The 61,280-nt window shown below is 44.4% G+C and overlaps 2 protein-coding genes, 1 long non-coding RNA gene and 1 pseudogene across 8 annotated transcripts; 3 read left to right on the forward strand and 1 right to left on the reverse strand.

Annotated features, from left to right (window-relative positions):
* Positions 1-4,389: 4,389 nt before the first annotated feature.
* LOC118392130 (galactose-3-O-sulfotransferase 3-like) lies at positions 4,390-38,492 on the reverse strand. The gene is made up of 3 exons (XM_035783781.2): positions 38,132-38,492; positions 9,036-9,132; positions 4,390-8,589 (listed from the first exon to the last, which is right to left on the reverse strand). Exons 2-3 carry the CDS (start codon positions 9,116-9,118, stop codon positions 7,254-7,256), a joined length of 1,419 nt encoding a protein of 472 aa, XP_035639674.1. The 5' UTR covers positions 9,119-9,132; positions 38,132-38,492; the 3' UTR covers positions 4,390-7,253.
* LOC118392131 (uncharacterized) lies at positions 31,415-36,959 on the forward strand. The gene is made up of 3 exons (XR_004827306.2): positions 31,415-31,512; positions 32,972-35,051; positions 36,881-36,959. It is a non-coding gene; the product is annotated as an uncharacterized LOC118392131 (long non-coding RNA).
* Positions 38,493-43,159: 4,667 nt separating the features above from the next.
* Positions 43,160-48,971, forward strand: LOC118392133 (copper chaperone for superoxide dismutase-like; annotated as a pseudogene).
* Positions 48,972-49,008: 37 nt separating this feature from the next.
* On the forward strand, positions 49,009-56,617 carry LOC118392132 (RNA-binding protein 14). Of its 6 annotated transcripts, none has more exons than XM_035783782.2 (7): positions 49,009-49,106; positions 50,613-50,763; positions 51,107-51,311; positions 51,725-51,852; positions 52,107-53,065; positions 54,110-54,181; positions 54,442-56,617. In XM_035783782.2, the coding sequence occupies exons 2-7, from the start codon at positions 50,620-50,622 to the stop codon at positions 54,776-54,778; spliced, it is 1,845 nt and encodes a 614-aa protein (XP_035639675.1). In that variant the 5' UTR covers positions 49,009-49,106; positions 50,613-50,619; the 3' UTR covers positions 54,779-56,617. The 6 variants fall into 6 exon arrangements, with proteins under 6 accessions (XP_035639675.1, XP_035639678.1, XP_035639679.1 ...); XM_035783785.2 differs by having other exon boundaries at positions 51,746-51,852; XM_035783784.2 differs by lacking the exon at positions 49,009-49,106 and adding an exon at positions 49,116-49,240.
* The last annotated feature ends 4,663 nt before the right edge of the window (positions 56,618-61,280 follow it).

Here is a 61,280-nt window from a genome sequence, read left to right on the forward strand (position 1 = left end):
GGTGTTGAATTGGGAAAGCTAGCTAAAACAGTGGGTGAGACAACAGCTAATCAGCTAGCACAACAACAGCAGGTAAAATGGCGTTGACTAGGCAACGGGGCCGACAGATAAAACAAACAAGCAGAATGGAGTACCGTGATTAATGGACAGTCCAGCGTGCATCAGCTATGTAGCCAAGTGATCAGTGTCCAGGGGGCAGCGGTGGATGGGGCAGGGGAGCTGGACTGGCGAGTGTTATCCAGGTTAAAAAACGAACAATGACTAAATAGCTTGTAGCTAGTTAGCTGGTTAGCTTCTGGAGGTTCTTGAGTGTGTTCTAAAATTTAAAAATAATAGCGATTCCGTATCACATTGGGTGAGGCAGGTTTCCGGAAGGTATAAACACATTTTTTAAAAATCGGGAAGAGATAGAAAGTACATATGGGCCACTGAGTGTTTGGGACACGGCGATGCAGACGGTTAGCAGGCCTGTGCTAACAAGCTAACAGATTAGCAGGCCGGGGTAAACAAGGTAGTAGTTAGCGGACCTGGGCTAAACAAGCTAGCAGTTAGCAGGCCGAATTAGCAAACAAGGAGATAGCGAGGGCTAGAGAGTTAGCCTTTGGGGGACGTCGCGATGGGGTGAGTCTGTTTATTCCTCTTCATGCGGTGACATCGATAGACCGGTCGTGGGTCCGGGTATTGTAGCCCAGGAGTATGCTACGGTGGCAGCACAGGGGCTCTGGCCGGGCTAGCTTCAAGCTACGTGGGTGGAAACGCTAGCCAGGAGTAATCAACCAGGGTTGCGGTTTAGCTCGATAGCTAGTTGTGAAGATCCAGCTGAAAAATGTTCCGTTTGCGGTGGGAATCCGGGGATAAAAAAATAAATAGGTCCGTTATGCTCTGGTTAGCGTCGCGTTGTTCGAACTGGCGAGAGCTTTCCGAGCTAAAGGTTAGCTGATGACCGGTTAGCTGAAGACCGCTAGCATAGCTGGTGGTTAGCTGGCTAGCTTCAGTTGAGGGGTTCCGGTTCCGAAGTAAATATAAATACTTTAGGAAAAAGTAGCTACATTGGGTGAGGCGGGTTGCAGGAGAGTATTTGGAAGCTTAGGTTTAGCAAAATGTTTTTAAAGATATGCAAAGAAAAATATGTAAAACGAAAAAGAGACGATATATACAGAGAGACGATACGACAGGACGACTTACTGCTACGCCATCTTGGGATATGAGCAAGTATGGGATCTGTTGGATCGGAGGGTGAGGGCTAGGGCCAGGGCCATTCCCCCCAGAAATGTCCGGGAACTTGCAGGTGCCTTGGTGGAAGAGTGGGGTAACATCTCACAGCAAGAACTGGCAAATCTGGTGCAGTCCATGATGAGGAGATGCACTGCAGTACTTAATGCAGCTGGTAGCCACACCAGATAGTGATTGTTACTTTTGATATTGACCCCCCCTTTGTTCAGGGTTGAATCTTGTTATGTTCATACAAATATTTACATATGTGAAGTTGGCTGAAAATAAACGCAGTTGACAGTGAGAGGACGCTTATTTTCTTGCTGCGCTCATATATGTATTCACATTAAATGTAATGTCACACCAGAGGACAAATTCAAGGCACTAATGCATGAAAATATTAATTACAGGGTGAGGGCTAGGGCCAGGGCCATTCCGCAACAAAGCCTCCTTCACTCACGCCGCCAAGCTTACCCTAGTAAAACTGACTATCCTACCGATCCTCGACTTCGGCGATGTCATCTACAAAGTGGCTTCCAACACTCTACTCAGCAAACTGGATGCAGTCTATCACAGTGCCATCCGTTTTGTCACTAAAGCACCTTATACCACCCACCACTGCGACTTGTATGCTCTAGTCGGCTGGCCCTTGCTACATATTCGCCGCCAGACCCACTGGCTCCAGGTCATCTACAAGTCCATGCTAGGTAAAGCTCCGCCTTATCTCAGTTCACTGGTCACGATGGCAACACCCATCCGTAGCACACGCTCCAGCAGGTGTATCTCTCTGATCATCCCTAAAGCCAACACCTCATTTGGCCGCCTTTCGTTCCAGTACTCTGCTGCCTGTGACTGGAACGAATTGCAAAAATCGCTGAAGTTGGAGACTTTTATCTCCCTCACCAACTTCAAACATCAGCTATCTGAGCAGCTTACCGATCGCTGCTGCTGTACATAGTCTATTGGTAAATAGCCCACCTATTTTCACCTACCTCATTCCCATACTGTTTTAATACTGTTTTTATTTATTTACTTTTCTGCTCTTTTGCACACCAATATCTCTACCTGTACATGACCATCTGATCATTTATCACTCCAGTGCTAATCTGCAAAATTGTAATTATTCGCCTACCTCATGCCTTTTGCACACATTGTATATAGACTCCCCCTTTTTTTCTACTGTGTTATTGACTTGTTAATTGTTTTCTCCATGTGTAACTCTGTGTTGTCTGTTCACACTGCTATGCTTTATCTTAGCCAGGTCGCAGTTGCAAATGAGAACTTGTTCTCAACTAGCCTACCTGGTTAAATAAAGGTGAAATAATTTTTTTTTTAAATAAAAAAACATTTGATATAAATTCAAAGTTGAAGCTAGCCATATAACAGTTAGAGTTGTTTAGACATAGTTTATTGTGACTATATGTTTTTTTACTTTAATGTTAGAGAAAATGTTTCACTTTTATTTTGGCCATATGGCAACTACCCATATGCATCCTTCTTTTGAAGCCAAACCCACCACTGGTGTGTGCTGGCAAATAGCTCTATTTTCGGGTCATCTGACTATACAGTAGCACCGGTTTCAATCCAAGTGCCAATGCCTATTAGCAAACTTACTCCACACACAGAGACGCATACAAATGTATGCCTCACCCTCCATTTACATTTGCTCTTAATCAAGGCTTTTTTTTCTGGCAACCCTTCCAAAGAGTCTATTGGCATGGAGGTGGCATCGAATTGTAGATTTGAGTCCTGGCGACCCTAAAATGTAACCAAGTTCTGTAATTCTCCAACTTTAGATTTTGGATTTTTCTTTGCTTTCCGAACCAACCAGATACACTTCTGACCAATACCAGGCAAGTACACCACTGTTCCAGTGTGTTTAAACTTCTTAGTTGTTGCCCTAATAGTGGTAAATGGTATATTTCAGATGTTTTTGCTATTTTTTGTACCCATTTCCTGTTTTACGAAGGTCAACAACCATTTGTCTTTTTTTGTTTGTGAGCTCTTTGACTTTTGCCACAGTGATGTGTGACAAAGGGATTGTACATGTGTGTTACCTAATTTTTATACCCCAGTGAAACAGGAAGCCATGGAAGGCCACAATACAGTTCCTTAAACTGAGATGAATTTTAAAAAGTAGAATGTTAATCCAGATTTTATTTTGTTAGATTTTATTTACAATAATCATTATGGGTGCCAATCAAGTCATACAAATATCTTTCTCTGAGCAATTGTATTAGTATAAAATAATATAATGTTCACATTTATTAGATCATACAATATAACTCAGAATTTGAATGACTTATTTTATACATTCTTTTTTCGCTCATCTTTATCAAGGGTGCCAATAATTATGGAACTGTCTTGATTAGGGGGGCGGTTGAATGAGATTGTGACTGCATTCCAAATGTCACCCTATTTCCTATAGTAGGGAATAGGCTGCCATTTGGGATGCAGATGGATGTTCACCGGCTCCTTTCAATTAGCATCTCATTAGAGCTCTGGCAGAGAGTGGCTCTGTCGTCCGTTTGAAGTGACACAGATCTGAGCAGTGCAGTCAGCCAGGCAGACACGCACACACACACACACACACACACACACACACACACACACACACACACACACACACACACACACACACACACACACACACACACACACACACACACACACACACACACACACACACACACACACACACACACACACACACACAGCTTCACCACTTCAGCTCGTGATAAAACCATGACAACAACAGCGGTAACAATAAAACATTGGCAAGGGGGACAGCTGATTGCTGTAATCATAGTAAACATCAAACACATTTGATTTGTATCGGGTTCTCCCATTGAAAAAGGAGAAAGATATTTGTGTATTTGCATATTAGGCTGCTTCATGGCAGCTTGAGACTCTTGGGGATTTGAATCCCTTCTTGTTGTATACATATGTATCTTCTTAATGATGTACATGTGTATTTTCATGTAATAGCTTTTATGAATAAGTCTTATAAATCTACAGCTAGTGTTTACTATTATTAATGCATATTTCAGCATTTATAACCATTTATAAACATGTACAAACATTTCTAAACGATGTATAACCATTTATAATGGCTTATCAATTAAAGTAATTAAAAACCGATACCCCATGTAAAATGAAAAATGACAACAAACAACATTGATTTGAATCATTCAACTTTTAAGGGTTTGCTTTTCCCCCATCATCCCTCAGTACAAAGCTTTGGGACATCTAGCTCTGATTGTCTCTAGCTGTATGATCTAGGTAAAGTTTCCCCTAGGTACAGATCTAGGATCAGCTCCCCCTCCCCAATCCTATCCTTAACCATTAGCAGAGAAAATGCTAAACTGTCCTCAGATACGCTTCTAAGGAAAACTTTACCTTACTTCTGTATGATCAGAGCCCCCCAGTCAAAAACAGAAACACCCCTTTCAGTTCAAATACATCAATAAATATCGTACGAGAATGAATTAATGCCATGGAAAGAGAAACAATGTCATTGGAAATATAGTCACGGAAAAAAGATCAAGCGCATTATTTTGTGTCACATTGACACTTTCTCTTAACAAAGACACAATTTGTTGAGAAAGACACTCTAAAAACAGAACACGGTTCATTCTAAAAGAACACTTTTGTTCCACGTCGTTCTAAAAGAGAGTTTGACAAATAAAGTGACAAGATGTACAGTAGTAAAACAGCTATTCTAAACTGGTTGGTTCGAGCCCTGAATGCTGATTGGCTGATAGCTGTGGTATTTCAGACCATATACCACAGGTATGACAAAACATTTATTCTTACTGCTCTAATTATGTTGGTAACCAGTTTATAATAGTAATAAGGCACCTCGGGGGTTTGTGATATATGGCCGATATACCACGGCTAAGGGCTGTGTCCAGGCACTCCGCGTTGCATCCTGCTTTAGATCAGCCCTTAGCCATGGTATATTGACCATATACCACACCCCCTCGGGCCTTATTGCTTAATTCTAGCATTCCTAAAAAGGCTGACTAACACTGACTTGTAAGTGACACAACCACCATTCTGTGTTAGTTATGTCTCTCAAAACCAAGAAATCAGCCTAGATTTGATACCTTGTGTCCCAAATGGCAACCTATTCCCTATTTAAAGGGTGACATTTGGGATGAAAAATAAAGTACAATCAAAGAGCACTTTAAAAATGAACAGCAGTCAAACATGGAGGATTTCACGGGTCAAGGGCCCTTCGGAAAGTTATCTTTCTACCCTGTCCTCTGTCCACTAGACTAGAACTGACTCCCAAATGGCACCCTATTCCCTACATAGTGCACTACAAATAATACACTATGTAGGGAATAGGCTGTCATTTGGGATGCACTCTAGAGCATTATGAAGCACTTAAAACACAATAAAATTCATTGCTCAGTGATTACACTTGGTGCTGTCTGAGTAGCTTTTGTGGTTGGCCGATGTAGAAATTTGACATTTTATTCATCAGAACATGCCATGTACAGCACAAGTGTGTATTGCCATTAGTGGTTTGGTCCACAATACAATGTCCTGTTCCAAAATCGGAAATATACATTGAAGGTAAACATAAACAGACTGTTGTTTTCCAGTGATGAAGAAAATAAATAATATATACTCAGAAACACACACACACACACACACACACACACACACACACACACACACACACACACACACACACACACACACACACACACACACACACACACACACACACACACCCTCAAGGACACCCAGGTCGAAGCATACCATTTAGGTTAAACATGAACAACCAACTGCCTAAAAAATGTACCACATAATGAAACGAGTGGCAAAACACCTCCACATGACAGCCACCACACCAGGGCCATGTTCATTAGGCACCAAATGGGAGACCAAGGACTGAAACAGGAAGGGAATAAATAGTATATGGAGTTGTCGAAGAAGAAACACATATGTTTCGAATTCCCATTGCAAAATGTTTTAATATGTTTTCCGCAGTGTGTCCAAATGAACAGGACCCAGACTCTCTCTTCTTCTACTGCTTTCTCCCAGTATCGTAGTTATTTCCTCCCTATGCTTTGCTTCGGATAAGTAAGCTGCTTTGGCATGTTCCACACTGCTGTGTGTGTGTGTGTGTGTGTGTGTGTGTGTGTGTGTGTGTGTGTGTGTGTGTGTGTGTGTGTGTGTGTGTGTGTGTGTGTGTGTGTGTGTGTGTGTGTGTGTGTGTGTGTGTGTTTCACTGTGTAACCCAAGTGGAAGGTCTCTCCAAAGAGAGCCTCATTAAGAATACATAATTAAATATTCAAACACTGTAGCTCTCACTCATCATGTCTTTTAGCAGGCTTGCAGAACCAACAACGGGTTGAGTCCGGTGTGTGTGTGTGTCTTGTGGTTATAAGATCCCTACCTTTACATAAGACTTTACATAAAACTTTATTGCGATAACGCCCCAGATAAACAAAATACATAGGAAAAACGCTTTCACACACACACACAATTCCCATATCTAAAAACATCCCATTTGTCAGCAGCCGCCGCCATGGTCTAGTTCAGTTGCTGGTGGAGGGGCGAGAGAGATGAGCTGGGGTCGGAGAAGCAGAGAGAGCTGTTCTAAAGCAGGGTGGGCAGGAGGGAGAGAGTTGGTGTAAGGGCTGCGAGTGTGTGTGTGTGTGGGGGGGGGGTCAGTCTAAGGACCGCTGGCCTAACTTTTGACATTTGACCTGTCCTCGGGCCTAACACTCAGTGGGAGGGGGTAAAGTCATTGGGTGAGAGGCCCAGGACTGAAAGCGACAGTAACAGTTCTTTATTGTTCCATACAGAGTTTGTAATTAATGAGAGTGGGGTCCTACCCCAATCTCCAGCCCCAATCTGGGGGTGTCCCCCCCTCTCCCTATCTCCTCCAGAACCCCCTGATACAGTCCCTGGGGACAAATGGCTGAAGTCTGGAGGACAGTCTGTCTGTCTGCCTGCATGCCTGTATTTAGTCCGGCTGTATTCAGTCTTTCTATATTCAAGGCTGGTGCTGCAGTCTTAAGTTATGGCGTCTGCCTCTGGGGGCCCGAGGGCCTTAGCCCCACCCTGGTGGCCCTGCTCTGGGTCCCTGCAGGTCGAGAGGTGGCTGTGGGGCTAGAGGCGGGACCAAGTCCTGGAGGAAGGGCCTCCCGGTGTATCTGCTGTATCCCCACCTGTTGGTGGCGTGGCAGGACCGACCGTACGGGCTGCTGCGGCTGGGGCTGAGGGGAGCGGAGCGGGTAGCTGCGTCTGTAGCGTAGCGACTGTGATCGAAGCAGGACCCTGGTGTACTGGACCTCTGGCATGATGAGCTTCAGACACAGCTCGTGGGCCAGACTTCCGGGCCACGTGGCGTTGGTGTTGGTCGGCAGGTCGTAGCCCACGATGTCCACCTTTGCACTGGGCTGCCACGGCCGCAGCTCCTTGTTCTTGATCTGGGCAGCAGAGCGGAGCTGGGGAAGCCGTCCTCCAAAGCAGCCCCTCACCAGCCTCTCCTGGGCCCTGCGGAGCAACCGCACCTCCCTGGCCACGCACGCCGGGCCCAGGGCAGTCAGCTGGCGCCACAGGGAGGCGTTGAAGTGATCATAGAGGCGTGCATCCAAGGCGTTCCAGGCGCGGATCTTGAAGGGGAGGCCTGGCGAGAGGCTGTGCTTGGAGCCGGACGTTCGCATGTTCAGCTTGACGTAGAGCACGTCTTCCAGATCCCAGGAGAGAAGGTGACGGAGGAGGACCAGCGACTCGTCAAAGTACTCGGCGATCATCACCAGGGAGAAGACGCGTTCTGTCTCGGCAACAAAGGCCCGGGCGTACGCTGTTGCGTCTGCCGCCGGACGGTCCTTATCCCCACCTAGGTCAAAGGTCAGCGTGTTACGGGCGTACATGGAGTCCTTTTCGTCCTGACGGTAGTACCGCCACGGCTCGTCCAGAAATGCCTCCAGGGACCCATTGGGAACTCTCTTAAAACTCTGACAGTACTGGTTATAGTAGCTGAACAACGATTCAAACATGGACCCTGGTTCTCGAAGTATGGTCACGTAGATGGTATCGTTAGGCATGAGGCGCTGCATCTCGGCACGGTTGAAGCGCATGTGGCTGGTGACCACGTTGGGTGGCAGGGTGTGCGGGTGGACGAGGTGGACGTTGAAGGTGCGCGGGTAGCAGAACTGGTGTCCGCATGCCTGCACAGGGAGCGCCACTGTCAGGTTGTTGCGCTCTGCGAAGCGGAAGAGCAGATTCTGCATGGTGGTGCTGGCCGTCTTGTGCGTCTTGAGGAAGGCCACGTTGGTGTGTTTGGGCTTGAGAGAGGAGGACAGCTGGGTGCGTAGTGACGGACAGCCGAGGTGAAAGGCTTCCATCGTCCTAGATGAGAAAAATAGAGAGGTGGTGGGGGGGGGGACACTTTATGAGGAACTTTAAGGTGAATAAAGTTCCCATTCAGTTTTGACTGATTAACACAATGGTTAGCATAATTATATATTTTCCTTGTCTCTAATACACATGATTGGGTTGACGATTCGATGCTGTATGTTATGGATTAAATCTGTTGACAGTGATTGATGCCAGACTAGAGGAACAGGGACTGTGACAATGATTATTATTGTATTCTGTCAAACAAGGCGGGCCATACTTGGTTACAATAGAAAAGGTTTAAGTGCGCATCAGCCAATTAAAATCATTGACGCTACATGTTAGCTGTTCCCATTTCATTACCTGGCACATTTAGCCCTATGCTAACCTGAGCAGGTGGCATTGATTATTTCCTGTAACAAATTCTGTGTGTGTGTGCGTGCGTGTGTGTGTCTCACCAGCTGAAATGGCCACCATGGTGCAGCAGTAGGCTGACGGTACTGATTGCCACAAAGACCAGAAATATCTTCTTCTGAGACATGATCCGCCACTTCACTGAGGGAGAGAAAAAGGAGAGCGAGAGGAGGGAGGGACAGACAAAATGGGAATAAGGTAAAAGGGAGATACAGAGATAAGTAGGTGAGAAAGGGAGAGCGATAGAAAGGGTAAACGTACTGGATATGCAAAACCAAAGGAGCGAAAGAGGGAGATTTATTTAACGTATAATTGGCCTCATCCATAAGCAAGAGTGTAGTGACTTGACTTTTGTCCCATTTGAATGATAGTGGCATCGGGTCCTTCTCATTAGCCTCTTTGAATATTCATAATAGGCAGTGGACTGGATGTACCTAGCTAGAATACTGAGTATCCATTAGCTCATTCCTCCTAGGACTCATCAAGATGCGTACATTACTGTAAGCAGACCCTGTTGATGGCCTCCCAAGTGGTGCAGTGGTCTATAAGGCACTGTGCTAGCAGTGCTAGCTGTGCCGCTAGAGATCCTGGTTCGAGTCCAGGCTCTGTCGCAGCCGGCTGTGATCGGGAGACCCATGGGGCGGCGCACAATTGGCCCAGCATCGTCCGGGTTAGGGGAGGGTTTGGCCGGCAGGGATGTTCTTGTCCCATCGCGCACTAGTGGCTCCTGTGGCGGGCCGGTGCAAAATGCGCCGGTGCAAAAATCCGCACTGACACGGTCGCCAGGTGTACTGTGTTTCCTCCGACACATCGGTGCGGCTGGGTTCCGGGTTAAGCGGGGCATTGTGTCAAGAAGCAGCGTGGCTTGGCTGGGTTGTGTTTCGGGGGGACGCGCGGCTCTTGACCTACACCCCTCCCGAGTCCGTACGGGAGTTGCAACAACGGGACAAGACTGTAACTACCAATTGGATACCACGAAATTGGGTTTAAAAAAAAACACACCCTGCAGGTAGAATAGAATAAAAACGTAGAACATTAGAACATGTTCTCATTCAATGGAATAGAGTGAGTGAGAGTGGTACACAGTGACAGCTTCCAGGTTGCCTATGTCACCTCACCTCAAGATTCCAAGCCAACCTCCTCTCCTCCTGCATAATAATGGCCTCCTGCCAATGTCGCCTCTTGATTACACTATCCCATTCCTCAGCACGTCAGGTCGGGTTACTCACCGACATTGTAACCACATTTCCACAACTACTTCCTCTAGTCCAGCAGTGCTCAACCCTGGGCCTGGAGACCCAAACTGATGCACATTTTTGTTTATGCCCTAGCATCTAACACATTTCTATTTCAGAGGCTTGATAATGAGTTGATTAGTTGAATCAAGTGTGTTGGTGGTGCTCGGGCAACAAACGGAAATGAACATCCCTTTGGGACCCAAAGGGCCAGGGTTGAGAAAGACAGCTCTAGTCTACTCCAGGCTCTAATTGTCCTTCGGATGGGAGGTTCATCCGAGGTCTTGACCCACTGTGGTCACTGTGGCACTTGTCGCTAGTGTAGGGGGTGTTAGGTTCTAACGGAAACTTATAAAAGCTCACGGACGATTAGTAAAGCTCAAACCAAGTTTATTCACCCATTGGGTCACACAGCTGCATAAGAGAAAGGGTGGGTTGCACCAACATGGTTTAAATTAATCTAGGATTAGAGCTAATCTAGGTTTTGTACATCTAGGTTAATAATTCATCAGAGATGTGTTGCACCACTTAGTTTTAAATCTGGATCAGTAAATCTATGATCAAAGGTTTTAAACTATGATTAGTGACATGTCAAACCAATATATGAGGTATTTCGTGAGTTGAAGCGAAGTAGCTAGCCTACTTGACAAATGAGGCCACAAAATTGCTGTTGCTTGATAAAATAATAACAATGTAACGTTAGAACTACTGCATCTCCAACGTGAAAGGTTCTCATGGGTTGGCTGATTTGAAATAAAATCTGTTATTTAGCCAGTACTAGACAGAAAACTAATTCATTAGCTAACTTTAGCAACTGTAGCTAGCTAGTTTATAAACCATGCTAGCTAGCATAAAATATCATTTATAATCGTTATTACTTATTTAGGCATTTATTATTTGTCTGCAAGCCACCTGATCATGACACGTCAAAGAGGTTCAAATGTCTCTGCTTATGAAAAAAAAACTATTGTTGGCTCTGATGGAGGAATTTAGAAAAGTAATGGAGGATAAAAAGACGGACAACAAGACTCAAAAAGAAGGACAGATTTAATGGATCGACACGGATTAAAGAGAAGAGAGACCCAAATTGGAATGAAGGCGTGCTGGAAAAACTTAAAAGACAAAGCCAAAAAGGATGCGTCAGAGGAGAGGCGGGGGCTATATCAGACCGGAGGGGGGCCTCGGTCCAAGGGAATTGATCCTCTCTCCCAGAAGATATGCAGGATGATTCCCCAGCAGTTTCCCCTCTCCTTAACCCCTATGATGACGACGGACAACTCGACCCACCAATATTTATTAAGCATAAATAACTGGTAAATATCAATGACTATAACTCACGTTAAAACTAACGTTAATGCTACTTCACTACAATGTTACCGTTATCAGCCCCCTTACAGCATGTTGCATAACATTATAATTCGTACCAAGGCTGGACACATCATAAGCCCCAATTCAATTGTTGGGCACGTAAATAGCCTACGAATAACGAGGTCATTTTCTTTCTTTCCTTTCCTTTAGTTGAGCTGAGACCCTGTGCCGCGGAGAAACAGCAGTGCCTGGATCTTGAACCAGCAGAAAAAACACCAAACAGGCCAAGCAAACGCCCCAGCACTGACGTGAACCAAGCTCCTATTGATGTTATAGAGCTGGAGAGAGAGAATAATCTACTGCAGATTGAGGCCCTGAATTTACAAATAAGAGCTACTGCAAATTCAGAAACAGAAACTCCTTCAGGGAAACAAATGCCCACTGTGCAAAGAATGCTGATCTTTTTTTATTTATTTAAGCAATTATTTAAAACAATGCTTTCCCAAGCAATTTGGTATCCTCCAGTCTTATCCCCACAATTGTGTTCTGGTGCTTCCAGTTCCACCCTGTATGGTATTGAGAATAACACAGTCTTAATAATAGATTTAGCCTAATTAGGAATTGTATGTGCCAATGAAAATATAATATTTATTTTTACATGTTACCAATGTTACATTATACACACCTAAGGCTGCAAAATGGTTCTCAATCAAGGTTCTCCTCACAGCATTTCCATTTGCATTGGCAGCATGTTGCACCTGGCCATCTTCTGCATTCTCCTCAGGTAGGTCCTCCTCAGCCTCCTCAGGTAGCTCGTCTTCTTGTCTCTTGCCAAAGTTATACAGTACCGCCACTGGAATAATGATTGTCAGTGTAGTGTCCATCTTCGTGCGGAGGCCCTCCTTTAGGCAGGGGAAATATTTTTTTCCACACTCCAAAAACTCTCTTTATGTGACCTCTTGCCAGGATATGAGAGGTGTTGTATTCTCTCTCTTCAGGTGACTGGGGGTTTAAAGGGAGAGTCATAAGGTACCCACAACAGGCATATCCATTGTCACCCAGTAGGTGGCCTTCATATGGCCCCCTTTGCAGAATTGCACACAGACCACTATTGTCATAGATTCTGCTGTCGTGGGTGGATCCCGGCCATCTAGTTACAATGTTGGTGAGCTGACCTTGGACATCACAGACAGCCTGCACGTTGACGAAGCAGTAACCTTTACGATTACGGAAGAGTTCTCCATTCTCACCACCAGGGTTGGGAATAGGAATGTGAGTACAGTCTATTGCCCATAGTACACCTGGGAATCTAGCTCTCCTGTAAAATCCGGCTGCTGTTTCCTCTGTAGGCTTGAACCTTATGTACCAGAAATCATATATCCCGAGGCTGCATTTACTGTAGCTGGGGATTTTAACAAAGCAAATTTGAGAACAAAGCTACCTAAATTCTATCATATTGATTGATTGTAGCACTCGTGCGGGCGATACACTGGATCACTGCTACTCTAACTTCTGCGATGCATACAAGGCACTCCCCCGCCCTCCCGCCATCTATCCGCGCGAACCACCGCATTTAACCAAGGAAAGATGACTGGGAATATGGCCGAATACAAACAGTGTAGTTATTCCCTCAGCAAGGCAATCAAACAAGCGAAATGTCAGTATAGGGACAAAGTAGAGTCGCAATTCAACGGCTCAGACAGTGTGTTGCAGAGTCTACAGGCATTCACGGACTACAAAAATAAAACCAGCCATGTCACGGACACCGACGTCTTACTTCCAGACAAACTGTGGGCTCTCCTTCTCCGTGGCCGACATGAGTAAAACATTTAAACGCGTTAACCCTCTCAAGGCTGCCGGCCCAGATGGCATCCCTAGCCGTGTCCTCAGAGCACGCACAGACCAGTTGGCTGGTGTGTTTATAGACATATTCAACCTCTCCCTATCCCAGTCTGCCTTCCCAACATGCTTCAAGATGGCCACCATTGTTCCTGTACCCGAGAAGGCAAAGGTAACTGAACTAAATAACTTCTGTCATCATGAAGTGCTTTGAGAGACTAGTCGAGGATCATATCAACTCCACCTTACTTGCCACTCCATTCCCACTTCAATTTGCATACCGCCCCAAAAGGTCCACAGACGATGCAATCGCCATCACACTGCACACTGCCCTATCCCATCTAGACAAGAGGAACACCTATGTAAGAATGCTGTTCATTGAGTACAGCTCAGCATTCAACACAATAGTACCTTTCCAAGCTCATCATTAAGCTTGAGCACCTGGGTCTCAACCCCGCCCTGTGCAATTGGTTCCTGGACTTCCTGACGGGCCGCCCCCAGGTGGTGAAGGTAGGAAACAACATCTCCACTTCGCTGATCCTCAACACTGGGGCCCCACAAGGGTGCGTGCTCAGCCCCCTCCTGTACTCCCTGTTCACCCATGACTGCGTGACCATGCACGTCTCCAACTCAATCATCAAGTTTGCAGACGAGACAGCCTACAGGGAGGGGGTGAGGGCCCTCGGAGTGTGGTGTCAGGAAAATAACCTCTCACTCAACGTCTACAAAACAAAGGAGATGATCGTGGACTTCAGGAAACAGCAGAGGGAGCCTCCCCTATCCACATCGATGGGACAGCACTGGAGAAGGTGGAAAGTTTTAAGCTCCTCGGCGTACACATCACGGACAAACTGAAATGGTCCACCCACACAGACAGTGTGGTGAAGAAGGCGCAACAGCGCCTCTTCAACCTCAGGAGGCTGAAGAAATTTGGCTTGTCACCTAAAACCCACAAACTTTTACAGATGCACAAGTGAGAGCATCCTGTCGGGCTTTATCACCGTTATCACAGGAAGGCCAAAAGGATCATCAAGGACATCAACCCGAGCCACTGCCTGTTCACCCCGCATACCATCCAGAAGGCGAGGTCAGTGCAGTTGCATCAAAGATGGGACCGAGAGACTGAAAAACAGCTTCTATCTCAAGGCCATCAGACTGTTAAACAGCCATTACTAACATTGATGGGCTGCTGCCAACATACTGACTCAACTCTAGCCACTTTAATAAATGGATCACTAGTCACTTTAATAATGCCACTTTAATAATGTTTACATATCTTGTATTCCTCATCTCATATGTATATACTGTATTTTATACCATCTATTGCATCTTGCCTATGCGGTCATCGCTCATCCATATATTTATATGTATATATTCTTATTCCATCCCTTTACTAAGATTTGTGTGCATTAGGTAGTTGTTGTGGAATTTTTAGATTACTGTTAGATATTACTGCACTGTCGGAACTAGAAGCACAAGCATTTCGCTACACTCTCAATAACATCTGCTAACCATGTGTATGTGACAAATAACATTTGATTCGATTTTAGACTGGTAATAACATTGGACATCCTGACTACAATCCTGTAGACGGTTGACTTGTGGAGTCCAAAAAGATCCTCATCCATCATCTGGAGAACATCCAGTTGCGTAGAACAGTAGGGTCACCAAAAGCAGTGCAGCCGCGTTTCTATCACTCCCATGCTTTCCAGTTGCATTACAGAGTCCTTGAAAATGCATCATTATCTCTAATTATTCTCTGAGGAACTCTGTCCTTTTGGTCTCTCCACAGTAGTTATGCTGCCATTTGATCAGTTAAACCACCTCAAGTGGCAGTTTATAGTTAATCTCCAATCTAAGTTTATATTTTTAACAAGAATTCTTTGAGCAACAGCCTTAAAATGTATCTAGGTTTAAAGTGGAAACTACATTTAGATTAAAGGAAACATTTAATTTAACTATGATTCATTTAAAACTAAGTTTAACATTTGGTGCAACAAGAATAATAGATACACCTTGATTCAACCCAGTATAAGAGTTCATCCATGTTGGTGCAACCCACACAAAGACATGTTTCCCCCGGTGGTAGTGTATATAGACAAACATCCTCCTCCCCTTTGAACAATACATGTTTATTGAGAGGCAGGAAGTTAAAAACTTCTCCCTTAATGTGACCTGACCTTGTCTTCCTTCCTCACTAAACTACATCTTTCCATCAGTGCTTTCCAACATGCGATTGCTTTTCCTTTACTCAGTACATTCCAAGCTTAATTGCATCCACCGCGTCAAATCAAATCAAATTGTATTTGTCACATGCGCCGAATACAACCTTACAGTGAAATGCTTACTTACAAGCCCTCAACAACAATTGCTTCAAGAAGTTTTATTTTAAAAGGTGTTAAGTAAAAAATAGATAAGTAAAAAAATAGATAAGTAAAAAATAGAAAAACTGAAAGTAATAAATAAACAGCAGCGGTAAAATAACAAAAGCGAGGCGATATACAGGGGGTACCGGTACAGAGTCAAAGTGCGGGGACACCGGTTAGTTGAGGTAATTGAGGTGATATGCACATGGAGGTATTGTTAAAGTGACTATGTATAAATAATAAACAGAGAGTAAGCAGCAGTGTAAAAGAGGGGTCTGGGTAGCCCTTTGATTAGCTGTTTAGGAGTCTTATGGCTTGGGGGTAGAAGCTGTTAATAAGATGTCTTTTGGACCTAGACTTGGCGCTACGGTAACGTTTGCCTTGTGGTAGCAGAGAGAACAGTCCATGACTAGGGTGGCTGGAGTCTTTTTGTCACGACTTCCGCCAAAGTCGGGCCCTCTCCTTGTTCGGGCGGCGCTCGGCGGTTGACGTCACTGGTCTTCTAGCCATTGCTGCTCCACCTTTCATTTTCCATTTGTTTTGTCTCGTTTTCCCTGGTTCACATCCCCTCATCAGACTAAATGTATATTACCCTCTGTTTCCCCCATGTGTAACGATCGTTATAAGGAGTGGACCAAGGCTCAGCGTGGTTTGGGTTCATCATAATTTATTTAAATGTGAACCAGCAACAAAACAATAAAGAGTAACAAACAAACGAACATACAGCCTTGTAGGGCTCAAAAGCAACAATACAAAAACAAGATCCCACAAACAATAGGTGGGGAAAAAGGCTGCCTAAATATGATCCCCAATCAGAGACAACGATAGACAGCTAGTGTGTTTGGACCATGATAGTTTGTTGGTGATGTGGACACCAAGGAACTTGAAGCTCTCATCCCGCTCCGCTGCAGCCCCGTCGATGAGAATGGGGGTGTGCTCGGTCCTCCTTTTCCTGTAGTCCACAATCATCTCCTGTCTTGATCACATTGAGGTAAAGGTTGTTGTCCTGGCAACACACGGCCAGGTCTCAGACCTCCTCCCTGTCGGCTGTCTCATCGTTGTTGGTGATCAGGCCTGCCACTGTTGTGTCATCAGCAAACTTGATGATGGTGTTGGAGTCGTGCCGGGCCATGCAGTCATGAGTAAACAGGGAGTACAGGAGGGGACTGAGCACGCACCCCTGAGTGGCACCCTGTGTTGAGGATCAGCGTGGCGGATGTGTTGTTACTTACCCTTACATAACCATTAACTTCTGGTGTAGAAACCAGACTATGGCACTCAATATTTCCATAGGATACCTGATAATTAACAATATTTCAAGTTTAGAGTCAGAACTCATCAGTCCCCCATTTTGAACATTTAACTCCATACTGTTCAACATTAAATTAACTTGGAAATTACTTATAAATGAACAAACAATGATAATAAAACATTTAAAAAACATGATTAACATTCACAGTTAGTGATTAGGTTTACAACTCCGAAACGTATGGCCACTGATCTATAATCACACTATGCACACTCTTATCTCTATCTCTCATCGGACAACAGCATGACATTTCAACTGGAGTTTTTGGCTTTCTCCATTTCAGCTTCTGGTTCCTAAGAGAGTGAGAGCACAAGACTTGAAAAGCAAAGAGAAACACAACGCATATTAATAGAAGGGTGTAACTATGCATAATTATATATAGACTTATGTCAATGCCAACACCTGCTTGTAAAAAAGGCAAAGACATACTAGCATAGCCAGATTAGGTCAAGTGATGGTCCAAGCATCAGTAAAGTTTTTCGTTGTTTCAAAATGAGTCTTGTTCCCTCACCACAATATTCACTTTTAGGTAACCATACAAATTGGATATTTTAATGATTAAGAGCATATTCCTTAAACAATTAATAAAAAGCTTGCATGTTTTACAACATAATTTGTAAGTTGCTCTGGATAAGAGCATCTGCTAAATGACTTAAATGTAAATGTAAATGTAAAAACCAAAGTTTGATAACATGACAATTCCCACTCTCTGTTCACCTGACTCTATGCCTTCAGGATACTTTCCTGCTGGGTTCCACAAAAATAAAGGCCCTAAAAACCTCTTCATGCTTTCACCCAGTCTTCCCCTTTCAGACCACAGGCTCCAAGAGGTGTTCTCAAGCCGTGTCATTTTCACTTTGCTCCCCTTCTCCTTCTTCCTCCTTGGCCACCCGATATATACGTGCGGTGGCCTTAATCCCTTTGGGTCCCCAGGGCCAGGGTTTAGAAAGAAAGTTCTAGTTTCCTCCAAGCTTTAACTGTCCTTCGGATGGGAGGTTAAACCAAGGTATTGACCAACTGTGGTCACTAAGGATCCATTGGCACTTGCTGCTGGTGTAGGGGTGTTAATCCATGTGTTCTGAATTCCCCAAAATGGCTGCTCATACCACCACTAGATCTACGTTGCCCATACTATTACAATGTACTGTATGTCCAGAATATAGCCCTAGCAGATTGCTATATAGTTACAATATGGCCCCATTGACCTCCATTGAAGAGCACGAGTGTACTTACCAAGACATATGTTTCATTTAGTGCCACAGACAGACAGACTAGACTGATGAGATATCGCCCAGATAACAGCAGACATAAAGGGCCCAAAGGCACACAGATGCACACGCACACGCACACACACACCATTTTTTGCAGCGGTAAGATGAGCCGTGGGTTTAAGCAGTGAGTGTGTGTGTGGTGTGTGGTGTGTGTCTATGAGTGAGCCACCCCGCGAGGTGGATCAGGTGTCATGGAGAGTTAATAAGAAAGGGACTTAAGTGGCTCTCTGTCAGTGAGCCCCAGATTCTGGTCACACACACACACACACACACACACACACACACACACACACACACACACACACACACACACACACACACACACACACACACACACACACACACACACACACACACACACACACACACACACACACACACACACACACACACACACACAGACTACTACTACTAAATCATAGTCGTGTAGTGGGTGCTGGGTGTCAGCCTCCTGTGCTGTCATATCTGTGCCAATCGCTGTGAAACTCAATCAGGCCTTTTTAATTAAACACGGCTCCTTTCTAGTATGGCCAGAGTCTGTGTCTGTCTCCGTCTTTGTGTGTTTTGACCTAAAAAAAGATTTTGCGACAATCTCTTTTGTTACGGAGTCGTAAATAAAGCCTTGCCATCCATTATGTGATCAGCTTAGTTTTAGAAAAAGGGCAGAGAGTTATTTGTCCATGTTAGAGCTGTTTACATCAGTGTCTTTCACTAAAGTCACAGTTATTTCAGTGTGACGTGAAGGAATTCAAACGGTCAGTTTCTCTTCATTTCTCTGTTGCTTCTCTCTGTCTATCTTTTCTTTCCTTTCCTTTTCTCTCTCAATCTCTCCCTCCCTCTATCTTCTTTTCTCTCTCTCTCCCTTTTTATTCCTCCAGCACTCTATTTTCTTTTACAATAATTCTACACCAATCATTGTCAGACAGTGGAGTCAAAGTACGTCAAACACACCGTGAAACGAACAACACACCTCTAGCGTGACCGACATAAAAGTTATTTGAGGCTAGCCTTAATGAAGTAATGAGCAGACCTTCATGCTAGCTAACTCTCAACTCCCTCCGGCCCAATGGCAGATGCTTATAGTCTTGTCCTGACGTCATACGTCGACCCCTAACCTTTGACCCTGTACGACCGTAGATTACTTTCTGTCAGAGACCTCCCTCACTAGGTTTTCTAGTGGACACAAGACCCACAAACCTATTATCAAATTGGTCAGTTCAGGATGAAGCAACAGGCCTATGATTTAGATTCGATTTACCTCCACACTGTTCTCTCTAATTTGTTGGGGCACTGAGCAAATTTGTGGTCTTGTGAACAGAAACTTGAACATTGTGAATATGTTGTGCAAATTCCAGCGCGTTTACAGTGAACACTGAGGCTGTACCCTTACAGTTTTAGACAGTAGCCAATAGGCTATTTGAGCATCATGTAGGCCTACCAACAAAACCAATGGAGCAAATCCCATAACATTTTCACATGGAAATAGCGTTTGATATCTATGATATAGCCTACAGTAGCCTACTGTATATGGGGTGTTCAATGCAGGCTTACATTGCATGAGACTTTTAAAAAACGTTGTTTTTTTTACATTATGAAGGTCTTGACATTAATTAATTATAACACCATGGGCCAAATAGGTGACTGTAAATTGCATTGAATTGTGTTGTATGATGCAAGAAGCCACTTTATGAAATATTTGTATTTATTTTTTTACTATACAGAGAATTAGACAATGTAGACTACCCCTCTGCCTATTGGCTTATTTGCACATTCAAGCCTGCCTCAAAACACAACACTGCTTCTTTAATTAAGAGTAAGCTTTTTCTCAAAGACAGCTTTAAATGTAGCCTACACATTTTGTGCTCTTGTAAGAAGCAGTAACTCCCCATTGCTGACCTATACTTATCGAAAACCAGGCTAATTACTCGCTAACTAGCAAAGAATATCAACAAATGTGCACATGCACATGCACTCTGACCTGAACTGATCTGAAAAGAGCATTCACTCAAAGGTGATTGAAAGACCGCTCGTGGGCTACCCTCGCCAATATGATTCTACTCCGTTGCGTTCTGGCTCTGCCTACAACAAAATCACAGACTCAATCTTGCAGTTAGATTTGTTTTGGTTTGTTGCATTTAAAATGTTGATTTGATCACAGAAAAAAATGTTGATCTATATAGTGCAAACTAATAGGGTGAACTCAGTGAATTTCAATCTTTTGCGTCTTTGCGAGGCCTGGCATTTCTTTTGCGTGGCAGTCCGAGGAAGTGCGCGGCTTTGAGGGAACATTGTTGGTAACACCTAATAATGATTAGAAATCCTTTATAAATTATTATAAATGCATTTTGGGTGAACTATCCCTTTACTACAGTGCTAAGTGGGGAATGAATGACCCTCCCTCACTCCCTCCCTCCCTCCCTCTGTTATAAAATATGACTGGCGTAGGAACAGATGTCAACCAGTGGTAGGGGTCACACTGCTACAGTAATACCACACACACGCGGCTGACTGACATGCGATGCTCCAGCTGTTCACTCAGCACTCTGCCCCCGGGGAGATGACCCATCATCAGAGCTTGGGGAAGGAGCGAGCGTCTCCGGCGGCAACCAAGGGCATGGGGAATCTACTCTCTAACTGCACTATCCCCCACTCTGTCACTCTTTCTCTATATCCTCTCTCCTTGTCTCTCTCTCTACCCTCTACCCTCTCTCTCTCTCTCGCTCTCTCTCTCTCTCTCCCTTTTTCTCTTTCTCTCTCTACTCTCTCTCACTCTCACTCTACCCTCTCTCTCTCCCTCTTTCTCTTCCCTCTCTCTCTCTCTCTCTCCCTTTTTCTCTTTCTCTCTCTACTCTATCTCACTCTCACTGTACCCTCTCTCTCTCCCTCTTTCTCTTTCTCTCTCTACTCTCTCTCTCTCACTCTCACTCTACCCTCTCTCTCACTTTCTCTTTCTCTCTCTACCCTCCCTCTCCCTATACTCTCTCTCTCCCTCTCTCTCGCTCTCTCTCTCTCGCTCTCTCTCTCTCTCTCTCTACCCTCTCTCTTTCCCTCTCTCACCTCTCTCTCTGTACCCTCTCTCTTTTCTCTCATGTCTCTCTCGCTCTATTTCTCTAGTCCGGGAATGGGCAACTTTGATGGAGGTGGGGGACAGAAAAAAATCTGAACTCATCATGAAGGGCCGCAATTGGTTGCGGGTCTACGTTCCCACAGTCTAATCCCCCTCCAACCCAACCTTGATGCTTTAGCCGTCCCCTATTAGCGACCACGTGGAGAGAGAGAGAGAGAGAGAGAGAACTTCTGTAACAAACTCTCTCTCTTTCAGCGTGTTCCACTTGAAGGTTACAGAGGCACATAGAGGGGAGAGGAGGGATGAAGGGATGTGAGAGAGGGATGAAGGGATGAATACGTCTCAATGGTATTGCAGTGACACAAGACAAGGTGACAGCAGCGCAGCGCTAAATAGAACATATTAAAACACGATCATAAGATCTTAATGGACTATAGTCTGTGACAGAATTCCATCTGGGAATTCTAGACGTCCATCATCTCCTTCTGACACCAATTGATCAAAACAAGATATTCCAGAGATTCCGGTCGGACCAGTCACCGTAGTTATTACAGAAGATGTCACGCTATAGCACTAAACACGCATCCTGTGTGTGCGTGTGTGTGTGTGTGTGTGTGTGTGTGTGTGTGTGTGCGTGCGTGTGTGTGTGTGTGTGTGTGTGTGTGTGTGTGTGTGTGTGTGTGTGTGTGTGTGTGCGCGTGCATATGTGTGTGTGTGTGGCATCATCATGGAAACGCTATAGATCAGTGTCTATGTCTGTCTGTCTGTCTGTCGGTCTGTCTAATAGCTGGGTTTCTCACATCAATGGAGTCGAGCGGAGACGACTGTCGGCGAAGTTTACCTCCGACTACATCCAGTCGCTGTCAGTCGATACGAGGAAACAGTCAGTGGTTATATTTGACAAAGGGTTTTACTTCAATTGTATGGATTCCAGCAAACATTGAAAGGCACAGAGAGGAAAATACATAGGTACATTGCAACGGTTTAGGAATTGACATTTTTTTGCAAATATCGACCGACAGTGACTCAATGTAGTCAGAGGTAAACTCTGCCCACAGTCGTCTCCGCTCAACCCCTTTGATGTGATGTACATATCGTGGAGTTGAGAAACTCAGCCATCTGTCAGAGACTACAGTGGATGTACTCAATTGAGAACTGCATTGAAATAGGCGGAAAAAAGAGGGAGCGAGAGAGAAAGACAGCCACCCTATCATAGCCCTTCTTATATCTTGTATGTCGTACAGATGTAATCGTCAAATCCAGAGAGGCACATCCCAAAAAAGTAAAACCACAACTTTACCCCTTTCTTCACACAACCGTAACGCTAGAACTAGGGTAACTAACGTGTGTGTATGTGCGTGTGTATATAGATTCAGAAGCCTGACAGGGAAAGGTACTATTTCATATTCAGGATCCTCTGAGTGTTGGAAAAGTCTGCCTCTGCCTGTTCAAACTATTCCAACACTGTGTAGCTTTCAAAGGGAGGTGATATCCTGGTTGATGGAGAGGGTGCCTCTGTGAGCAATCCCTCCTAGCCCAATGAGGATGACCAAATAGAGTTCCTTTGTGTATGCTATGTATATGTTGTTGTGTTTATATGGCTAAATAACCAAATTGACGTGGCATTTTAGCTTCCGTTTTTTTAAATCCTGCCACATATGCCAAACTTGCTCAATTCTATCATGAAAGAGGAACCCAAAGGAAAAAAGTCTGACTTTTTGTTGTTTATCCTCGATAATTCTTAATCAAATGCATCATTTTGTATGTGTACCTTGTTTTAAACGATCAAACAAACTAAACTCAACTAAACGTGACATCATTTTCACAGGGACTCAGGGCCATATGTATCAAGCGTCTCACTCAGAGTAGGAGTGCTGATCTAGGATCAGGTCCGTGTAATCTTTTCATTGTGGTCTAAAAGACTAAACTGATCCTAAATAAGCACTCCTGCTCTGATATGCCTGATAAGTACGGCCCCAGTTCTTAGGGGGCTGTTTGCTTACATAAGTCTTAAGTATTATATTTTTCTTGGAATCCTCAGAATCAACCTGATATACAACGGTTTGAAATTGTACTTCGCATTGCCTCCCAATCCTTCTCTCCCTCTCTCCTCATCTGCCCTCTACCCATCCTCTCTCTATCTGCTCTTCCGAAAAACATCCTCATCCCTCCTCCTCCCTTCTCTCTATCCCCTCCATCCCCTCACTTACCCTACATTCATATTTTCTCATTTCTCCTTTCTCCTCACCCACCTTACATCCCTTCTCTATCCCCCTCTTCTCCTACTCCATCCCTCTTTTCTCCTAAATTCTACCCCGTCCCCTCCTCCTACCTCTCAAGCCCAACCCCTTCTCCCCTTCTACTCAACCACCCTCCATCCCTCCTTTCTACCCTTTACCTCTACCCCCCACCCCTTCCCTCATTCTCCTCACCCACCCTCCATCCCCCTATCTCTACCCCTCCCCTCCTCCTCCCCCCAGTCCAACCCCTTCTCCCCTTCTCCTACCCACCCGCCATCCTTCTTTCTTCCCCCCAGCCCAACCACTTCTCCCCTTCTCCTCACCAACCCTACATATCTACCCCCCCATCCTAACCCCTTCTCCCTACAATAAGCGCATTCACTTTCAGACCCGTTCCCAGCAGTGTATTGACTGCATCCCAAATGGCACCCTATTCCATTTATCGTAAACAACAGAACCCATAGGGCTCTTGTCAAATGTAGTGCACTATATAGGGGAGTAGGGTGCCATTTGGGACACAGTCTTTGTCTTGGGCCACACCCCGTTAGCCAGACACACATTGAGACAGACTCTTTGTGGTCCTGAGAGGTTCATTACTGTTCTGCTGCCTCTATGAAGGACTTTCATAGAAACAACACTTCTCCCTAAACGACCCCCCGCAGAGAGAGAGAGACAGAGAGACTAAAAGCAAGCTATATAAAAACTCTAATGTTTTTCCAAATATGACAGTGCCATTTCTAGAAAAATACAATTGAATAGCAAACATACAATTAATTTTGGAGCAACACAGGCAATCACCCTTTTCTCAAGGCCTATTCTAAAATTAACTACAAAAACGGTCTGTGAGTCTTTTGAATCACCCAGACAGACCATTACCGACTGCCTCAATTTCTATCAAAAGTAAAACCCAGAAATAGACCCAATTCTCTAAAACACTAAAAAAGCTTGCTCTACTTTCTTTGTTTTTGAGAGCAGAAGGATTAAAAAAAGCATGCAGGCCAGTGCTGCTTATCAAACTGACAGATCAGCTGTTCATTTACATAAGAAACATCCTCATCGCCAAATTAGTTTACATTTTGGGTCCCTCTTCTCCAAAACCCACTTTAATCACACACACACACCCTGCCAAGCACAGCCAGTTACCACGATGCTATCGGTCCCGCCTGCGTCCAATTTAGCGAGTGTTGTAAACAGTACTCTGTTATAAAACTACATTATCAAGGTCTCCACACTGCCCTCTCTACACACAGAGAACACTTGCATTGCTAGGTGGCCAGGATTTTCCCCCCTAATTGTAGCACTACCTCTCCATTACCTCATTGTTTTCACCCTACTCATAGAACACACACACACACGAGCACACAAGCGTCCGCACACACACACGCACACCCACGCACACCCACACACCACACACACACACACACACACACACACACACACACACACACACACACACACACACACACACACACACACACACACACACACATGCACACACACACACACACACACACACACACACACACACACACACACACACACACACACACACACACACACACACACACACACACACACACACACACACACACACACACACACACACACACACACACACACACACACACAGCCTAACCCTGCTGTTAAGTACAACAGCAATTACCAGCACTCTCCAGGCCAAAGGCAATCCGTGTGTGTGTGGCCAGCCAAGGCAGCTAGACTGTGATTTGTTTGAGTGTAGTTTATTTTTCCACAGTGTAATCGGAAGAGCAGCAGCAAGGAAGGAATGTGTGTGTGTGTGTGTGTGTGTGTGTGTGTGTGTGTGTGTGTGTGTGTGTGTGTGTGTGTGTGTGTGTGTGTGTGTGTGTGTGTGTGTGTGTGTGTGTGTGTGTGTGTGTGTGTGTGTGTGTGTGTGAGATCGTGTATGTTCTATGAGAGAGGTGAAAACACACACGCTCCAATTAACATACTGTTGAGTTTATAGACAGTGAGAACATGAAAGAGGTTTTGGTTTGTTGGTTGGTGTGTAGCTGTAGAATATGTGTGTGGGTTGTATACATATGAAAGGGATTGAAGATTTCTTTCATCACTTAGTTGTATTGACGTGGAGGTAGAAAAATAAACACACCATTAACTGGATGTTGGAGCAAGACGTAGGACACACATACACACACTCACACACGCACACACACATACACATAGTTATGTCTTACTATACTTGTGAGGACTTTTTGGGGACCATTCAAAATTATATTTTCCCTAACCCTAAACTTAACCCTAACCTTAACCCTTAACCCTAAATCTAACCCTTAACCCTAAATCTAAATCTAACCCTAACTCCTAAACCTAACCACTAACCCCTAAACCCTAACCCCAATTCTAACCCATAACTTACCTCTAAGCCTAAAATAGCCTTTTAAAAAGTGAGGACTGGCAAAATGTCCTCACTTCTCTGAATTTTAGTTGGTTTACTATTACTGAGGACTTCTGGTACTCACACGTATAGTAAAACGTGTACACACACACACCGACTAATACTAGTGTGACTAATACTATAATAAATCTATTAATATGAGAGGCTATGGTTGCAACTATCCCATTACTTCTAATGATGTCTAATATGGAAACAGATGGCTGGATCAATATGTCTGTACATATTTTAATGATTAAACACCATTTAAAGAGAACTCCGTCCAGACGCAATTATATAATGGAGGGAATTGGCTGGTAAAGTGTGTTGATTCTTTTTGAGGTAAGCATTGGCCAGTTGTCATATATATGTGGACTAATTAAATCACCTCTAAGGATCTAGGAACAAAATGACTCGATTAAGAAGCAAATAACATCCTCAAATCCAAAGACCCATGCGCATGCACACACACACGCTGGGCATCCACAGTGACTATTTGAGTCTATGCAAATCAAGCCACAAAGGTCAGGGGGTAAAGGTCATAGGTCCAACTGATAATGATGAATGGGGTCATTTCCTTGGTATTTTCCTCCTCTGTAGGGTGTGTACCATGTCTTGAACTGTAAGGAGTCATAGCCTGATCCCAGATGTGTTTGTGCTGTCTTGCTTGACAATGACTTCCAATAAGTTGGCAAGACAGCACAAACAGATCTGGTTTCATGCTAATGCCTGTAAGTCTGCCAGTGGGGTTGGTTGAATTCTTAATTGTGATGCAACAATTTTTAATATAGTTCTCCTTATTCTAAAAATGTCAGAGCAGATGGCATATAGCCTCTGGCAGAGCTTTAGTGTAGGAGAAGAAGGGAAGGAAAGAGATGGGGATGGAGAGTGGGGAGGAAGGCACAAAGAGAGAGGGGGGCAGAGAAAGAGGAGAGAAATAATAACGAGAGGGAGAGGGGGAGACAGAGAGAGACAGAGAGAGACAGAGAGAGACAGAGAGAGACAGAGAGAGACAGAGAGAGACAGAGAGAGACAGAGAGAGACAGAGAGAGACAGAGAGAGACAGAGAGAGACAGAGAGAGAGACAGAGAGAGAGAGAGAGAGAGAGAGAGACAGAGAGAGACAGAGAGAGACAGAGAGAGACAGAGAGAGACAGAGAGAGACAGAGAGAGACAGAGAGAGACAGAGAGAGACAGAGAGAGACAGAGAGAGACAGAGAGAGAGGCAAATGTGATATCTCCCCGCCGCCACAAAAGGTGCTGTTAAAGACTGTAATCAGATTCCACTCCAGTCTTCTCTAACTGTGGTGGTTTTAAAGATCCTGCTCCTCGAACTCTCCTCTACTGCCAGCCAGACGGAGGAGGAGGAAGAAGAGGAACAGGAGGAAGCAATTCATATTTTTCACAAACTGTATGCACGGAATACATATTTTTCACAACAATATACTCTTACATGTTATAAACAGCGCCCCATAGGTAACAGAGACCCTCCATCTGAGGAGAGATTCATTAATCCATCCAGACCCCCTAAGGGAGGGTTGCTCTGCACCACACAGACACGCACACCACTCTGCACTGAGATGGGTCAGTAGGGAGACAATCTATTACTGACCCCTGCCAGACAGTCATGGCCCCAAGGGGATTTTGGGGCCATTCAGTATTTTGAATCATTATTTTGTACTGTACACAGCAGTTTGTATCTGTGTTTTTTTCACCTCAAAGTTATCTACTCTGAGGATTTGTTTAAGTGTTGAAGAACCTAAAAAAAAATCTGAAAGTCGTGTCCTGCTGCCACTGGTAAGGATTTCTTTGAATAGGAAAAAGCTTTTTGAAACATTCTGCTGGATTATATTCTGCAGTGAAATATGACATTGTTTGGACAACAGTTGCTTAGTTGTCTATTGGGACACCTGTGTATGCAGCTTTACAGTGTCCCGATACTGGACACTGTAAAGCTTACCGTGCACTTCCCAGTCGAACCAGTTTGCGCTTATATTACGTTGACATTTTGTGACGTTTTTTTTTTTGTTGTCTTCAGCTGTTTTTTCCTCCGGCTTGTTCGTCCACACACATTTTTTTAATTGAGGCAAGTCGAAGTTCGGTAGTCAAAGTCGTTGCCCCTCCGTCAGTGATTGGTCAACAGTATTACTTCTAGTAGGAGTGGGAACGTGAAGTGTTTGTTGTCGTTCAATGAGATGGGGTACGTTTTCATACACATTTTGTCACTTGAGAATTACCGCACAAAACACGTTAGTTCGATGTAAAATTGAGCGACTAAGACATAATTTACAAAAACATCAACGTTAATGACAGATTTCTTGATTCATCTTAGATTAATTCTGACTATTTTGCAAGTGTTTATGGCTATGTCGTTGTGAGGGTGGCTCAAGAGGCACAACAGTAATATTGCTGTTATTTTTTCGTTTTTCAAGCAAAGGTCTTTAGGGAGTATGAGAGCACAGATGGTCGTTTAGCTATGCCGAGTTCTGCTAGGAGCAAACCAAATTGATGTATGCTGAAGCCTTAACTAGACAGGCAATCCAGTGTGTTCTTATAGGGTGGTGTGAACCAAGATGGCCTATTGCTGCTGGTGTTGTTCAGTTACATCAGTGGTTCTCAAACCTCTCTGTCGGGACCCCAAGCACATATTGGCCAGATACTCTAGTGGCCGCTCTAACAATGAAAATAAATGTCTTCAAAAATGAAAGGTAGTCGGGAGAAGGCCAGATCAGGAGGGACCATTCTAGCCAATGAGAGGGCAGAACAACAGGTGGGTTTGAACAACAGACACTACTTTTTCACTAGTTACCCCAGCCACAAAATTAAAATGAGCTATATCGTAAAAATGCATGCACATTTTTTAATAATATTTGTGGTGTTAATTTGAGGTTAGGGTTAATGTTAGCAGTGTGGTTAAGGTTAGTGCTAGGTTTAAAATCACACGTTAAGAAGATAAATTGTCGAAATAGGCGGGGTTTATAATGTTGTGGCTGTGGTAACTAGTGACAACCAGGCACAACATCGATATTAATATATTTATCTCAAAGTTGTATATTCGATCAAATAAGCCACAGGTAGCAAATAAGCCATTCAACTATTTGTTAACCAATTCAACACTCGCATTGACCTCCACACAAAAATTCCTTGGTTGGTGAGCGAAGAAAACACACAAAAACACCACCTGTTGAAAAAGACATATGTTGGGCCCTGTTATCCCTCTCACTTCACCTCTTCCTCTCTGCCCCCAGCCATTCCATGTATTTGATCTATTCCAGAGATAGTACGTACACCTGATTCGACTTGCCAATTAATCATCAAGCCCTTGACTACTTTGAATCAGATTAGTTAGTTTACAGCATTGTGAAACGTCTGGGGGTCCCCGAGGACCCGAAGAGAGGTTTGAGAACCACGGAGTTACATCATTGGGAGCAGGGCTAAGATATGGCATTGGTGTGGCAGCGCCAGAAGATGTCTTCCTTTGATGTTCTTACCATGTGGAGAAAGGGTTTGTGTTTCCTCCCTCCGAGGGGGTAGTCTTTCCTTGGGTTCATGGGAACCACAGCGGTGGAGCCGGAGGGCAATTCCAACGGTCACGCCCACTCTTCCAGCCAAACCTGGGATGTAGTGTGAAGTTGCCCCAAGGTGCTGATCTTGGGTAAGTTTAGCATTTTCCCAACTAATGGTTAAGGTTAGGATTGGGGCAGGAGAAGCTGATCCTAGATCTGTACCCAGGGGAAACGTTCATACCTGTGGTGGTCCAAAAAGCCACTTTCTGAGCACATCTACAATGGGTATGTATATGTATGGAAGGTTTCGTTCAAATCAAAAGGTGTGTGTAACGGATGTGAAACGGCTAGCTTAGTTAGCGGTGCGCGCTAAATAGCGTTTCAATCGGTTACGTCACTTGCTCTGAGACCTTGAAGTAGTAGTTCCCCTTGCTCTGCAAGGGCCGCGGCTTTTGTGGAGCGATGGGTAACGATGCTTCGAGGGTGACTGTTGTTGATGTGTGCAGAAGGTCCCTGGTTCGCGCCCGGGTATGGGCGAGGGGACGGTTTAAAATTATACTGTTGTGTGTGTGTGTGTGTGTGTGTGTGTGTGTGTGTGTGTGTGTGTGTGTGTGTGTGTGTGTGTGTGTGTGTGTGTGTGTGTGTGTGTGTGTGTGTGTGTGTGCGTGCGTGCGTGTGTGCGTGTGTGCGTGTTTCCAATAATCCACAACGGTCAATTCCCGACTGTCAATTTAATCCAGGTCCCCATGGATGGTGATGTTGTACATCTACAAGGAGATGAGAATAATGTTTTGCCACACCAAGAGCAGCCCGGCCCCACTGGACACACCCCTGGCTCTGCAAACCCTGCCCATCTGTTTTTATATCTGCTTTGCCACGTTGGTCTGGCACTGGCAAAGGGCACACTATAGAGAACGACTGCATTGCTAGTTGGCCAGGAATTTTTCCTGGTCAGGGTAAGTTGGTCAGGGAAAACTCCAGGACCATAATTGTAGTACTGCCTCTCCATTACCTCATTGTTTTCACCTCTCTCATATACACACCCCCCTCTGCGGATTTAATCACAACTACAACACACACACAACTACACGACACACAACTATAGAGAAGGGCCTGCCCTGAGCCCAGCCACCACACACCACACAAATACACACCACACAAATACACAACTACAGAAAGAGATAGTTGTATGAGGGCTAGCCTGAGCCCACCACCCAATTACACAGAGATGAGGTAGTGGCATGAGGGTCAGGACCCTAAGGCTATGCAGGACCAGGGTTGAAGTCCGCAGCTAGCGTATCCTTGCACCAGACCTGTATGTGCTTTAGCCCAGGGGTTTTCAAACCTCTCTTCTGGAACCCATGTATTTTAAAGGTCCAATGCAGCTTCTTTTTTTTTCAATATCAAATCATTTCTGGGTAACAATTAAGTACCTTACTGTAATTGTGTTTTATTAAAATGGTAAAAAATACACCAAAATAACTACTTAGCAAAGGGACATTTCTCAAGCATGAATTTAGTTAGGACTGTCTGGGAGGTATGAGTGGGGAGGGGAAAACTTAAAATGTTCTGCTATTGACAGAGAGGTTTGAAACTCTCTTTCTTAATGGTCTTATTAACTAATTTACCACATGGTGACATCACCATGAAAGGCTTAAACTCCATCCCTCCAAAACAGGCTGAAATTTCAGGCTATCTTTTCAGACAGGGCATTATCATCATTTTCACAACCTCATAGTGTGGAAATAATATATATATATATATATCTGTTTTGGACTGCACTGGGCTTGAACTATTCCACACACCTGATTCAACTTGCAATTAATCATCAAACCTTTGAATAGGTGAATCAGGTGAGCTAGTTCAGGGCTACAACAAAGTTGTGAAACGTCTGGGGGTCCCTGAGGAGAGGTTTGAAAACCACTGCTTTAACCTACTGCTCTATCATTGCCATGCCTCCATGTATGTTTGGTATGTATGCAAGCACGTGCACAAATAGAGCTCTACCTGTGCAGGTTGTGGTATAATTTCCACAATTCTTGTTTGTTTTTCTAGGCTATACATTTTATGTAATTGTTTGGAACCCACTGCCCTCAAGTCATTGTCATGATCGCCACCCCCCACCCTATCCGTTGGTTGCGCCTGTTGATATGGGCCCGGTTTCCAAAAAGCATCTTAAGGCTAAGTTCATTGTTAAAACCGTTTAGGAGCATTATTAAATCGCTGAGCTGTTTCCCAAAACAATAGCAATAGCTCTAACACTCGTTAGCATTGGCTCGTATTACTAATGTATTGTACACTCAGTGTATTTTATGATGTGTAGCCTAACATGTGCGCAATGATATGCCAAATCTGTGCTTCAGTGCATTTTTATTTGGTAAGCATTCAAGTAAACCGATTCAATATTTGCAGCTGTCGGTGGTAATATCTCTCTAGGTACTGATCCGTGTCAGTATTGTGAAATAATTATAATATCATCGCACATAGCGAACGCTCTCTCTGCATTGTGTTTTGGGAAACGCATGTTACATATTTGGCCGTTGTAGGAAAGATGAATATTAAAACACTTGTAAGCCTGACACCCCATTCACATGAATCATGAGCACAATTTTTCCGAACTCTACGTCTTTAGTCCGGCCAAGGTCCGTCGAAGACTAAAGTTACCAAACCATAGAAGAAGATGAAAATATGTGTTTGGGTTTGTGGGATAGCTAGCAACTTGTAAACAATTACTCATTCCTATAAGTGAGTACTATTTTTAGAGTATGTTAAAAAATAATACACATTGGATTTTAAACCAATTATACTGACTGTTGCCTCCCGTTTTAGTTTATTGTGATGGTAATGACGTTTGTTTTTTATGATAAATATTAGGTGAAGGTCGCAAGTTACAGTATAGACTAGCTTTTAGCTAGCTAGCTGCTCTGTATGCTAGCTTGACTTGCTAGAAAGTTATAGAAGGAAGTTGAGGAAAAAGTAACTAAACAAAAACATGTTTTATTATCAACTGAAACAATGTTTCTTCTGTCTTGAATGAAAAGGTCCCTATTTTACAATCTTCCCCCCAAAATGCGATCCCTGACAAGAGACTAGGCTGTCCATCTTTTCTTGCATTATTAAACCCTCCCTATACTCTGTCCAGTAACGGAACGAGATTGGATAAAGATGACGTATGGCGCAATGAAATACGTTTGTCACGATGTAAATGGGGCATGAGTTCCATCACTATTGGGAAACCGCTCACGCACACGATTGTGCCTTTTTCCCAGTCTGCCAGGTATGGCGATTGCGCACGCACGGGGGAGGAGAAAGAGAGAGATGTTTTGTGTGTGTGTGTTGCGGATGCTATCACTGTTATTCATAAGCCTGCATTGTCACTTCAAGAGCATGCATTCGCATGCATTCATTACTCTGTATTGTGTTCCCACAGGTCCAGGCAGGAAGACAACGGATGCAGTCCAAACACACCCTATCCCCTCAGCCCTCAAATAAAGTGGGCTGAGGGGATAGGGATGGCCCGGGAATTTGTCACTCGTTCATCCCGTGATGTTTGTGTTTTCAGCCACCGGTAGCTTGTGGTTAATATAATATAATAATAATATGTATTGTGGTTGCTTTATATGCGCTACAGTCAATTATAATTGCATGCCTACTTACATTAAATATATAATTATTAATATACGCCTACTGTATAATAACTAGCAAATTAATTAGTTAAATAACGTTACCCTGCCTAGCTGGAAACAATTTTTATTTATACAATTTCCAAAAGCTAACCAAACAAACATAATTACTTTTATGAGACGTGTTTGTGCCGTCATGTGCATTAGTAGCACAAGTTCTAACTTATTTACATTAGTTTTTACTTATGTTGACTCCATATATTCATGTTTTAGGTTTAAATTTTTGGCTGACTTTTCTTAGCAGATGTGCAATCGTCACAAATTGAATTATGGGGAGTTTCAGGCCCCGAAGTGAACATGATTGTACACTCGGCAAACTCAACTAAAATCGAGGGCTGAGGGGCTTATGTTGCAAATATCCCATATCCCTTGCTTGGCTAATCATTTGGCCCGCCCTCAAAGAGAACACACTGCTATACCATTAGAGTGGTGTGAATGGGTTTATCTGAATTTTCCCTACATTTCCCCCCAATTCAGCCAGCCCCCTAACAATTTGAATTCAACCAATGAGCTTCAGCCCCTCAAGAGGCACCACATGCACACACAGCGAGAGAGAGTGCAATGCAGTTGTGGACCACTTTTGGCTTGTGAGCACTACTTTCAGAACTACTGGATAAAAAGTATGCACAAGTACTGGAGAATCTCTTTAATTCTATACTGTGGTGCCACATTCTCAATATACTTGATTTGTCCTCAGTTTGTGCTCTTTTGTGACACACACGCAAACACTGACCTCAATTTTGTTCCATTTAAATCATTTGATTGCCAATAAATAGTTGTACTGTCAATATAGGCTAATAATGAAACAAGTGGCGATTTAAGTAAAAATAAATCCAATCTAATAGAAGTGAACCTACCTGAACCACACACAAATGGGAACGTTAACTTCAAACTTCTACAGTAGTGAATGAAATGCACTGTAGACTGCTAGACTAATTACATAGCATATCCCTCACTCACACCAAACTACACTGAGTGTACAGAACATTAGGAACAGTATTGAGTTGCACCTGCTTTTGCCCTCAGAACAGCCTCAATTTGTCAGGGCATGGACTCCACAAGGTGTCAACAGCTGTCTACAGGGATGCTGGCCCATGTTGACTCCAATGCTTCCCACAGTTCTGTCAAGTTGGCTGGATGTCTTTCGGGTGGTGGACAATTTGTGATACACATGCGAAACTGTTGAATGTGAAAACCCCAGCAGCGTGACACACTTAAACCGGTGCGCCTGACACCTACTACCATACCTGTTCAAAGGCACTTAAATCTTTTATCTTGCCCATTCACCCTCTGAATGGCACACATACACAATCCATGTCTCAATTGTCTTAAGGCTTAGAAATCCTTCTTTAACCTGCCTCCTCCCCTTCATCTACACGGAGTGAAGTGGATTTAACGAGTTACATTAATAAGGGATCATACAGCGCCTTCAGAATGTATTCACACCCCTTTTTCCACATTTTGTTGTGTTACAGGCTGCATTTTACATTGATTTAATCACTGGCCTACACACAATACCCCATAATGTCAAAGTGGAATTATGTTTTTAGAAAGTTTTACAAATTAATAAAAATGAAAAGGTGAAATGTCTTTAGTCAATAAGTATTCAACCCTGTTGCTATGGCAAGCCTAAATAAGATCTGGAGTAAACATTTGCTTAAAAATCCACATAATACATTGTATGGAATCATTCTGTGTGCAATAATAGTGTTTTAACATAATTGTTATTTATTTTTATACTTAAACAGAGTTTAATGGCGCTGACAGGATAAACTGAGGCTGGATCAACAACATTGCAGTTATATCCTGCTCATGCAAGGCACCAAAGTAATACTGCAGAAAATGTGGCACAGCAATTCCCTTTTTGTCCTGAATACAAAGTGTTATGTTTAGGGCAAATCCAATACAACACATTACTGAGTACCACATTCCATATTTTTCAAGCATAGTGGTGGCTACATCATGTTATGGGAACGCTTGTAATCGTTAAGGACTGAGAAAAAGGAATGGAGCTAAGCACAGGCAAAATCCTAGCTGAAAACCTGCTTCAGTCTGCTTTCCAACAGACACTGGGAGATGAATTCACCTTTCAGGAGGTCAATAACCAAAAACTTAAGGCCAAATCTATACTGGTGTTGCTTACCAAGAAGACAGTGAATGTTCCTGAGTGACCAAGTTAGTTTTGACTTAAATCTGCTTGAACATCTATGACAAGACCTGAAAATGGATGTCTAGCAATGATCAATAACCAATTTGACAGCTTGAAGAATTTTTAAAATACTAATGAACAAAGTGTTGTACAATCCAGGTGAGTAAAGCTCTTAGAACCTTACCCAGAAAGACCCACAGCTGTAATAGCTGCCAAAGATGCTTCTACAATGTATTGACTCAGGGGTGTGAACCTATGTAAATTGAGATATTTCTGTATTTAATTTTTCAATAAATTACCTAAAAATTCTAAACATGTTTTCACTTTGTAATTATGGTGTATTGTGTGTAGAAAAATGGGTGAGAAAAAAATGATTGCGTTATTTTCTATTTAATCCATTTTGAATTCAAGCTGTAACACAACAAATTGTGGAGTAAGTCAAGGGGTATGAATACTTTCTGAAGGAACAGTAGCTTTTACCTGGTAAGTCTGTCATGAAATGTTTTGTACACTCAGGGTATATCTATTCTGACAGCACTTTCAACTCAATCACACTAATATTAACCTTATAGATGATAGGGTGAGAACAAGATGCACTTTGGTAGAATGACTGACAGATATCATGTTTCATTCTAATTAACCCATAGCAAACTAATTGAAATAGGTTGGTAAAAAAGGAAATTAGGCTGAAACAAAATAGCCAATTCTATTATATTGCGAAAACATTGCATTTATTCATAGGCCTAAATGCATCTTAAATATATGTTTTCTATTTCCTGTATCGTGCAAATGAATTAGGCCTTCATTAAGCGGAGAGAGTGTTAAACCAATTTAATCTAATATAATGGATAGGCTAGAATAATCAATCAAATGGCTTTCAGCTCCTTCTGGAAGATAGTGCCTTAAAAGTATCCATACCCCTTGACTTATTACACATTTTGTTGTGTTACAGCCTAAATTCAAAATTGATTATATTGTTGTTGTTTTTTTATCTCTCCCATCTACACATAATACCCAATAATGACAAAGTGAAAACATGTTTTTAGAAATGTTTGCAAATGAAATACAGAAATATACAGAAATATCTCATTTACGTAACTATTCACACCCCTGAGACAATACTTACTAGAAGCACCTTTGGCGGGTGTTTCTGCATCAGCTTTGCACATCTGGATTTGGGGATTTTTCTCCATTCTTCCCTGCAGAAGGATGTGCCTGTATTTGGTTCCATTCATTGTTCCCTCTATCCTTACCAATCTCTCAGTCCCTGCCGCTGAAAAGCATCCCCATAGCATGATGCTTCCACCACCATGCTTCACGGGAGGGTTGGTGTTTAACAGGTGATGATCTGTGCCTGGTTTTATCCAGACATAGCACTTTGCATTCATGCCAAATAGTTACATTTTTGTCTTACCAGACTACAGAATATTTTTCCTTATGATCTCAGAGTATTTCACATGCCTTTTTGCAAACTCCTAATGTGCTGTGTCTTGTGCCTTTTTCTCAGGAGTGGTTTCCATTTGGCCACACTCCTATAAAGCCCAGATTGGTGAAGTGCTGCAGAGACTGTTGTCCTTCTGGCAGGTACTCCCATTTCAGCCAAGAAACTCTATAGTTCTGTCAGATTGGTCATTGGGTTCTTGGTCACCTCCCTGACCAAGGTCCTTCTTGCCTGGTTGCTCAGTTTGGTCAGACAGCTAGCTCTAGGCAAAGTCTAGGTAGTTCCAGATCTTTTCCATTTCCCAATGATGGAGACCACTGTGTTCTTGTAAACTTTCAACACTCTAGAAATGGTTTTACACTCTTCCAAAAAATATTTGCCTCGACGGAGATCTACGGAAAGTTCCCTTGACTTCCTGGTATAGTTTGCATGCACTGTCAACTGTGGGACCTTATATAGAAAAGTGTGTTTCTTTCTAAATCATGTCCAAACAATTGCACAACAGGTGGACTCCAATCAAGTTGTAGTGACATCTAAAGGATGATCAAAGGAATTTGGATGCAACGGAGCTACAATTGGAATGTCATAGCAAAGAGGTGTGAATATGTATGTAAATGAGATATTTTGGAATTTGATTTTCAATAAATATGAAAACTATTCTAAAAACATGTTTTTATTTCGTCATAGTTTTTTTAATATCCATTTTGAATTCAGGCGTTAACACAACAAAATGTAGAATAAATCAAGGGGTATGAATACTTTCTGAAAGCACTGAAGATTATCATAATCTATTGAGTTCTTAAAGTAGCCTACCGTCCGCGGTATAATCACAGGACAGGACGAGACCGGGAGAATATGAGCACGGCACCTAGATCCAAACCCACATGTCAAGATTTTGGGATAATTAATTCATACAAAAATAAACTCCGAAGGGCATACTATTAATGATGAATTGCGAACCGGCATGACTGACGGGCTGAAATGACAAACGTACTTGTCACAACAGCCTATGCCTGAGACCGTCGTCGCTTGATCATCGGTCAGTGACTGACACAACACCGCAGAGGCAGGCGTTGTAAAGAATTAAGACCCGGGGCAGTGGGGTGCTGGGTGCACCAGCCCGGTGACGTTGGAAAAGCAATGAAACGACACAATAATATATTCTATTGTAGACTACTGGGAGCAATGCCAGCAAAAATTCCCAGATAAATATACTCTCATAAAAATTGGGGAGATAGCGATGAACGGGTATTGGAATAAAAAAAGGGTGCTGTTACAAACACAAAACATTATGATGATCTATTCTATATCACCCACCTTTGTCATCTCACGATAAACAGACGCGACTGATGATGGTGCGGCTATTCTCGTTTGACGTTTTTGACTAATAGGTAGGTTACTGCCCCTCTTTCACCGGTACCCCGTTATGAGAGAAGCGAATCTCCTCCAATCTTCCTTTTCCTTCTTATTCTTCTTCGTCATCGATTCATTCGTGATAGAAACATCAAAAGGACTGTAATAGGAGGCTAGTGCTATGGAAACGCTGCAGGATGGAATCGTTCGTTTTACATTTGATTGCCCCTCTGTCCGGCGGATGCTGCTCTCCCGCTGTATGTCATCAATGCTTTGAGACCCCTCGTGCGCACAAACGAGACGGTCATGTCTTTTGAGACCGCTTTTCTTCTATACCCGCGCCGAATGCGCGCCCCCCCCCTCCCCCTCCCAGTCGTGGAATGAAGGGGCAGCACACACACAAGCGCTCACACATGCTGATGATGTGGAATGACTCAATTATATATTGTAAGCGAAGACGTTCTTTATTATTATAATTTGATGAAGTGTTGTTTGTGTGTGGATGGCCCATGGCGCCATATTGCAGGGTCCATATGGTCGGGGTAGACTGGATAGAGCATTACTTGGACAATAGAGGGAGACAATGCCTCGTTAAACGACACTGTCTTGTCTCCTTAATGAATAATTAGTTGATCCATGAAGTTTATTATGTTCCTGTCTTCACAATGTCTGTTTATGTCCCAAATAGCCCCCTGTCCCCTATGAAGTGCACTACTAAGACAGTGGGTTGTGTTCATAACAAGCAGAGGAACATAATGAACTTCATGATCAACAAATTCTTCAAGAAGGAGACAAGACAGTGTCGTTTAACGAGGCATTGTTCCCTAAATGCTACTTGGTCAGCAATGTCAGACATTTCTGACTATGTAGGCCTACATTTTCTGAGACATGTTTTTGTTTCATAGAATGTATTGGCTCATTTGATGGTGACAGTTGTGCTTTAAAAAAAAATGTGTGATTCAGGGTTATTGCTAGGCGGCGTAGGCCTGCACTTGATTCAATGTTGTCATGCTTTTAGTTGATCAAAGTTATGGAATTCACATGGGATATCTATATGTCTGTTTATCACACTTACCATACATTAAAGAGCTTACTTTACACAATAGATGTAGCAACTGGATAAGAGCATCTGCTAAATGACTTAAATGTAATGTAAATGTAACTGGATGAAGAGCACTTATCTGATGAGTTGGTTATTTATGAGAAGATTGTCCTCCTATAACAAAATACAAGCAAGGCAAATGGCTTCACTTGGACTAAAAACAAGACAAACAATGGTTTGTGCAGAAGCTCATGTAAATCTGATTCATGATACTCATGCGTGACCCCAAGTGTATCATTGGCCTCGCTACTTATATAATTGCTTCAGCATTTCACCTTCGTCGTCCATGTACTTTACGGAATATGACAAACAACATGTGAACCAAATGCAAACATGTTCTATATGTCTACCTTGTGAAGTGTGAAGAAATGATAGTGTGTGGCCCTGTCCTGTGACATTGTGACGACCTCACAGAGGGGTCCTCTGTCACCGAAAGCCCTCTTATCTTCCTATGGAAGAGTTGAATAATTCACCTTACGCACGCACACACACACGCGCACGAACACACACACACACACCATCTAGGATAGATAAGCCCCCTACTGCTCCCTCCTTCCCTCCTACAAGGCTTGTCATCACCATCGATCACCACAATGCCTTCCTTGGCCCCCCCACCACCCCACTCCTCCCTCATCCCCTGCTCCGCTGCTCCCTTGGTACGGCCGGGGCTAGTGTAGTGCTGCTTGGATTTCAACTCCAGAGAGAGAGAGAGTGTGTGTTTGTCTGTGTTAGCTTGACTCTTGGAGGGAGGAGAAACCCCACTTCTCTAGGATCAGGTATCCCGTACAGCCAGGCCTCTCTCTCTCTCTCGCTCTCTCTCTCTCTCTCTCTCCCTCTCTCTCCCTCTCTCCCCATATCTCTCTGCTTAGCTCAGTCCTGGGCGGATTAATGGGTGCTCTGTGTTTGTGTGTTTGTGTGTGCATACGTGCATGCACTTGCGCTGTGTGTGTGTATGTGTGTGTGTGTGGGGGGGGGCTTAATCTTCTGTGATGATTTAATTTGCATGTTATGGCCTTTTGCACTCCCTGCATATTTTCTATGGTAAAGCTGCTCTTTCATCATTTCCCTCTCTCTGATTACACTACAGAGGGAGCTCAACTCTCCGTCCTCTCATCAACTGTGTGTGTGTGTGTTTGTGTCCAGTCAGTAACTGGAGCAGTTCACCAGGCAAGGCTGAGGGAGTGCCAGCGTTGCCTGTTAAAGTGACACACACACACACACACACACACACACACACACACACACACACACACACACACACACACACACACACACACACACACACACACACACACACACACACACACACACACACACACACACACACACACACACACACACACACACACACACACACACAATACACCCTTAGAACCTCCACCAAGAAGTGGCCATTAACTGTGAAAGGGGTCAAAGGTAAAAACAGAAGAGCCGACAAGGAAAGGTGGATATTTCTGCGTCCCAAATCGCACCCTATTCCTATATCGTGCACTACTTTTGACCAGAGCTCTATGGGTCCTGGTCCAAAGTAGTGCACTATATACAGAATAGAGTGGCATTGGGGAGAGCCTATGTGTTAACAGGAGTTTTTAGAGTGTTCACTTTCTCTGTATAACGAGGGTGTATTGGTATCATATGTGTCATTAACATAGTATTTGTGTTGGAGCACTTAACCTAGTGTACGTTGAGTTGAGTAGAAATTTGGCTGAGGACAGGTCTACAGTACCATGTATGGTGAAGAACAATCTGTCTTTTTTGGTCAGAAATGATTGACACCCCTGTTTTCAATACCTTTCAATACCTCAACTTGCGAGGATCACGGCACTGAGCCTTTTTCGAAAAAGTTTTATGAATTGGAGACCACATTGGGAGGGATTTTACACCATTCCTTCATACAGATTATTTTCAGATCCTTGAAATCCTTCATCTGTGCTTATGGATGGCCCTCTTCAATTCAAACCACATGTTTTCAAAGGGGTTCAAGTCTAGAGACTGACCATTGCTAAATGTTGATTTTTTTGGGGTGTATTAACCATTTCTTTGTGGATTTTGATGTGCGCTTGTGGCCAAGTTTCAAGAAGCAACCAGGTTTTTGGCTATAATGCCCTGGTTCTGGGTAAAGTTCATGATGTTGTTGACCTTAACAATGGCCCTAGGACCAGTGGAAGCAAAATAGCCCCATAACATCAAAGATATTTGACAGTATGCATGAGGTTATTCTCTACTCATGCATTCTCATTCTCATGCATTCACACCGCTGGTTTACATGGCCAAGAAGCTCTATTTTCATGTCATCTGATCAAAGCACTGGTTCCAATCCAGCCCCCCCCCCTCCCCTCCCCCAATCCACAGACACTATATCAAACCAGCTCCCCTCTGACCCCTGGGTGTTCTGAAATCTCACTAGTGATCAGCTTAGTGGTGCAGTCCACATACCGGGAATCTAACGGCCTGTAATCTGCAGGATGAAATGGGTAACAATAATCTAATAATCTACCACAGATTGAGATGGGTGACCTGGGTCTATGGCTTGCGTCCCAAATAGCACCCTATTCACTATATAGTGCACTACTATTGACCAGGGCCCATAGGACGCAACCATCTATACACCACACGTGCAGTGTAGGAAAAGCAATTATCATTAATAACTCAACCTCAATCTTCTAAGTGATCCTCTTCTATGGGTTGCTTCCCAATTGGCTCCCTATTCATTAAATAGTGCACTTCTTTTGACCAGAACCCTATGGGCCCTGGTCAAAAGTAGTGCACTACATCGGGAATAGGGTGCCCTAGATCCACTGCACATCTGACTAAGGTAGGTAGGTCACTGCATCATCAGACAGTGCAGTACAACATACTCTCAATCTCAACCTTTGTGTTTATATTGTGTGTCCTACTCTGCTGTCGATCATATTAAAAGCATCATTAAAGCCATGTGTGTCCCAAAGTTGATGGGTTTATTGATCCCCTCCCCACAGGACAAAGAACGTAATTTCAATGTGGAAATTTGGGTAATAGTTGGTTGAGACATTGATCAATTCGATTTCAACCTTTATTCACCCACTCAAAAAGACAGCCAGAAGTTTGTTGAATTCCCAATGTGTTATCACTATGCTTTCAACCATCTAAAAGCACAACCAAATTCCAAAGGAAAAACAATGTCAAATTTGTGATTAATCCTCGTGTGAGCCAGTTTCATCAAAGTGCTTGATCATTTTTGCAACTGCACTTGAGGAAACTTTCAAAGTTACTGAAGGTCAGTCTTAAAGTAATGATAGACTGTCTTTCTCTGTGCTTATTTGAGATGTTCTTGCCATTATACGGACTTGGTATTTTACCAAATAGGGCTATCTTCTGTATACCACCCCTACCATGTCACAACACAACTGATTGGCTCAAAAACATTAAGAAGGAAAGAAATGTACATCTGTTAATTGAAATGCATTCCGGGTGACCACCTCATGAAGCTGGTTGAGAGAATTCCAAGAGTGTGCAAAGCTGTCATCAAGGCAATTGCTACTTTGAAGAATCTCAAATATAAAATATATTTTGATTTGTTTAACACTTTTTTGGTTACTACATGATTCCATATGTGTTATTTCATAGTTCTGATGTCTTCACTATTATTCTACAATGTAGAAAATAGTACAAATAAAGAAACAACTTAAATGAGTAGGTGTATCCAAACTTTTGACTGGTACTGTATATATTGCACTACTTTCAGTATATAGGGAATAGGGTGCCATTTGCTATTCTCAGTCCACTCCCCTATTCCCAGTCCACTCCCCCATCATATTACGTTTACTTGTCTTGTCACGTTCACATTATAAAAAGTGAACACCAAATTTATGCACTGACTGTAATTAACACTAGGTGGCGGTGACGGTCAAAATACCGTTTACCGACCTCGTAAAGATGGCAGCGCCCTTCACCCGTTTGTGTTTGGAGGAAAGTAGGAGATTATCTATTACATTTTGTTATCATAGGTCAGACAACTGCGTGTAGCACAAACATGGACACAGATAGAAATACGAAGGTTTGAAACAATCTGATGTTAAGCTTTCTTCAAACGACAAATTGTCAATTTTGCGATCCTGAGTGTCAGTAGGCTACTGAATGTAAACAATTGCTTATAGACTATTCAATTACTATATTAAATAGTCAAGACCGCTTATACAAATTAATAACAGGAATGTCTGAAAAATCTAGCTATCAGTCATGTGAGTTCATAAATCGTACCTGGTAGGCCTACTTTAGCTATCGTCAATAATTGATATGGAACGCAGTATTGGTGGAAAACTAAAGTAGCTTAATTTAACATTTAGAGATATGGCCATACAGGCTGTACTGTACTCTGAGGACCTAGTTCACTGCGTGCTGTATCTAATTTCCCTGTTCTGTACAGCTGGAGTTTGCAGTGTAGATGACATGTGACAGTTGTGCAGAGACAATCCAAGCTGTTGGAGGGAAAACCAGGCAGTTGCACTTTTACCTGTCCATTCCACCACTCAAACAATTGATTAGTGTAGTAGGCTACGAACTACACTTCTTCTACAGTGTGCACACACAACTCAATGTGAATTAGGGGCATTGCCCCTAGGCTGCATACCAATAGTAATACAGTAGAACAAATTATGAATGTTATTATTTACTTAGCTATTACTGTTACATCCTAGTGCAGTACATTGCAATTTAGTTAGCAATACAGGGGCTGCTCTTGCTTTTGCTCAAATACTTAACACTGGAACGAAACCACAGGGCCCCTCCATGCATTCCACGATTCATCCACTAAAAGCCATCTAAAGCATAGTCGGTCACATGGCAGCAGTAATCTCTCTTTTCCTTCATTCCTCATCTCTGTGTGTTCTCCTCATTGCTTTTCGCTCTCTCTGTTTTGGTTCCTCACCCTTTTATTTCTTTCTCTCTTTTTTTTATGTTCCTCGTGCCCTCTTTCTCACCTCTCCTTTATTCTGAGTACAGGAGTGCGGTCGGTGAGGATAGACGTGGGGAAGGAGGAGGTTCTGGTGGAAGCACCTCTGACGTCCCATGAGGTGCAGGGTCTCATAGCGAGCACAGGACGCAGGGCGGCACTCCAGGGCATTGGGGGAACAGAACAGGGTAAGGCTGCAGAGGCGGCAGGGTAGCCTAGTGGTTAGAGTGTTGGACTAGTAACCGAAAGGTTGCAAGTTCAAATCCCCGAGCTGACAAGGTCTGTCGTTCTGTCGTTCTGCCCCTGAACAGGCAGTTGATATAGGCTGTCATTGAAAATAAGAATTTGTTCTTAACTGACTTGCCTAGTAAAATAAAGGTAAAATTAAAATACTTTCAGACATGTTGAATCCGTTTCGGACAACTTGCATGTCAAAAAATTCAGACTTTTTTTTGTTTACGCAAAAAGACGAACAATTTGTGCGTTTTTGGTCGGACAGCCATCTCCGTTGTCATTCATCCCTCAAAGGATGACTCTCATTGAAAAAGCATAGCCTCTATCCGAAATACTCTGAATACAAAATCCCAATGTGTCCACGGCCTATGGCGGGAGCCAACAGCCTGAGGGTCGTGTGAATTACTTGGTGAATTCAGAATGCCTGAACACATTAACAGACTAATGTCCAATATTGAAGTTATTAGTAGGCCTAAATCACAGGTGTATGGGGGCAGCCTATGTGCATCTGTATTTGTGTATTCTACTATATGTGTAATGTGTGTCTACTCTTTATGTGTGAGTCTGTACTCTATGCAAATGTTTGTGTGTCTGTGTGTATCAGACTTGGGTGCGGCGGTAGCCATGATCGTTGGTAGTGGTCCTGTTCAGGGGGTGGTGCGGTTCCTGCAGCTGTCTGAGGAGCGCTGTTTGATCGACGGGACCTGGTGCCCACGGCCTCCACGTCCACGCGCTAGGAAATCTCACACAGGACTGCCAGAGGTAGTGTGTGTGTGCGTCCTCAAAGTCGATTAAAGGAACCATTGGCTAGATCTGTCACTCATGATATCACAGTTGCACCTGCTTGCCCCAGAGGATCATGGGAGCTGATAACTCATGTTTCTCTCTCTGTGTGTGTTTGTACAGCTGTGGAGAACACTATAACCCCTATGGGAGACAACATGACGCCTCGCAGGACCCAGACAGGGTACAGTTTCCTTGCCTTCACTCAGAGTAGGTTACAATGTATAGTCCTGCTTCATTACCTTGTGAAACTGGGGTACTTTCTGAGATGTTATGCTCTCAGGAAGTAACTTTTTACTGTCTCAAAGAGATGATAGGATTGGTATTGACTGATATTGATTAGACAGATATTGGTAAAAACTGGTCAAATGCTATTCATGGCTGTGATATCCATATCCGTAAATGTGTTTTCTTCCAGCATGTAGATGATCTGGGGAATATTGTGGCTGGACCAGACGGCCGAGCCTCATTCAGACCAAAAGACCCTCAGCTAAAGGTAACACACGTGCACACACCTACTCCTTCTGATCTAAAACCTATGTATTTACATGGTACTTACACAGGCAAGTACAGTGTAATTATAGTGTAGATATTTAGTACATTTACATTTACATTTACATTTAAGTCATTTAGCAGACGCTCTTATCCAGAGCGACTTACAAATTGGTGCATACACCTTATGACAACCAGTGGAACAGCCACTTGCATCTAAGTCTTGTTGGGGGAGAAGGGGGGTGAGAAGGATTACTTACCCTTACTTACCCTATCCTAGGTATTCCTTGAAGAGGTGGGGTTTCAGGTGTCTCCGGAAGGTGGTGATTGACTCCGCTGTCCTGGCGTCGTGAGGGAGTTTGTTCCACCATTGGGGGCCAGAGCAGCGAACAGTTTTGACTGGGCTGAGCGGGAACTGTACTTCCTCAGTGGTAGGGAGGCGAGCAGGCCAGAGGTGGATGAACGCAGTGCCCTTGTTTGGGTGTAGGGCCTGATCAGAGCCTGGAGGTACTGAGGTGCCGTTCCCTCACAGCTCCGTAGGCGAGCACCATGGTCTTGTAGCGGATGCGAGCTTCAACTGGAAGCCAGTGGAGAGAGCGGAGGAGCGGGGTGACGTGAGAGAACTTGGGAAGGTTGAACACCAGACGGGCTGCGGCGTTCTGGATGAGTTGTAGGGGTTTAATGGCACAGGCAGGGAGCCCAGCCAACAGCGAGTTGCAGTAATCAAGACGGGAGATGACAAGTGCCTGGATTAGGACCTGCGCCGCTTCCTGTGTGAGGCAGGGTCGTACTCTGCGGATGTTGTAGAGCATGAACCTACAGGAACGGGACACCGCCTTGATGTTAGTTGAGAACGCCAGGGTGTTGTCCAGGATCACGCCAAGGTTCTTAGCGCTCTGGGAGGAGGACACAATGGAGTTGTCAACCGTGATGGCGAGATCATGGAACGGGCAGTCCTTCCCGGGAGGAAGAGGAGCTCCGTCTTGCTGAGGTTCAGCTTGAGGTGGTGATCCGTCATCCACACTGATATGTCTGCCAGACATGCAGAGATGCGATTCGCCACCTGGTCATCAGAAGGGGGAAAGGAGAAGATTAATTGTGTGTCGTCTGCATAGCAATGATAGGAGAGACCATGTGAGGTTATGACAGAGCCAAGTGACTTGGTGTATAGCGAGAATAAGAGAGGGCCTAGAACAGAGCCCTGGGGGACACCAGTGGTGAGAGCGCGTGGTGAGGAGACAGATTCTCGCCACGCCACCTGGTAGGAGCGACCTGTCAGGTAGGACGCAACAGCGTGGGCCGCGCCGGAGATGCCCAACTCGGAGAGGGTGGAGAGGAGGATCTGATGGTTCACAGTATCGAAGGCAGCCGATAGGTCTAGAAGGATGAGAGCAGAGGAGAGAGAGTTAGCTTTAGCAGTGCGGAGCCTCCGTGATACAGAGAAGAGCAGTCTCAGTTGAATGACTAGTCTTGAAACCTGACTGATTTGGATCAAGAAGGTCATTCTGAGAGAGATAGCGGTAGAGCTGGCCAAGGACGGCACGCTCAAGAGTTTTGGAGAGAAAAGAGAGAAGGGATACTGGTCTGTAGTTGTTGACATCGGAGGGATCGAGTGTAGGTTTTTTCAGAAGGGGTGCAACTCTCGCTCTCTTGAAGACGGGAGGGACGTAGCCAGCGGTCAGGGATGTTTGAGGCATGCGCAATTTAAAGAATGTACAACTAGACTCACTATGGAGATAACTAGACTCACTATGGAGTCACTATGGAGATAAATTAGTAATCTAGAACGTTAATTCTAGGGTGAGGGCAGGTTTAGCCACAATTACATCCTGAGCACAGCACACTGGTCAGTTGTACCAACAACATTGACTGTGTCCTAATTGGCACCCTATTCCCCATTTAGCGCACTACTTTTGACCAGGGAAAGAGTAGTGCACTAAATCGGGAATACGGTGCCATTTGGGATGCAGGCATTGACAGTGTCCACTCTGACCCCTCCTCTGTCACTTCCTGCAGGTGTGGGATGTGATTGGTCGTTCTCTGGTGGTGGATGCTGGGGAGGATGACCTAGGAAGGGGTGGTCACCCCCTCTCCAAACTGACCGGGAACTCCGGGCAGAGGTGATCTCATGGTTGAGGAGAAATGAGCATAGCGGTTAGGTGGACTAACTGTAAGTCAGAGTTGGAGTTAATGAATTGTATTTGACCGTTTTAAAATACAATTCTATGGGTTCTTGGAATTTCTCTTAGTGACGAGTGTTCTGTGTATATTCCTGTGTGACTCATGTGTCATGTTGCCTTCATCGTCTAGACTTTGCAGGTGCTGACCCTGTCAATGTATGTGTATCTATTGCTCCGTGCTCATTGGGTACAGACTGGCCTATGGGATAATCGCTCGCTCTGCTGTCCTGTTCCAGAATGCCAAGCAGATCTGTGCGTGTGATGTGGTGACACTATGGGAGGAGAGGGACCGACCGCTGGCCGGAACGGGCCGCAGCAAGACCACCACAGAGACACCTGCCGCTCACCTGTGATGCCAGATGCGTGGGTCATATTCATTAATGCACAATGTAGCAAAACGTTTTGCAACAAAAACAACATGAGATCTCATTGGACAAGTCCAGGTTATCCGTTCATGTGTTCTGTTTTTTTGCCGAGTGAAAATTACCCTGAATGGTGACCATCACTGGCTGTCGTTGATGATGTCGCACACTGACTGAAACTGCACTGAGAGAGTGTGAGAGAGGTTAAGTAGGAGAGTGAGGAGGAGCGATCAAAGAATTGTCTGTTCAGCAGTCATCTTCCTTTTTATTGAGATGTCATATGGAAATCTTCCGAGACCGGAACCTTTCATGACAGACTAAAGAAACACAACAGGAATAGGATGTATGTTCTTATTTCAAGCCAAAACATCCCATGCTGACTATTCTGTTGTAGTTGACTAATTTGAATAGTTTTGTAATATCAATGTGGATGTTGTCATTCTTATGTTTGAGTACAATTTGGATACTTATCTCAAGTGCTCTACTGTGTAAATATCAGTACCTCCAAGGGAGATTGTGGTTTACCTCTCAAATGTTGTATGATTTGTATCGCAATCATTTTATCAAAATATTTGTAACCAGTGTAGAGATTGTTTGTTGTTGTTACTTTTCTCAGTCAGACTTGTAGTAAAAGGCACCAGTTGCCCTTCGGACTGAGTGAAACCTGTATATGAATTGATAAATTACTGATTTTTGTAATAAACACTTTTTTTTAATAGCCTATCTGTTCAAATGTTATTGTGAAGAATCGGCGATCTCGTGTGGCAAGCCCCGAGCTTCCCCATTGGTGAAAAATGCGCGTCATTCTAAAAAAACGGAAGCAGGCGCTACCATTTTGAAACACGACACTGCTTAGGTAAGTAAGATGTCTGTCCATCTCTTTCATTTTATTTCTTTACAAACGATGGAAAATACACCAAACGACGATGCGTAGAAATATGAGGTTTTATCCGCGGAGAGCGGAAGAATCAACGAGACAAAAGAGGGAACGTGGGTTGTCGTACCATTTAATAGATTTTCGCTCTCGCGGAATGTCCATTCCAGTGCGGAAAAATGCTCTTATTGTAACGTTTCAACTGTAAAATTGTTTTGTAATGTCTCCAATCCAACACCATTCACTCGATACAATTTGCGTATTGTTTATGTAATTGTGTAGATTGGGTTGATGATAAATGGCATCGAAATGGTTTGATCACATTTTCGCCGCGAGGTTTGTTCAGTTTCGGTTACACCAAGCAAAACATGAAATATCCCCGTCGATTACTGGTTTGAAATAAAACTGGTTGCTCAGTCTTAACTGCGACTTTCGAAATCATGTAAACCCGCACCACATTTTTGTAAAATTTCTGTAATCTCGTGATCGATCGGGAGATTCCCAATGTTTCTAGCAAAACATTTTTTATTTTCTCTTGCTGCGTCATCAGAAAAAATAAAATCGTTTCCATACGCGATGATCCATCATCTGAACTTTTTAAACTAACGTTACTGTAAATATAGGTGATCTTAGCGGATAGGCTACTATGTATAACTTTAGCATTTTCAGTATTCTATACATGTTGTGCTTGGTATGTACAGAAACGTCACTCTGGTGGTGTCAAGTTCCTTATTTTTTTGTTGCTCTTCGATCGCTTTAAATGGAACACTAGTCACTTTAATGTGTATGTACTATTTTACTATTTTAATGTTTCTACTGTATTTTAGTCAGTGACACTCCGACATTGCGTTTCCTAATATTTCTTAATTCCATTATTTTACTTTTAGAATTGTTAGATACTACTGCGGTGTTGGAGCTAGGAATACAGGCATTTCGCTACACCCGCCATAACATCCGCTGAATATGCGTATGTGACCAATACAATTTGATTTGATATACAGCTAGCATAGCAACTGGCCCAGGCTAAGCTGTTGACAAACCTATAGGGTAGCTTAGTGCTTCTTGACCTGTAGGAAGTGAGGTCAACTTGTTGCTTGTGACTAGAATAGGCAACAACCACGGTTCTATGGTGTCATCCATAGAATAACATATTATAACTCGATATGGTGTCTTCAATCGGACATTCATGCCTTTGTAGTTATTATGCGTGGTGGTCAACTGTCAAATCTCTTGACACATTTCCTTCCCCTCTTCTCCTGTGGTTTCATTCATTTTACTCATCTCTTGATTTCTCCCTCTGAGTGGTTGTAATTAGTTTTCTCCAGTGACCGCTGTGGACAAGAGCAACAAGTTGAAGTTCAGGAAAGTTGTATTCAGTATGTTCACTTGTCTGCTCTCTCCCTCCCTTGTGTGTGTGCCTCTGTTTGTCTGTCTGTGTGCGTCTGTCTGCCTGTGTGTGCGCGTGCGCCTGCATCGGTGTGTCCCCAGCGCCACAATGGACAAGAGCAACACGGTGAAGCTCTTCGTGGGCAACCTGGCTCTGGACACCACCCAGGAGGAGCTGTCGGCCATCTTTGAGTCGTATGGCCAGGTGGTCAGCTGCAGCGTTCTCCGACAGTTCGCCTTCGTACACCTACAGGTAGGTTATAGATATCCCATAGGGAGGACTAAGGCATGTCCCAATTCTCCTACAGTGTATATTTGGTTGCACAGACTGTTCTTTATGGCCTTAACTCCATCTAGGCAAAGTTTACACCAAACAATCCTATGTTTTTAAACCCATGATGGGGAGGGAACTCCAGAACTGTGTGTTGGTTGTTACTTTGTAGGCTACATTGAGTCCATACGGTACAACATTAAATTCCTTATTGGGTGTTTCTCACATTGTTTTCTAATGTAACATTAAAATCTAAATATCTAAAAATGACCCTATTATTTAGGTAACATTTTTGAAATGCAATCTAATGTAATGTACTCCCCAGGGCGAGGGGGCTGCAGAGCGGGCCATCAGTGAGCTGAACGGCAGGGAGTTCCGTGGGAGGAACCTGGTGGTGGAGGAGTCCCGGGGCAGACCGCTCCACTCCACCAAGGTGTTTGTGGGCAACCTGTCGGGCATGTGCACCACTGAGGACCTCCAGGAGCTCTTCCAGACCTTCGGCAAAGTACTGGAGTGCGACAAGGTCAAAGGTGAGTCTCGTCCCTTCTCATGGAGGAGTACTCGGAAGGGAGATAGTGCAGTGCCTGAAGTGGGCCGGATGGTGCTATCTGGTACGAAGAACTTGCACCTCAAATGTTCTACTGCTGAAGGAAGTACCGTACCTCTTATAGAATATTGGTTGTAATATGTGTACTAGCAACTAAATATAATGAGTACCGGCACCTATTTCAGTGCACTTCAAGCACCGTGTACCATTTGGTAGCTAGTTAAGATCCAAGGTATTCTTAGCTGTTTAGGGCTTCTTCATTATGCAACTTGAATTACAGTCAGGTACGGTCTGTGTATAATTGTATAGAACAATAAGAAATGTGTGTATAGAGCGTTAAGGTGTGTGTGGCATGCCCGGTGTGGTTCTAACTGGTGTCCCTGCGCTCAATGACAGCCAGGCTCTCCTCTTCTGCAGGATACGCCTTTGTGCACATGGAGAATAAGGAGGAGGCTCTACAGGCCATCGAGGCCCTCCACGGCACCTCCTTCAAGGGACGCCCGCTCTCCGTGGAGCTCTCCAAGGTGCTGTAGCACGATGCCCTGACATAGAAATAGAATGGGGAAAGGGATTGATGGGTGGACCGGTGGCCATTTTGAGTGGACCCGTGAGGGTGCGGCCAAATTGCTGTGGCTGAAGGGATATTTCCGTTCTAGTGATTGTATTTCTATGTGTACTACCGTACCCGTAACACCCTGCATTGTATATCTGGTTTTTATCTCAGTAAAGATACCCCCCGAAGCTAACGGGATTGTGTCTTGTCTATTTATCCTTACAGGTACAGCCCTCTAAGCAAACCCCCACCGGGAAGATCCCCTGTGTGAGCTGTGGGAAGCAAGGCCACTATGCTGGGGAGTGCCCTGTAGGGAAGCCCTCTCTGGAACAGTACCAGAGCCAGGCTGCTGTGTTAGCTGCAGCCGCCGCCGCCGCAGCCGGCCTCCCCCTCCAGGTCCAGCAGAGCGTCCACAACTCTGTCTACAACACCTCGACCTTTGACCCCACATACGCGGCGCTGACGGGCCACACCACCGGCACGCGGACGGACGGCAACCCCGTCAACCAGGCAGTGTACGGTGCCCTGGCGACGCAGGTCTACGGCGCCAACGTGGCCAATCAGCTCTACGGAGTCCAGGCAGCAAATCAGGCGGCGGCGTTGACGCAGGCGGGCGCCACGCAGGTGTACGCCAGGTCCATGAACCCCAGCCACGCCGCCCTCTACAGTCAGCTCAGTCAGATCGCTGCCAGCCCCGCCGCTGCCTACTCCACACCCGTCTACGCGCACGCCATGGCCAACCACCACCACCCAGGGGCCGTCTACCTGGCAGCCCCTGGCGTAGAGATGCCTACGACCGCTGCTGCCATCAACCAGGCCTACGCCTTGGCACCGGCGCTCTATGGGGGCGCCCACCATGCCTACGGTCACATGGGGATGGGAGCCGTGAGCGTGTCGGCGGACCCGTCGGCGGCCATTTTTGAGGCGGCGAGGGTGCAGCACTACTTCGCCCAGGGACAGCAGGTTCTGGCCGAGCAGCAGAATGCGGCGGCGGCCCAAGCGGCAAAGTCCGGGGAAAGGGACCGGAGTCCCCTGAGGCGCTCGGCGGGGTCCCTGCTGCCCGACCCGGTCATGAAGCCCTTCATGTATCAGAGAGCGCCCAAGCAACGCCGGCCGCTGCTCCCCACCCCCGCTGGGCGAGCTGCAGAGGAGGAAGCGGAGGCTGCGGAGGACCCCATGACTAGGTACTAGCACTTTCTCCTTATCAAATCCTATTTGACCCTCATTCACAGTTTAGTTGACTTTACGCTCTATGGGGTGTATCCAGACTTCCACTTTTAAGTGACAATTTAGTGTCCCATTGACATCAGTGCAGGACTGAGTGCAGTCGAGATTTGTGTTCTCCCCAGTGGTTGTAGGAATGTTTAATCCTCTCTGATCCTCCACAATGCATTGCACTCGACACCATAAACACTCCTTTCTCAGTACATTACCCTCTCACTACATACCTTCGTCTGTTCTCAGGCTTCAGGAGTGGAAGTGGACATACAGAACTAGGCAAATGTGATGTCTACAATGTAGAAATGAGTTAAAAAAATAAAAAAAACCTGGCATGAGTATGTGTCCAAACTTTTGACTGGTCCTGTACGTACTGTACCAGAATTGTTCAATACATTAGCCTTCATTGTAGTCAAAGACTCGCTTTACCCCTTGTGCATTTTCTGAAAGCCTGTTATTTTTGTGTGAAAATACTTCTATTCCCTGCTAGTAGATGATCTGAAACACTCTCTGTCTCCCTCCCTCCGTGTGTATCTTAGAGACCAGTGTCAACAGTACGCTGAGTACTACCAACAACAGCACCAACAGTACCAGCAGCTCCAGCAGTTACAGTAATTAGGCAAATCCTAATTTCCATTCTAAGTCGACTCTTCACTTAGTCTCACATTTACATCAATGCGTGGCTCAGTGACATTTGACTTCTGTGGAAGTTAGGGCCCCAGTGGTTTTTAGGAGCACTTAACTCATCGCTCTCCTTATTGAATCCTCTCTGACATTTCCCAGTGTCCTGCACTCTCTCTCCTTTTCCACTACATGACCCCTCCTGATGTTCAGACTTCAGGAGTGGTAGTGGACATGCGCTTAGCCAAATGGCTCAATACGTTATCCTTCATTGCCGTCAGAGGCTTGTTTTAATTTAACCAACCCCTTTTGCACATTCTCTGAAAGCCTTTTCCCTACTGGTACATGATCTAAAATCTGTCCCCTCCCTCCCTCCGTGTGTATCTTAGAGAGCAGTACCAACAGTATGCTGAGTACTACCAACAACAGCACCAACAGTACCAGCAGCTGCAGCAGTTACAGTACGCTACCTACCCTACCTACCGTCCCCCCGAAAAGACTCTGTACCCCCACTTGAAACCTTGTGTGTAAAAGACTAATATACAATCCCTAGTATATAACCCAAAACCCTCTTGTCTGTCTGTCTCCCTTCCCCCCTCTCCTTTCCTCTTTTTCCCTCTCCTAACTTCCCTCCCTCTTTACTCCTTTTTCTCCTTCCCTCTGTCCGTTCCTTTCTCCCCCTCTACCCCCCCCATTCCCCTTTCTCTCTCCTCTCCCCCAGGTACTATGCAGAGTATTACCAGCAGTACCAACAGTACCAGCAACTCCAGCAGTACCAGCAACTCCAACAGCTCCAGTACGCCTACCCACCTCCCAACCACCACGCCATGGCCGCCATCCCTGCCCACGCCATTGCGGGCCACGCCCACCACCACGGCCAGCCCGGTCACGTCACGGCGCTGGACTCCGCCCTCAGGCCAGTGGTGCCCGCCTCCGCTATGGTGGCCGTGCCCAGAGTGTATGAGTCGCCGCTGCCGCCGCCACCGAACCGCAAGGAGGCCGTACTCCGCCGAGCCCCCGAACTCTCCCTTCACACGCCTGAGCCCCCGTTCCGATAGTCCACACCTCCCTCGCTCACACCTCCTCTGCCACCCTACCGCACACAACCCGTATATACCACCCTCGTACCCTTCCTTTCTCTCAGCGGCTGTGTGTATCTGTGTGTGGAGGTATATATATATCTGTGTGTGTCTCTGGATGTGTATCTGTGTGAGAATTAGTGTTTTGTGTGTGGAGTTGGTTTGGTATTAGTTTTTACTGTAGTCAATGGATAAACACCCAAGCATCTAAACCCCAACCGTGGTCCTGATACCACACACACAGTGCAGTGAAAAGGGGGAAAATTAGCTCTTACCCGCCACATACCGGTGGCTTTTTTTAGTAGGGATTTCTATTGCCTTTTAAAGTGTGAGAAATGGACTGAGAACCGTCATACATTTTCATTGCCTTCAAGAGTGATGATTTACAGTGTAAAGGCCAAAATATGAGGGTTCTCGAGGATTCGGTTTTTTAGCTAATTTCTCCACTGGTTCAACAGAAATATTTCTAGCTTTTATTTTAACGATATGAATGTATTGAAACTGCACTGTGGTTTGTTGTGAAGGTCCAGGGTTGGAGGGGTCTGTGTGTCTTGCATGCGTCGCGACTGTGGTGAGAGAGCGAGAGAGATGTTGGCTTTCTGTTTCAATGTAATTCACACTGTCCGGTTCCCTCACTAGTGGAACCCTGGGGGACGCGAGGACACAGACCACAGCCACACTATTATTTTAGAACTACATTTTACCTACCCAGCCTCATCCCTCCCCTCACCCCGCTGCAACCAGAACACTGAAAGACACTGCTACATTTCTGCCCTCTTTTACTCCCATCTATACCTTAGCCTGGTTAAACCAGATTGAATGCTGTGCTCACCACTGAAACAATGGAGGATTCCACACGGTCAGGTTTCACCAGGCTATCTATACCTACCTCTGACGATGAGATAGGATTGAGATTAGCTGGTTAGAATATGAATTGTCTGCTTTCTATCCATCCAGTATATAAATTGGTGTCAGTTGCAGGGTTTGGATCCATTCCATTTGAATTCAAATCAGTCGATTTACTTCCTGAAATGGAATGGGCCCCAACCCTGGTCAGGAGTTTGGAGAATGCCACATTTTAGTGACAAAGATGATGTACTATACTAATAGTGTCTTGCTGCATCAGTATATTTTGAGGCCTTTTGAAGTATGTTTTAGTTTTTTTTGTAAGTGGTTGTGGGGTCGACGAGTACATTCTAACCCCTCAGATCATGTATGTATGAACTGTTTGGTGGATTTATAAGCAAGTCAACTTTTTAGACTTTTTAGTTAGAGAACCATGAGTTTCGGTGAGCTTGACGTTGTGCCTGAGCGTTGCGTGAAGTGCATTTAGTGGAGGGAATAGCTCCTGTTTTTGAAGTGCTTTTTTTCTAATGGCAGTCTTTTTAAAAATTGAAATCAAATAAAACAAATCTGAGGTGGAGGGTTAACGGGTTAAGATAATGTGACGTGGTCATTATTTGTATTTTTTTGTGGTGCGGTGACCTTCGCACCGACGGTATGATGACAGGTGGAGCAGTATCTTTCAGTCGCCCGCCCCCCGACGTGTCCGTGCACCCCCCCCCCGTTGTAAGACGACTCACTACCCCCGTACCCCACTGCCCTTTCGCCTTGTGGTTGTGGTGATGTAGCTTTTTATGTTGCATATTCTCTCTCCGTCTCTCATATATACCAACGCACACACGGTTGCATCTCCTGTGAAATCTCGATGGTCACAACAACAAAAATATTTTTTATTCTTATTGCTTGCCTTGTGTCTGACCATGTTTTTTATTTAGCCTTTTTTTTGTCTTAAAAAAAAATAAACAATTAAACCGGCATGCTTTTTAATATGTACACTATACATGCCCACCATTTTTTAAATAAAGAATGTTTCTGACTAGTGGGGGGTGGGCCTGAGCGTTTCAGATGTTTTTATTTTTTTGTATTTTTCACTCCTTCCTGTTTCTCCTTGTTGTAATGACCAGACCCATGTGACTGGGGAACCAGGGTGGCAGAGAAAATGAGGAGTAGCGTCAGTGTGTGCTTCCCCCCCCTAGTCTGCCTCGGTGGATGGGGTAAGTCTAGTCTGGGGTCGGCCTCTCTTTCCAGCCTCACTCGAACTCTGTAGGACTACAGCACAGACAGGCTCCGGGTGTGTCCCAATAATATCTATTTTTTTTTCCCCCTCAATTGTGCACTTGTTCACATCCCTTCACTAATTTGAGAGGAAAGGACTTGTATAAGAAATATGACGGAAACACCCTCTAGCCCATGCATCCACTAATCCAATGCGATTTAGATGTGTAAGAAGTAGTGAACGAGTGTACACTTCAGGAAGAAAGAGATCATTGGGACATAACCTCTCACTGGTATCCCAACAAGGCTACTGTTACCATGCGCTCATGTCTGAAAACCGTTTCCATGACCTCTGATCTTTTTTGATTGCCGCTTTGTGTCGATTTTATAACAATTTAATTGCAGATTCAATGTTGAACTGTGTAGCGCACATTACTCGTTTGCAGATGATTCCTTGTTTACCAATGGCGGACACACACGCACAGCATCCGAGAGCTGGAGAGAGGCACGCAGATAGAATGGCTCCATCTGTAACATTTTGATCTGTTGGGCTTGCTCCTACCCAACCACAACACCCAACAATGTCTGTCTCCAGTGACTTCTGTTCTAGACGTGCATGTGTCACTGTGCTCTATATCCAAAGCCCTGTACATACCGACTAACTATGTCAACTGAAATAGGTCCCCGGCCGTCCAGACACAGCCAAGCGTGTGAGGTGAGAAGGGGAAGACAATAAACGTCGCGCAGGCAAATGGGAAGTGGGAACTCAAATCTACTCCACCAAGGTAATGAAACAAAGCACCACCCCCCCCCCTTCTCTGACTGTGCTTTGACCAAACTCCCATCACCACCACCCCTCCGTAGCTCCCCACTCACCTGCGTTGACATTGCCAAAGCCGGGGGGCTTCTCTTGGGGAGGGGTCACTGCTCACTGCTGCTGTGATGTCTCCTACCAGACTTCCAGTGAATTGTCCCGTCTCTCGCCTTGCAGCACCTACATTTGGACTGTTCCGTCAGTCTCTCTCTGTCATGCTGATGTGTGTGTGTTAGGGTGAGAGATTCTGTGCTTGTGCTTTACTTTTTGTGTGTGACTACATGTTTAATAGAGTGAGCCAGTGTGTGGTGTCGTTGGTGTGTTGAGGCTTGGCACATTTGGATCTCCTGCTCCCCGCTAGTGACTCCTACACCGCCATATTCGCCACGCCTCCTCCCAACCCATCCCTCTGTGCCTGTCCGCCGTACACAACGCTTTCCACTTCCACCGCTGCCATCTTGGATCTAGGCTGGGTTCTGTGGCTCTAGCTGCGGATCAGCTGGCCACACCCACCCCTGGGTATGGCTGTATCTATAGAGACCTAGTGAATGACAATGGACACAGTGTATGGTGGCCTAGTGGGGTCGCTTGGCTGGTAAGAGTATTACCAGCAACGGTAGAGAAGGCGAGACACCCCACTCCCTAATTTTTTTTCTTCTAATCGGGGCAGGCCCACTCTGGTCTACTGCGGGCGGGGGGGACCCAGGCCAAGAAATCTCACCGGCTCATTTTTTTCTGGTTGGTCAGGGCAAGTGAGAGGGGGACAGTAAATAGACTAAAGCCAGTTGTTCCCTTTCTCACATGCCAGACATTGGCCGCGTGCCTCTGCACAGGCGTTGATGATGCATACCTTATCCTACAACGCCTGGATAGGTAATGTGATTAGCTGATACTTGAATTATGTTATAGCAATCAGTCAGTCGATGACGTGGCACGCAAATATCGGTTGATGCATGCAAGGGAATGCAACCTATATGGAGGAACTGAGCTCGTGCGGGAAAAGCATGCTCACGCGAGAGATGAAAAATCCCACTTACACGAAAAGGAACCCTTGACCATTATTGTAAAATGGTTAACGGCCAGAGTCAACTCTTGTTTATCCACCATCTTTGGTATTCATGAAACAGACTTTGTAGGGAGAGTTTTTGCTTTGCAAAAACTGTGATGATGGTTTTGCCATGATTGTATGGGGGTTAATCACTGTTCACTACCAACACCACCAGCTCCTTGCAGTTTAATCAATAAATTCAAGACTGTCTAATAAAGCCAATAAATTACCCTCCCTCTGAAGAATACCATTCATGTTTGTTTTTTTTAACACAAGAGTTAAAAAATGGCCCTATCAAAAATGTCCTATAAGACCGACGAGCCCAGTAAGGGTTAACTACCTGCAGATTCACTGCAATCTCAGGACTCTTATAGGATTTCTTTGGTACGGGGACTATTTCTCTTCACTTCCAACCGGATCTACTTGTTTGTTGTTCTGTATAAATGTGTGTATCTGTTAAGAATCTCCCTCTGTTAGGATGGCCGAACACAACACACTTGTCCCCCAACGTGTTCACTGGGCAGCCGAGAGGTGCGTTGCTGGCGGGCAGAGACTTGAGAGGGCGTGGTCTTCCTGTCTCTGTGTCTGCTTCACCACTGAAAAGAATGGAGGATGGAAGGAAGCTGCGTTGGTAATGTAGGGATCTCCGGCTCTGATCCCTGCCTGTTCCCTTAAACCCATTCTGTCCTGATCTTAGAGGAGAAAAGTAATCTAGATGTTTTAAAAAAAATGGTGGCTCAAGGAAAGGAAGTGGGTGGGTTAAGAGAGCTGGGCCAGTAACCGGAAGTTCTGTGGTTCAAACCCCCTGAGCTGACTAGGTGAAAAAGTCTGTATATGCCCTTGAGCAAGGCACTTAACTCTAATTTGCTCCTGTAAATCGCTCTGGATAAGATTGACTACAATGTTAAAAGGTTCACCACCAATCTCTCCTCCGAGCATTCAAACTACAGTATTGCCCCGGCACAAAATGGACTAACTCAAATAACTAATCAGGATGTGGGCCCCTTTTCCTCTCAGATGTGGACGTGTGGAGTCTGACTCTAGTGCTTGAGCAAATGCAGTCAGCTTTGTATTTCTGAATTCCCCCTGGCCTGCTCCCTATTAGCTCACACTGACTGGTAACCATATGGCTGCAACCTTTCATCATTGCTCCTGTCCTGCTCTACCTCTCGCTGCACAACACAGGACAGGGAAGCCAGAAATGTTGCCATACCAATAGAATCTCGATTCCAAATTTCGCCCCTCTTTCCTGAAATGTGTGCTTGTCCACTCCCCCTCAAGGAAGTGAGGGGGGGGGGGATTGTTCTAGACAGAGTATACCGTATATCTAATACCAATCTCAATATTTTCATGGAGTGAACGAGTGCACACTTCATGGTGATGGGGGAGAATTGGAATTGGCCCACAGTTTTGCCCCCAGGGTAGTCGCCAGTCCACTGTCTATCACACTTAACATTGCTGCCCAAATACTACCTAGTCACATCAAATATTATATTCTCACATGCAAGGACTTGTTCCTAAATTGACTTAATTAAGAATCTGGGACAAGTCAAGTGTAGTTACAGTGTAATGGTGTGCGACTTCATCTGGTTAAGGAAGATACTATTTATAGTCCTACGATATAAAGGCAACCTAATGTAAACTGTTACCTCAATTGTTATCTAATAGCTATGTTCTTATAGTCTTGAGTTATTGGAGGAGACATTTTTTTAGGGAGAAAGAGCATTTTCGTATGCCGAACTGGATTGTTAAGTTGATGTTTTTGCAAATATCAATGTTGAGTCATTTGGTACTTCAAGTGCATTTACAGGAGAAAACAAGTGCAAATAATCAGTAATATATAATAATATATGCCATTTAGCAGACGCTTTTATCCAAAGCGACTTACAGTCATGTGTGCATACATTCTACGTATGGGTGGTCCCGGGGATCGAACCCACTACCCTGGCGTTACAAGCGCCATGCTCTACCAACGGAGCTACAGAAGGACCATAATCAGCATGCTTGAAGGAGATGAAGGGGGACATTTTAATGGTGCAAAGTAGTTCAAAGATGCCAGAAAATATTGTAAAACTCATAATCCAGCAGTGTTATACATTTTTTTTTTTAAACAATGTGCATTATAAAAGTGATTATCTAACTAGAGTTTAGTATGCTGAGCAATGCATGAATAGTGTCCTTTTTATAACACACGATGCTTGAGAAGTCTAATTTAATCACAATGCCAGAATGAGTTTAGTTGTTTTTGCAAGACTTTGCACCATGAAAATGTCACCTGAAATGTATTATGACAATGAATAACCAAATTTCATATACTTATGTATACTCCTTGCATTGCTTATGTCTCGAGGCACTGTACCGTCTGCATGGTTGTACCAAATAAATGATTATTTTAAAATAACCCTTTTTAATTTTTCTCATTAAACATAACTAGGCTCGTTTTAAAAGTTTATAGCACAAATATGGTAATAAAGCAGTGCTATACACCTTTTTATGCTATTTTTGTTATTTAAAAAAAAAAGTAATACTGTAGGCCTAGATCACTTTGTTTGAACGTATTA

Source organism: Oncorhynchus keta, chromosome 13, assembly GCF_023373465.1.
Source record: "Oncorhynchus keta strain PuntledgeMale-10-30-2019 chromosome 13, Oket_V2, whole genome shotgun sequence".
In the NCBI taxonomy this organism is placed as follows: Eukaryota; Metazoa; Chordata; class Actinopteri; order Salmoniformes; family Salmonidae; genus Oncorhynchus; species Oncorhynchus keta.

Excerpts from the sequence above, each read along its gene's own strand:
- LOC118392130 (XM_035783781.2), bottom strand. The coding sequence starts at position 9,118 with ATGTCTCAGAAGAAGATATTTCTGGTCTTTGTGGCAATCAGTACCGTC. Across the intron at positions 8,590-9,035 it reads CATGGTGGCCATTTCAGCTG|GACGATGGAAGCCTTTCACC; the intron begins GTGAGACACACA and ends TTTCTCATCTAG.
- LOC118392132 (XM_035783782.2), top strand. The coding sequence starts at position 50,620 with ATGGACAAGAGCAACACGGTGAAGCTCTTCGTGGGCAACCTGGCTCTG. Across the intron at positions 50,764-51,106 it reads TCGCCTTCGTACACCTACAG|GGCGAGGGGGCTGCAGAGCG; the intron begins GTAGGTTATAGA and ends TGTACTCCCCAG. Across the intron at positions 51,312-51,724 it reads GGAGTGCGACAAGGTCAAAG|CCAGGCTCTCCTCTTCTGCA; the intron begins GTGAGTCTCGTC and ends GCTCAATGACAG.